We start from the raw sequence: 72,089 nt of genomic DNA on the forward strand, positions 1-72,089 counted from the left end.
AAAGCTGCTGAAGGGGGACATTCCTGCCTAGGTGAGGATGCTTCCCCCTCCTCCTCCTCCTCTGCCGCCACCTCCCGCTCTAAAAAACCCACGCTGCTATACATGAAAGAGGAGAAGGTTAACCGCTAGACACAGTAACCTCTGTAATATAACTGTTTTCTAATGACCATCAAAGAGTGTTTACTACCGCTGGGCTTGTGATTAATGGCTGCATGCACGGGCAACCTCCTACCTCACATCCTCTCTCCTCGCGCTCGGAGATGGTGAAAGAGACGTGGAGGGAATGACAGCTGGGAATCTGAATGCTCCTGTAGGATCTTTTAGGACATGGCCAGCTTGACCTCCTGACCCCTTCTATGACAAAAATAGTATCTAATGTCGAAAACACCAAAAGAAAGTACATATTGAACGACCTGAACGACGATGAGAAAATCCCGTTTTTGTAGCTTTAATGAGTGGACGACGATGCAGCAATGGGACTGATTCAAAAGTTAATTAAATTAGCTTTAGTAAAACTAATGATTCATTTTTCTATATTATACTTAAATTGACATGCCACAAAATACACAAATGTAATAACAAAGGCCAAATATTTCACAAAATGTTATTTCTTTCATCAACGTTTTAATACATCGAGCCCAGTATTGTTACTGGTCAGGTCACGCTGCTCCGGTAGGTGTGAAAACCATGGATCTCCATAGCAGATTTTATTTTTCTGGCTCCTTTTCGATCATGGAATGCGTAAATAGCATTCTGTACTGATTGTGAATCTTTTTGTTCCCTCTTTTATTGTGCACTACCTTGAGCGGAACTAAATGAACTTCTCTGAAAAACAGCTCTGTATTTTCCTGGCAGTGCATTTTTGTCAGATCGTCCAATGGGTTTTTAAATGGTTAATAAAACATAACAGGTAGGGGACTTTCTCGTCACATGAAGTGGCATTTAATTCTGAAGTTCAAAGTCACCAAATTATGAGTTTTCACAGGAAAAGCAGATTTGTGAATATTTCCACCCCTCCCATCGAAATAAAACTGCTTTTCATCATTACAAAAATGAAATTACGGGGACGAGATGCTCTAAATGCTGCTTCTTTCTGACATATTAAGTGTCTCATCTCCGTTATGTCAAACAAGTCCTCAAATAAAACAATACAATCAGTTTATTTAGATCCATGTGCCGCTATCAGCAGGACATTATTTGTCTTACAAAAACGGTACAAAGTCAGGGTTGGAAAACAAAATATGTTGTTATGATGCGGCAACGATATGAGTGAGTTAAGGCATCAAAACTCGGTTCGGTTTAGAGTAAGTTCGTGATTTGGGGTTAAAAGACTGCGTTAACAATAATAAACACATGGTTAAGGTTAGGAGATTATTGTGGCCATGTTTTCAAAAATGTTTCACAGAGCACTCTGTGCGGAGCGGGCATGTAGAAAATATAAACAGCTGAAATCTCCATTGACATGTTTACCACTGCAGAGTGATGGGCCAGTGTAATGCAATTACTGTTTATCATTGATTGCACCACAATCAAGAACAACTCAATAAAAAATGCATCACAGCTGTCGCAACGGTGTCCATACAACGTATTAATGGGACTGAATATATTTTTAAGCTCTCTCTGCTGAATTCAATAAACGCAAGCTTTTATTGTAGAACGGGACAACGTTTGTTTAGCTGTAAACGATGCAGGAAAACTTTGCAATCACTGGTGACAAAAGGACAGTGAAGTTGTTATACTGTAAGGTCCATTTCCCCTGACAACTGTGTGGAAGGATGAGAGATGAAGATGACTAACACTGTGAACTCCAGCAGCTACCCGGGAGGAAGCTGAGGTCATCCCCCCACAGCGCCTCTATCAGCTCTGTGTCAAGGGGGAAGGAGGCTGCAGGAGCGATGCAGGACTGCACTGATTACGGAATCTCCCTCGGCTTTGTTAGCTGCACAAATCATCCCGAGCTTGTCTCACTAGCTTTTCATCCAGAGGTTCAATAAGTGGGTAACTTGACTTTCATATCTTAAAATAACACACATTGATATAGCTTATCTGTGGGGCTCATATTAGTTGTATTTCTGCTTTTCAACATTAAAGGTCAGTGTGGAGAGCGAGTGCTATTTTGTTCACTAACTAAAGGTAATGTCAGAGATAATAATGCAACTTTTAATTAAATGTCTTTGTATATACTGCGTAGTTAGCAGATGCAGTAGGGTGACCAGATGAGAATGGGTGAAATTCGGGGCAGGTGAGTCAGGGGTGGGCGGGATGGTTTAATGCTGCAATCCATTGCAACTCGGAAGTCAATAATTCCGAGTGGGTATTCCCGGAATGCGTCCCAGGGCGTCTGCTCGGGAAAACACGGACGCGCGCAGAAAACTGATGTTTGAATGGCAAGTCTCTGAGCTTCACAGAGGCATCTACAGAGGACCAACACCAATTACCACGACGCCCTTAGCGAAGAGAAACGGTGTATAAAGTAACCGTCTCTAAATTTACAATGAGAAAATCTTGTGGGGAACATTGAAAATCGAATTTCAGACATTTTGAAGGATCCACGGTAACCCTGTTAAAAGGGACAGGAGGAGTTGAATCGTACCGCATGTTCGCAAAGAAGCCCAAATCAACTGAATGGAAATAGAAATGGCAGCTACAGCGTTTGTTACAGCACAACACAAACACAACATCAAACATCAAGTAAGAAATGATGAACATTTGATTCCCTGTGTGCGGAGAGTTCGGAGTATAATGTATTACAACATAACACCAAAATATTGTTTACAATGATCAGATGTAATGCTTTGTTCGGCTAATAAAAACGTTAGTCTTGTCTAACTGCTCATAATTCTGGAGCTGATAAACCCTGCTAGCATACATGTCTCACTTTAAAAAAACATCTTCCCATGATACATGGGGACAAATGGTTTTAGCTCATTATATCCTTCTAAAAATCTAAATCTGAGTGCGGAATTAAAACGTGCATTGAAAGAACTGTTTGACATTTTAGGAAATTTGCTAAATTGCTTTCTTTCTGACGGATGAAAAGATCAATGTCACTCTCATGTCCGTTAGCATTAACACTGGAAGCAGGGAGAAACAATTAAATTCAAATTAACACCTACCAACAGCATTTAAGCTAAAAAATATCTGATAAACCACTGAATGCTTCAGCATCCGGCACCAGACAGAAAACAAAGTTAACTAGCAGGTGAACAAAGGCCATTTTTCTCAGCAGTCGATGGAGACAAAAGGACAGAAAAGGAGACTGAAAAAAGGGTCAATTGAACAGAAACACGACTCCGAATCAATGCTAATGTTGCTCCAATGTCTGGATGTGAGAATAGGTATTTGTTTGCTAACATGTTATTAATAACAAAAATACTTTAGGTTGTGAGGCAAAGAACAGACTGACTGCTGCTTTAATTACTTTCACTTTCATCAGTCTGTGCGTCCAGTAAGAGTCAAGATACACTTAGCTTCTGTTTGATGAAAACTAGGCAGCCATTATCACCAAAATGATCAGTTGCAGCTGCAGCTAACAGAAAGCCGACAAGCAGTACGCTGAAAGGGGTCATTGAATGCATCATGGGCGCACTTCACCTTCTTTGGAAATAATTGCAAATGTTATTTTTCAAAATATTTGTGATGATGATAATGACGCACTTTCAGACAACTTTACAAATCTGGAATAAAGAAGAGTCCCAATGATTTTCCAAGTAATGGAGGCACATCTTTAAAAGGTGGAGACATTTAACATTTCTCGGTTTCTTGAGTTTCTTCATTTTATCTCAAAGAACAAACATCGTTGAGAGCAGAAAAAGACAACATTGGTTATATACTACGAGGAAAAAATAAAATAACTTCACGAGATCGGGAGCCACAACAAATCTACACAGTTAGAGACATCAAATGATAAAACATATCCGTTGCAGAGACTGATGAGTAAGTGTGAATATTAAAGATCCACAGCATTTCTGGCTTCCCAATTCCCTCTTTTCTAGCACAATAAATGTCCTGCTACTACATCCACGGTCTCTTGATCCAAGACAAAAGCAGCTCATTGATAACAGCTCAATAAGTGAGCATGGAGGTCTGTTGGGGGCTTTGAGGGATTTCCAGTCAATATGTGACCACATTAGCTTGTGCATGGCCTTTTTAAAACAGTATTTTAGTCCTGAAAATAGCTGCAATTTTCCAACTTCTACAACACTGCTAACTCCACCACAATACAATAACATGACGGAGACACAGTAAAGTTATGAATAATAAGCAGCAATACATTTCTTTTTACATTTAAAAAAAAAAATCGAATAAGCATGGTCCTGAGAGAGAGATACGTCTTATCCATCACATATAACATCTTTGATCAGTATTTTTCTTTTTTCAAAATGAGTCTAAAAATTACGACAATTTTCCTCCACATCACAAAAATCCATTCCATTACTCTCACAGTGAAGATTTCCCTTTGTTCTCTGAGCCACAAATTATTTCCCTGTTGCTTCAGAAGGCGACTCCTTTGCTTGGCTTCAAAACCAAAGGACGGGGGCAGGTGGGGTGGAAGGGAGGAGGGGGGGGGGGGGGGGGTAGAGGACAGAAGGAGAAGAAAGGAGATACACAGAGGAAAAGAGGGAGAAAGAGGGGGATGACAAAAGGGAGGCTAAGGGGAAAAAGGCCAGAGATATAGAGACAAGGCAGAGAGTGTCAGTCAGAGACGACAATGTGTTTGTATGTGTTGGGGGGTAATAATGAGGAGGGCATGGGAGACAACGCCAGCCACACTCTGCCCTTTGGACCGTCCTCAAACTCAAATCTCAATATTCACCCACCATCGCTGGTTGCTAATACGCCGCCTTCCTTTGATATTTGTTTTCCCCGTTAAAGTTGATATTATTGACATTGATATTATTAGTTTTTGAAAGCCGGCTTAGAGGCTTATTGATAGGCTGCGCAGGCCTCAGAATCTCTGACGCGAGAGAACAATAATTCTCGTCTATTGCGCGTGTGAAGCTGCAGCACATCTACGGCACTCAAGCGACGGCTGGAGGGAGTTTCTGTGTTTACCAAAGACACTCTTGCGTGTTGCGGTTTTATAGGCCGCCGTGTTTCCAGTGGACTTCACCGATGATAAATAAAAACCCAGCTTTACTGTGAAACACTTAATCACGAGGTATGGAATCAGTGAGAGCAGTAAAAGGAGCACACTGTCACGGGTTTAATGTGTGTCTCTCTGTGTTCAGGAGAGGGGGGGGGGGGGGGGTTAGCCTCGCTGATGTGCCACAGCTGAAATTGGCAGGCTATCAGTCACAACCCTGTAACACAATGTACAGCATTTCTAAACGGTATAAAGAGATATGACAGCCAAGAAGGCAGAGAGACAGATTGAGCGAGGGAGAGAGAAAGAGAGTGAGAGAGAAAACACGGAGACAGAGTGCAACGCAGAGAGCGAGAGGAATGACATCTTTAGAAGCCTGATGTGTTCGTCTAAATGTTTTCTTTACAACTGGGTCAGAACAGCCCGTTATTCTCGACTCGGAGAACAAGCGAGCGTTTAAGTCTTTTGACACCGGCAGGTCCAAATCTCGGTGCAGCGGGTCACATATCTCGCCGCACCGCAGTCCTGGTCTTCAAACGACACAATATTGTGTCCAAACGAAGGAGAAGTTGGCAAGATGTTTGGATGGGGGGGGGCAAGCTTTTCATTGACAAATGAGAACAAAGCCTGCTCAGCCTCCCTGTTGGTAATCAGGCCTATTGATTAGTGGCTGTAGGGGTCTGTGAGGGGCCGCAGAAGCCTGGGAGTCAGTGGCTGTGTGCATATGCAGAGGTATTAGCGGCTCTTATTCTCCGGGCCGGTGGGACAATGCAGCCTCTGAGCGAGGTGATTAAAAGGGCCGAGCTATTGAGCTCCTCCAATCAATGCCCTCCTGCGCTGCCGGACAGAGCTGGAGGCCACCTCCGAAACAACACTCACACACATGCTATCAGACTATCACTTCCCCAACCCTCCATTTCTCCTCTCCCTGGCCCCAGATCTTAAACCAACTTCGTTAAGTGTCGGAGCCAAAGGGGCCAAAGGGGCCAAAGGGGCCAAATCCCCATTGCCCTGCTGTAAGGCTTACATTGACCACGCCACACTGCAAAGGTTCTTGCCATTTTCATCATGTGCAATGGCCAATTAAACAAATCTAATGCTGGAGAGAAGCAGGGGGGTGTGGGATAAAAGTAGGAGCTTTTCATTTAAATGGATAAGGTTAATGAGTTATTTGTATGGTTGACGTATTCCGATGGTTTAAAAGGTTAGGCGCATCTACACAGCTGCCCTTTGGAGTGATCTCCTCCGTTTCACGCTCCCTCAAGCAGTGGTAATGAGAGGTCACTGTGCACCATGAGGGCCCTGGGAGCCAGCAGCTCCGGACAGACAACCACACAGCCACCTTCATATTACTATTTGCTCCTAAATCAACAGGCCTCGGAGAGAGGAACAGGTCATTTCAGCCCGTTCTCTTAGCCTGCCTCTCTCTTTCGCTCTCTCTTTCAATATCCTGACAAGTGGTCTGCTCTCAGCTCCTCCTTCTTGTTTCTTGGAACTTTCATATTTTCAATAACTGCAGAATCCTATTTTTGTTTCCTAATGGACCTGCTCTGTTTTTATGTTTTTTGTTTTCTCGTCTCTAAATTTCATTTCAGAGAACTGGCAGTCTTCTTTACATCCACCACCATAATCAGAACTGCTATTTTCTGCCGCTGAATGTCTCATCAACACCTCGCGTTAAACCAGTCAGAAATATTGCATATTGCTGACGTATAATCAATTATGGTATATATATATAACAGATGGTATAACAGAGCAAATGTATATTTATTGTGGCAATTTCTACACTGGCCCCATTCTAGGCATGAACGTGTTGGTGAGACTCATCAGAAAAGGCCTTGCCTGACTTAATTCGGAGCTATTGATTTGGTAATTATTTCATAAGCTGGTATGTCCAAATACTCACAGGCACAGAAAAGCCCCTATCACAGGCGGCCAGGCGGCCTGGGGTGTGTTGCTGTCAGGTTTGCCAGTGTGAGCGGACAGAGGCGGTGGGCTCTGCTTAAGACAGAGTATTGGACAAACACAAACAAACGAGGCAGCGGCCACTGTGACTCAGTGCTCTAATGAACCAGCGTATTGACTTGCTGGCTTTCCCTTTCTCTCTGCCTCAATGTCTCTCTCTCTCTCTCTCTCTCTCTCTCTCTCTCTCTCTCCCCCCCCCGCCCCTCCCTCTCTCTCTCTCTCCCTCTCACACTCACACACTCTGCCTCGCTCGCTCGCTCCCTCTGTCTGCTGTGTTTGTATGGATCCCAGCTGCCACTCGGAATACCAATTACTGTAGGCCCAGGAGTGGGGGGAGGAGAGGGAGAGAGGTAGAAGGAAAGGGAGGATGAGAGAGAGAGAGAGAAAGAGGGATGGTGGGGAAGCAATGATGACAAGGAAGTAGAGAGCGGGAGGAAGGGGGAAGAAAGAGGAGAAGCGGTGGAGTGCAGGGAGGGAAATGGAAAGCGATCCAGGAGGCTTGTCCTCACTTGGTGGCCGGGTGAAGAAGAAGCTCAAAGGAGGGGGGGGGGGGGGTGGTTGTGGGGGGGGGGGGGGGTCGGGGGGTCTGTCGCAAATCAAAAAGTGTCTTCATGTAAGACACTTGCATCCCTGATGCTGTGACACTCTTGCAGCTGACACACAGGGTGGGGAAATCAAAGGGGACCTTTTTGTGGTCTGCCACAAATAGGTGCACCCCCCCCCCCCCCCCCCCCCGCACAGGAGGGAAGGGAGAAAGCGGGAGGGGGCGTTGTTGAGTGTTTCACAGGTAACATTTTCTCTGTGAATTCCTGGGACGAAGCCGCATCTCCCATTACTAGATATTTGTAGTTGATAAAGAGAATTGGACCGTGGAGAGCTTTTGGTTCCAATGACACTCCCTCTCCCTTTCTCTTCTCTTCTCCAACCACCGCAACAATTCTCATGACAACCATAATGAGCACGCTCACATTCTGCACGATACCACTAATTTGAGAAATTTCCAGCACAAAGACATAATTAGACAAACTAATTAGACGAAGACTTCGCTGCACAGAGATCCTCCGCAGTTCAACTCATCCGCCTACCTGCCGATGACTAAAATAGGAAGCAGCCCTCAAGCCCATCCGTGCTTATTCCCCTCAGTTAGTGCGGTGAGATGTTTCTGAGATGGCGCACAAGGGAGAATAACTTGATCCCTCCCGAGGGCTGCCGCCGCTCCACCGCAGCGCTGTCTTTGTTGTGGCTTTAGTGTCACATAAGGCTAACAGGTCTTATCCAGCCACAGATTGTCTTCCTATTTTTATCTGAGGCAGCGACATTGTCTCGATGCTGAGGAAAAGGGCGCCTGCGAAAACAATCTGCGCAGGCCAACAACTACGTATATATATATATATATATATAAGGCATATTAATGAATCAGAGAGAGGCACTCACGTGCCATGAACACTTTAAAATACACAGAGTTCCGATTGAGGCGTTCATAATGAGCTATAGGTGAAGTGGTGGGCTTCCTAATGAAGAATATGAGGAGAGTACTTAGAGAGAGTTGGAGAGGCGAGGGAGGTAGAAAGGTAATTGATTTTAAAAGTGATGGGAAAACCCACAGGTCTCAGGAGGGAGCAGCAAACCGTCTCGACGGATACAGAAACCCCAGCTGCCTCCAAGAATAATGGAATTAATTCTTGGTCTGATTTAAGTACATTTTATAATGGGAACTTAAATGAACATTTCCTAAAGCCCCCAGAGATGGAGTCAAAGTGTAAACTGTTACATTTCTCTTTTTTTGTTCTTCTTATCTCTCGACAATGGAGCCTTTGTCCTCTTAATAAGTGTTCCTTGTACTGTACATACTGTGTTATCCAGACAACAGCGGTCGCTGTTATCGTTTTTGTACAGTGTAAGATGAAAAAAAGCATCTTATCATTACATGAATGCGGACTGACTCGTGCATACACAAAAACAAAGATCCATGCCCACATCAAATCTCAGAGGGCCAAACAAGCATGAGCACATATGTACAAATTCATATTTTTGACTGTTGGGTCGGCTGTCACTGCATTCACTGTCCCAGTAGATGTCGGCAGATTTGCAAGAGTATAAGAGGGAGAGAGACAGACGGATGTTTTGTTATTGCTAATTTTCTGTCGGTTCACTAAATCCAGGTAGACTCGATGCACCTCGGGATTAACAGTCAGCACAGAGGGCTTCTGTAAGCACTGGCTGCCCCTCAGGCAGCTAATTTATACACACAAACACACACACACACACACACACACACACTGTGATACACACACTATGCACATAGATACCTTACCCCACCTCTCCAGAGGCCTCATCACTGGAGCCCAAACACTGCAGCAGCATACATCTTTGATAGTGAGTTTTAAACCTATTCGATCATATGGCTCTAAAGTATGCAAGCAGACTGTACACTGGCTCTCCCCTGACAAAGAATTTCTCTCAGTGGAATCACCTGCATAAATAAACCATAAGCAAAATCCCAAATAGTGCACACAAAAGGCAAAAAAGAAGGCGTGCTCATACGTGAGCATTTATACACACCTGAGAGATCAGATATCAAAGGAGCGGGTTGTACACAGCGTCATTTGAATATAAAAGGAAAATACCTGCTGTTGTAATGCTCCCAAAGTATTGATCCCATTGTGAGAGAAACATCCCTGTATGATAACCGTAATAGAAACAGCAAAAGAAATGTGGGATCACCGGACTATATGGATGAGGGGCAACGATGTACTTCCTGCTGCACATTCATTCTGTAAACATCGCATTCAAACTGTGTTTTGATCTGAGGTTTGGTACAAAGACCAAAGTTTATCTCCAAATCCTTTCTTCACTACTTTACTTTGAGGAATATAAAAATATGTATCCATCTAAAAGAAGGTCAGACTTCTCGGTTTGTTTTGCTTGGACTGAAATCAATGTTTATTTTCATTATCAATTCATCTGCCGACTATTTCCTCAATTCATTATTTGGTCTATAAAAAGTGAGAAAACAGGGATCCATCAAAATTTCACAGAGCCTAAAGTAGCGTCTTTAGATTGCTTGTTTTCTTCTGACTCAAGGTCCAAAACCTGAAGATATTCTGTTTCTTTTAAAAGAAGACAAGAATAAACAGCAGTTGAAACTTGGGAATATTTGACAATGTAGCTCGAAAAAGAAGATTTTTTTTCTGTCGATTGACTAGGCAATTAATTGACTTATCGATCAACCCTATAGTCTTAACACAAAACGAGCAAACAAGAACTTACTTCAACGAAATACAGTCTCGAATGAACTAAAGTATGATTCTAATCAGCAAATACATGATGAGAAGTTCAGTAAACAACACAAAGGATCTGATAAAGCATCCAGTGCCTTCAATTCTTGACACAATCGACACTCAAAAAGTTAAAAAAGGTCAGAAAGATTTAATAACTAGCCCGAACCATAATAGTCCTTAATTCATCGTATACTTTTATATAATTGTAGAACATCATCTTCCTGTTTTGTCATTTTTTGCAACAGAAAAACATGCAATCATATAAATAATGTAATCAAAATACCAAAATTGGTATTACACAGAAAGCCTGGAAATTATTCAGCAAAATCCAAATATCCTGAATTCCAACAAACAAGATATGACAAATAATCTCTGAAGCTTTATGCGACTAAATGATGAATTAGCTTTTTTATCAGCAGTGGTTACGCTGAGATGCATATTTACTGGCTCAACTGTGATAAGTGTGGACTGTGTTCTGACAGTGCCGCTGAATGATGACTTGGGCAAATGGGTAAGAAGAGCACCGAGAGATGGTGAGTTGAAAAATGACTATTTAGGCATGACATAGCTCCAGTACGTCACTGAGAATGAACGTGAGGCAAGCATCCGGGCCCTTCGTGTATCTTCGTGTTACAATAGGCTATTTGTGTGTGACAGCACAGACTGGGTCATAATGTAAAATGTGTGCGTGTGTACGTGTGTGAATGTGAGAAATAACAGGAGTCACCGAGCTGAAGAAAACCCAGAGCCAGCCGTCATCCTTACTGGGGCTAACACACACAGGGCAACAAGTATACACACAGCTGTACATTCTAGAAGTCAAGGAGCCACACTACACACTTCATACACCCTTCTGCGATGCATCTGAAATGAGAAGTCCTAATTATTATTTCCATTGTGCCCCACTCCTGTGACGAGGACCACTAGCTGTGAATGATTATAATTATTACCCGTAGTAGAATAGCAGTCACGCTGTTGTATCATCAGCAACATCGTCCAACAGATCAGGGTCAAATCCAACTTGAAATTCATGTATGCAATCCAATTCACATCCTCTGTGTTAAGATATTCAAAAAACATTTCTCATTTGACTTCTGCTTCGATGTGTCGCGCATGGATTGTGTTTAGCCTGTGGCGGGCGATGGTAAATGGAAAGTAAAGCGCCGTTCGTCAGCTGACTGTATCTGACAGAAAGACTGTTGCAACAGGCTTTTGTCATTCTGCGTTCCACATGAACCGTTGCAGTGTGGAAACAAAAATAGCTGTTCCATTCCATTATCACTAATGTTTGATTAGGGGCGCAAAAGGCGCAGTCTCCACAAACAGCAGCACAATTAAAGTGAAATGAATCACGGCGAATCTTAGACCGAACGCTGGCAATGCCATACATTGCAAACCCCCAACTTGTGCGCGGTGGAAAGATTCACGGCAAAATATAGCCTGTCTCATATTTGTACATACATTGACAACGTCGTTTAGAGGAGCAAACAAGCCCGTCTTGAATGGCTGGTAATTATGTACAGCAGCAAATAAAGCGTGGTTCCTTTCTGAGGCACTGGTGGCTTGTTAAGTGGTGAACAGACAAAACAGCATTTAGAAAATGAAAGGTGCAGGCAAACATCCAGGGCACAGCCAGCTTCTCTCCCATTAGAGACAACACTGTCTGTCTCGCGAACGTTTGTTTGTTCCAACTGGCTGTACGGGGAGGACGCACCCTGAACCCCCCCCACCACCACCAACAGTAACAATGTCTCTCCCTTTTATTCTGTCCCCTCTCCCTCGGTCTGTCCAGCCCTTCCTCTAATCTTCCCACCAGGTCCAGCCCCCTCTCCTCTGCAGCTCCTCTGTTTTCTCCTCTCTTATAGTACACCCTACCCTATGTTTCTGCTCTCTTTCTCATCATCAACCCTTTCTTTTCATCTCCCCCCTGCTCCTCCTCCCCCTTTTCCATCCACCAAATCAAAGATAAGGCTAATGAAGGTGGCTTATTATTCCAGCATTCGGGACCCTGACAGACAGTATTCTAGCGCAACATGGATATGCAGCTCATACATGAGGAATTTGGGGTGGGTAAAAACAAAAAACATGTTCAAATTAGACAAGGGGCGATGAATCTATTCGTGTTATTATATAACAAAAAACAGAGCTGTTATTGCCACTGTGTGTGCCATTACAAAGGGAACAATACATGGGAGCGCACTGTGTGAAACCAATTAAAATCCAGCCCCGTCATATAGCTTTCTCTCTCCCGAGTCATGTTGTGAATATGCTGCTTTCACACCATTCATGTCAGTGCACCTGTGTCCACTGCATTAAATCCCATCCTCTTTCTGCTCCTTCTCAAATGTCCCAGCGTCACATCTCACTATCTTTTCCAAGAATCCCATGAGTTGAAATACAAGCGGGCCCGGGAGAGTGTGAGCAGAACAGGGGAAATTTCACATTATCTGTCCATCTGCAATATAAGGGTCTGATGTGGAAGCATGCAATGAGCTATGAACGTCAAGCCTGCGTGCTCACGGTCCCAGCGGCCACCAGCCTACATATTGAGATCAAGTAGGCAACGCGGAGAATGGTTTAATAGACCTCATTTTAATTGGACTTTTATTTGTTAATGACAGAAATCCTGATGCATTACTTTAATTATCATGGCAGAACTAATTCATGACCAACGTGGCTGGACTTAAATTGCATCCAACTGCCTTTTTCTCTCGCTCTTTTTTTAACCTCCGATCCCTTCGACAGCAATTTCTCTGATAGGACTTGTAAGGCAAGTGATGGTTTAAACCCTCGGCGTACTTTAACCAGCCGGCTGTCATGAATGAATCCAGAGAAACAGGAGAGGAGAGCTCTGAGGCCATTTTTTCCCTAAAAGCGCTGGGGCCCACCCAGATCCTATATGTGAGCATGTCCACGTTTGCCAGGCCCTCAGAGTGCAGAGCAGCCCACGTCGGTTTGGCTGCTGCTATGGAGGGAGGGGGGGGGGGGGGGGGTGGATGGGGAGGCACAGCTCCCCCTGCAGAGCGCTGGTCTAAGACAACCACAGGCAGCTTCTGCTCACATCTACACTCAGCTCGGCTCTGTCTATACCGGCCAGCAGCCAATCGAGGGCGGGATCCTTAATGTCTTTCTGATTGCGCTGTTTTTAATTCATTACATGACTGGGCTGTAACAGTTTTGCCTCAGTGCCTCACGCCTCGTCCTGACACATATTTCCTAAAACGGGGCATTCTTTAAAGTAGATTAGCGCAGTTTGCCTGTCAGCTACAGATGTCATTTTTTGCCTCTCTCAGCCACTGTGTATGTGTGTGTTTGTGTGTGTGCGGCAGGATGCGTTGGAGTGTGTTTACGCGTGTGCATGAGCATGCCAGTAGCATGCGAGCACAAATGCGTGTCTCTTCCTGGAACAGCTCCCGTCTAGGGGGGGCAGAGCAGGCAGCAAAGAGCTCAGCAGCGCCTCAGTCCCTCAGGACACGCTGCAGCTCTCTCCTCGCGGCAATGAAAAGCAATCAGAGCCCATGCCTTCTCCCTGGACTTACCTCTGCCTTTAATTACAGAACTCAGCAGCGGCAGCAGCACAGAGAAAGACCGCCTGCGCTGGGCCGCAGCCAGCATGTCACAGACCAAACACAGGGCCGGGGTCCACGCAGCAGGCCTCTGCATACAGTGGCCGGACATACACACAGTGTGCTTCAACATATGAGTTCAGCGTGCTTCTACATAGACTGGGACAGAGCCACGGTGCTTCCATACTGTAGCGACACAATGTGCAGAAAGAAAACTGCATAGCTCCAGACATACAACACAGCGGGGGCTCCGTATCGGCAGGAAAAGCCCTCACTGTATGTGCTTAACAAGATGTTCTGTATTCTGACATTTGTAAAAGTCAGAACTTGTAGTGCTAACTATCAGGCGATACCTATTTACTAAGAAATGATCAGTCACACCGCAGTGTTGCATCCTTATCCTTATCGTGCATTACAGCGATTAGAACATGCAAGGTGTGAAATATTCAATCAGAAACGTGATCCTCATTTGGGACTAACTGTTCAGAAAAGGGACGATTGATGGGGATCAGTTCATTCTGTGCAATTGAGAGTCGGTCCCGTTCAACAGACGGGGTAGAGAGGCTCGACACATGTACCTAAGGCTGAAGCAGAGGAGCAGCCACAGAGCACACATGGCCACGGGAAGATAAGAGACTATGTACACAAGCTGCATGGTTTTATTGCTGCAACATAACGCTCGGAAAGCATTTTAAACACATTTTCAGAAAACCTTCCACGCTGTCCTTGCTACTGTGGAACAGAAAGCATGGTGTCGAAATGTGTCACTGGGCTCAATTTCTCACCCAATAGGAAAGTGAACAGAGAATGGCACAGTGAAAGCAATGAGACTGACCAGGAGGAGATGCGAATGACGAATGCTGTAAAGACAAACCTTCCGCAGCGAGCTCGGTGGCTCATCATAATATGAAGACACAGTTTGATATGATAGCTCTTGTTATTTTCCGCATCTATGATCTGCAAACAAGGACAGGCGACCGGAGCACGGAGGCTTCCCCCCCCCCCCCCCCCCCCTGCCCCACGCCACGTAGCCTCGGGCCCAGTGACTGCACACATTATCATGTATGTTAATGACACCCACATCAACGTGTCAACTCAATTTGGCCCTCTTAAAGGCTCTCTTTGACTTAATCAATGCATGGCCTTCCATCTGGTTTCAACTGCTGTCCTCACATTAGAGAAGGAGAGGGCAGTGACAGGCTGCCCCACCGGTTCAGCATGACATTTCATTTACGAAGCAAAACAACAACAGGTACCCAAATGCATGCTGAAAAGTCCAAAACACCCTGTCAAATAGGCTCGAAAAAGCTCCAAAACAGAACTCTCACCAAGTCACGTCAGGTCAATAATAGCTGAGTGCAGTGCAGATCATTAATTGTGGCAGTACATTTCACCATGGTCTTATTTGAGTTTGAAAATCCCATCTTACAAAGCATTCCAACAAACATCAGCCAAGGAAATGTCGATCTGATTAAAAATGTAATCCCATTAAAACCTGGTTTGAAACAAAGTTAACAACTGATTCTAACACCTCCACATAAGCACAGCACAGAGGCTGTTATTATGGGCTGCAGCTCATTATTCTCTAGCATGGCTTGTCTGGCTGACTGGGACATCCAGTAAACATCTGTCATGAGGCATCCTTAAAGGAGAGCGCAGACACAGCACGCCACTGATCTAGTGACCCGACAGTGCAGCTATTCACACATTCCTTGGTGCACCTGTGTGTGCTCTGCCATCATGCTGTTTAGACCAATTTTAGGAATGTGTGCTTATAAACCGTTTATGCATCATGTATTCGCCTTATCACAGTGGAGGGGCCAAGCTGTAAGATGATGTGTTATCCCATTGGGTTTCAATAGCCCATTCATGAATCATTCATTAGTTTGGACCACATAGATTATTCCCCCCTTTATTCATTTCTTATTCATTTTGGGGCAGCACTGCTCGGGATGCATATAACGTTGATTCAAAATGACGTCCACAGGCCACTGTTTGCCTTCAAAACACAAACAGTGCAGGGCAACTGGCTTCAATATGAACAACCACACGTGGCATCTGTATTCGTGTTGAATTCCCGAGCCTTACGCGAATATGTCAGTGCATGTGCTTTGAATAAGTGGGGGTATTTTTTCGCAGGGAATGTGTAATCGATGGAGCAGAGAATGAATGTAGGCTACACGACAGCTGTCCCAAGGAGGCAGAGCAGCTACTACACCGCATGCTTGGTGTGTTCTCCCTCTGAATAAAATGTCCGATCAGATCGAATCAGGCAAAGCAGGGATACAAATCAGTGTGTGTATAAATCAAGCTGTCATGTGCACACCTAACAGAGATCGCTCCCTATTCAAATACACACGGCACGCTGAAATAGCAGCATAATAACGTTTTCACTGCCTACCTCCAGAGCGTATGCGCCCAAACTGCGTTTTTCCCCCGTCGCAATGGGATCCTTCTCGGCCGCTTTGGACAGTAGTATCAGAGATGCGTCTTTCCCCCGAAATGCAAACACTTCCCCTGCATGTCCCCCCCCCCCTCCCCCCGGACCCCCCCACCCCAACAACCCTCCCCGCCACCAGCAGCGGCAGCAGCCCGGGCCTCCAGTAATAGCAGGTGGACGCGCCTCTCAATGATGGAGACAGCGCGACTCTCCTCTCCCCCGCCGCTCCATTTTCAATTACGGAAGAATTCGTATTCCAGGAAACGCGCTATCGGGCAGCCAGCATGTCCTAATATCGCCGCTATTTCTCAGGGGCCGTCGCCTCTCAAACTCCCGATTCGCGGCGCCCCCTCGCCTGTTATCTACCTTTTACGAGATGCTTGATGTTGCCATTGTCACGGCGTATTTTTTCTTCCTTTTTTTTTTTTTTTTTTGCAGCTGGACCTCTCCCCCTCCTTGCGGCGCGCAGTCTCGTAGGCGCGCACTTTGCCTGCTCCCCCTCCGATTCTTCTCGGTCCGACCTATGAGCGCGCACAGCCAGCCCGACGCAGGGCCACGCACTGCTTTGACGGACGCGCTGAGCAAATCAGGTAGCCCACTCCAAATAGGACTGTATCATAACAGGGCAACTGCAATGACATGAATAATGAATAGGCTACTCATGTATGCCTATGCTGGATGATAGGCCCACTCATAACACTTACCGGACTGGAGGCAATATTTGGATAGACTTGAGTGTGTGTCTCTCTCTCTCTCTCTCTCTCTCTCTCTCTCTCTCTCTCTCTCTCTCTCTCTCTCTCTCTCTCTCTCTTTCTCTCTCTCTGACAGGAGTTGGGTGTGCATTGTAAAAGAAAAAAAGAGAGAAACCAATGATCAATCGATAGCATAGATAACATACATAGTTAATTGTAATGGGAAATAAAATGGGATATGTACAGCCAAATATCAGTTCTTGGATCTTGGATCTTGCAGTTACAATGCACAGGTGTGTCCCCTGAGATCTCATGGCTACCTGATGTACTGTAAAGATGCCAGTCAGTACACAAACACCAGCACTTTCCTCCCTCAATATACTTTGGAAAGCTTTAAAAGGTGCATTCATTTATATACCGTTCTTTAAAATAAATCACTCCCACCAAAACATCCTAATATATACACTCAGTTGTTTAATATATTAATCAACAATAGACAAAGAAATCATCAACAACTCATTTGATAATCTATTCATTATTTTTCAAACAAAATGCCAAACATTTGCTGGTTCCACCCTCTAGAATGTGATGACTTGCTTCTTTTCTCTGTTTTATATCGCTGTACATTGAATATATCTCTGGGTTTTGGGACACCTGAAGACGTTACCTTGGGCTCTGGGAAGTTATGGCGTCACTTGCATTGACTATAGGGCTGCAACCAACTATTGTATTCATTATTTATTAATATGACATTCATTTTTTCCCATTAATTGTTTGGTTTAAAATAGCTTTTCCATAATTGTTCCCTAAAATCCAAGTGGACATATATTTAAACTGCTTGTTTTGTTATACATTCAAAATATTTGCAGTTTATTGGATGAAGAAGTACTCAGCTCTTTCACTGAAGTAAAAGTAGCAATACCACCATGTTGAAATACAAGTCCTGCAGTCAAAATGTTACTGAAGTAAAAAAGTATTAGCATCAAATATAGTGAAACATAGCTTAGCAAAAGAATGGCCTCTTTCAGAATTACATAAATGATATTATTGTAATTTATTGATGGATTAATGTGTTCATCCCTTTAATGTTGCAGCTGGTAAAGGTGATTTCCTGTCATGCAAATACGCAATTGAGCCTTAATAGCCTCCAATAAAACCTGTCCTTCTGCTGCAGCTCGGTCACACGCATTATTACTGATATCACATGTAAAGACTGACTGGTTTTCCTTGTCATTTAACTTGTTCTGTGTGTTCATGCACACGTACATTCAGACGTGCCACATTTACTCCGGCATGCATTTGTGGTCTTGATCTGCAGTATCTGTCTATAACGCTCTAAACATAATCAGAGAGGAAATAACCTTGGGCTTCCACGTAAAGTACAAGACGTATGTAAAGGAACAGAAATGATGACCTTTTTTAAATACCTTTTCAACTGCAGTCATCATTATGTTTTGACAGAGGAGACACATTGGCATACAGCTTCTCTTAAGCACAGCAAGTTGATAACAAAAACTGACAGCTGACGAAGGAACATGTTCATGCTGGTATAATTACAGTTTCTTCATGGCTTTGCAGTAAACAGAGGTAATCACTACTGCAGTGCGACGAGTAGAATATGAAATAATAGGCTCAACTACACAAATTAACACTTAAACTTACATGTTGATATGCTGAATATTGCTTTTGAAAATGTGTAATTAAGGGTTTAACTGGTTTGCTTATGTGAAGATCCATCCATCATCTGTATCTGAAATACAAAGCACCGACCACCAAAGATAAAGTTATTATCATCAAGGCTGTCAAACCATTTGTTCAGCAAGTTTCATAAATTATCACATCACATTATCATTAATGTGGCATAATACAGTATTTGAATGAATATAGCTTAAAGCAAATGTTGTCTTTGAAGTTAAACTAAAATTATTAGAACGTAAGAAACACAGTAAAAAATAATAGCTTTACTTTGCTGCTGTACACAATATAACTTTTTAAATATTATAATATCAATATTAGTCGTTTTTCATGAACTACGTTAATGTTTTCATCAAGTTGGTGCAAAATTAAACGAAAATATTTTAACTGATATTACTGATGTTAAATCATTTCTTAAAATAACAAAACCAGAACAAAACAACCAAAAAACATTTACAAACTCAAAAACACAAACCCTCCCAGTTCACAGCATATCATTTAAAAACAACATACTAATGTGAATTCGAAAAAGTAGAAATAAAGAGTGACACATCACAGCATCACTAACAAGTTCTCTTGAAGGTGCTGAATTCCAAATTCAGAGCATTTTAAAATAGCAGCAAAGAAGATTTTATTTTTACTACATAAAAATGCTGTATAGTGGAGAAATACACACACACACACACACACACGGGTTTACACCGATAGCTCTCACTGTTGTCGTTGTTTACTGTTTGGGCTGTTAGCACTGTTAGCATCTAGCCATGAGAGCCATGTGGAGGCAATCCCTCAATTATAGATTTGGAATTGAACACCTTCAATGTAACACTCAAACAGATGTCCATCACAGCTGGAAGCTGAACAGGTCCAAATACTTTAACGCAGAAGTGAAGTGAATTCATCGTATTGTCCACATTTCTGTGTTTTATTACTGTTGCAGGATTTATGTTAGTAAGTTATGAGTCATTTATTGTTCTTCCTTTATTATTACACTGTAAAACACTAGCTCCCATGTGATATAATATTGCCTGTACTTGTTTTACTGTATAGGAAATAAGTGTATACATTTGGTTAAAACATTTCCTGTATCAGTAACCTACGTTGGAAATAAGGGCACATTGCAGTACAGATAACTGGGTCAGTGTGTACTATTTGACTAAATACTCCTTAATTGGGTTAATTAAGGTACTGTCTTTATTATTTTGATGGCATGAATAGTCATTTGGTTGAATTGTAGTCAAGTGTTATAGATACAGTAAGACTACTAATAAAAACTCAGTTGTGTGATGTTTGTGAAGATGTGTGACTAAAGTAAGTCTGAACTCATCACGGTGATAAAATGTTTTACACGATAATAATAAAGTGAGGTTTTCCAGGCCGAGCAGTGGAAAAGTTAATCTGAATTGAATGTGAAAAATGTGCGGCTTCTCCGTAACACCGTTTAAATAGATCTACAGGAGGTGAGTCTGGCATTCAGGCTCATGTAAAATGAAAGGCTGTGAGGAGTTGAGAGCAGAATGTAAATCCTGAAATCTCGGGCTTTGACGCTCGCCAGGTCTGACAGTCGGTGTGAAATCTCCGACAGGATTATGACAGTTGTAAACTGCGTGCATCAATCTTTGTATTAGCACCACTGTGCCTGACCAAACAGTCCAAGAAGGGGCCATTTGGTCTGAATTTGTCAGCTCTGTTTGAGATGTGGTGAGCTTGATTCAAAAAGCGGTCCTGAAGTTTACACACAGGTTCACACTGATTCTGTCTAAAAGCCTGAAAGACCAGTGAATGACGGGTCACGGCCAGACCAAACACACGTGTCTGGCATTGTTGGGCACCATCTCCTGACACACCTTTTAGAAAGTTGTATTTCATTTAAGTTAGAGAGATTCTATTTACCGTATTTATTTTACTATTTGACAAAAAGAGTTCTACACTAGGTCTTTCTTTTTGGAGATTTTAAATCAAACCCTTGAATAGAAAAGTCCTCCAACAGCAGGAGTTACTGCTGTAATGTTTAGTCTACAGTCAGACAGTGATGGTGATGATGTCATCCAGGCACAGACCCCCAGAGCTGCTCCGTAGACAGCGAATAATGGAACAACTCCTGTGGGACTCGCTGACAGCACCCACAGTCAATTTTACTGGAACGTTTTCTTACTCACGGCTAGCAGAGTAAAAACGTCCACAGATTTAGTCCCCAATTCAGTGTCACTTCACCTGTGACATCTAACGACATCACCAGTTCAGGTCTTGCTCTGATTTTCATCTTCAGACAAGACGATTGTGACTTTCCTGTCCAAAGTCAGTGGATGTTTAACTCTACCGTTTATATTCTTCTGGTGTTTTATTCCTTTTATACCCCTTCTTAGAGCCCTACAGCTTTCAGTCTTCATCTCTATAATCCTGCCTGCAGCACCTTACACAAGATGCCAAACGTTTTGTCGAAAATAGAAGGAAGAACTTTTTTTAATCAGTGGAGTCAACTTCTTTTCAAAACCCTTTTGTATAGTTACCTTCAAAAAGAGAAAGCACGATCGGAAGTGAAAAAGATTCCGCAGTTTTTGTTGCTCTAAAAAAGGAAGAAGACCTTTACAGCACATTTAAATTGATAAGAGATTAATTAGTTTTGTATGTGCAGCATGCGTTGTACAGTATATTACAAATGTGAGGTTGCATCAGCAGCAGCATACAGTACATGTGCAGAGATGGCAATACCACTATATCTGTTTTTTGACTTTAAAAGGATCAGCTGTGTGTGCGCATGTTCACACATGTGTGAATATTCATTCTCATTTTGACCAGGAGCATTGATATAGTACACAGGGATTACGCACATACATTTACACTCCCACACAAAACGGTGGAAATAACTACATCTTCTCTGTGGCATCCATGCATATTTATCAAGGCGTAGATGCCCTTGGCCACATACTAGTTCCATTGTAGTGCGGGAGTGAGCTGACGGTCTGTTGCAGAGGGATGGCCCTGAGTCTCAGTTATCACGATGAAAAAAAGGGTGGCGGACTTCAGCAACGAGCCACGGAAGGTGTGTGGCTGTGTGGCTGAACTCCTCTTATCACCTGTTCACTGTGAACAGCTTTCATGGGACCAGGGATGCAGCTTTTTTAAATAATTTTTTTAAAGATCTAGGCCTATTGAATCCATCACGAAATCACCTTAAAAGATAATATGATGTAGCCATGCAGGGACAGAAACAGTGCGTTTAAAAAAAGAAGATGTCATCCTATCTGCACATCAGCAGAATGCTCTTTGAAAACCTCTCCTTCAGTCGAAGGTCGTGGTTTGCATCAGAGGCTGAATCTCCTGCTGCGGTCCATATTAAGGACGTTATTAAGGCCTTTCTGTGTCTGTCTTTCTTTTGCGCCTGCAGAATGCCGCATGGTAAACAGAGAGATGGCTTTCTCATTACCTCCCAAGGACATGCAAGCAAACAGCCCACAACAGCACTAATCACATGCACCAAATACAGAACAATTAAGGGTCATTGAACAACCGATTTTGCGACTCCGATTTTCAACATAAATAGCCAGAAAGCAAACACCCGCTATGTGCACGTTCATCTCGGATTGCTCAGTTACTTCAATACTTTTAGATGTATGTCCTTGACTGTATCAAGCACACACACACACACACACACACACACACACAAAGCTTCGCCTCAGAAAAAGAAATCTGCTCAGTGAAATATCCAAGACTCTCTCACGTGCAGATCCTCATGAATTACGTTCACTGAATAATCAGCGAATAACCTGTTAGGAGTCTCATAATCTCTTCGTAGGTTAGATTAGGAGGACGCCATTAACATCAACTCATCTGCCTGGACATCTGACGCATGAAAGGAGACCCGTCGAACCAGTAATCATCGAGTTGCTTTCCTTTTAAGCAGGGCTCTATCAAAGTCTACTTTCATCTATAATGTGCGACATCCTCCAGAGGTGTTGGAGGCCTCACTATGGCAGGCCGTTCCACCAAATCAGCCCCATTTGCATGTTGTGACTTCAATTAAACTGTCTAATAACATACATGATTAACTATTCAAAAGAAGTAATGGTCAATCTCAGGCCATTTTTACTTGTTTTTCAAAAGGTTATTGAAATGAAAGATGGTTCATATGAGTAACAGGGCTGAGTTTTTAGCACAGCTCTAGCAAATACATGAAATGTAGCCGCATGACATCGATGCCAATAGCACGACAACACTCAGTACCCTCAAGTGGTTTAGCAAAACTAGCTTTAAAAAATAAAATCACAACAGCATCAGAAATGGTTTGGGTAACAGGACTGTACGTTAAGATTGACATACTTACAATATGATGAAAGACACAGAGGAGAGTTTCCCCATGGCCTTCAGGAGACTCAAATGATGCTACTTCCTGTTGATCATGTGACATGTGTAATGTCCCAAATGTTTAGAAGAAGGGAGGTAAGTGTCAGGTTAAAAGGACTGAATGAAGACCTGGGGACAAATATATATATTTCGACTAACATGTTATGAATTTCTCTTTGAATTAGCAATTGTATTGTATGTCTAAATTGTAAATATAGTCAAACAATACAATGACAAAAATAATGAAATTTTTTGATGAAGTGTTGAGAGTGGGCACGGGATACAATTCTATTTTCAGTTTTCTCTGTATTTGTTGTTAAGGTTTTTACATTGTTAAATTGCGATTATAACAAGACAAATAGGGGACACTTTGCATGATAATATAACGTGTTATACAGACACCTGTCATGCATGTGTGTGCGTGTATTGTCCCGGGGACGGAAAAGGCAGTGATTCAGTGTAATGGCTGCACAGCAGGGCTTGGTCTATCACGTTATGTGAGTGGCTTTTTGGTTGTTGCTGGTTTCAATTATAATCTTGGCCTCACAGAGTGCCGTGTAAAGTATCTGGTCCCAGAGGAGGATCCCTGGAGCTGCAGGGGTTCTTTAGGTGGACCCGCGATCTGTCGGTCCACTGAACAATGAGCACCGGGAGAGAGTGTCGGGATCACTACTGCGTTCATAGATTTAACACTTCACCTTTTTTAATTTCAATATATTTAGAGGCCTGAAGAGAACAAATATCCACGTATTTTAGGCAATAGTTTGACATTTTCTTAAGTATATTCACTTTCTGGCATAATGGTAGAGGGACATATAGACTCCAGTGTCACGTCTGTAGAGTAATTATGAAGCAATTCAGCAGCTAGTTAGCTTAGCTTAGCATAAAGACTAAACAGGGGGACACAGCTCGCCTGACTGTCCAAATTCAAGAAAATACACCTTCAAGCACATTTGAACCTCACTAATAAACATTTTATCTGTTTGTTGAATCCATAAACGAAGTGTAAAAGCTAAAAATTGCTGTTTTAAGGAGTCTCCCCTGGTTGCTTGGTAACTGCTCAGTGCCAAGATATTGCCTAAAACATGTCATTTTTATATTGTGTTGTATTTACAGATTAAATAAACAAGATATAATGTACTGCTGGTGGATTTTGTTTTCTTTGAACAGAGCCAGCAGGCCGTTTTATGCTAAGCTAAGTAGCTGGATGTAGTCGTATCAATCTCATCATTAAACTATTCCTTTAAAAACAAGGACAATTCTTCTTGCTTATTAATAATCTTCTGACCCCTCAGTTATCTAAAAAACACCAGTGTGGGAACTAATACACCACAGAAACAAGAGAGGTTTCTTGGTATTAATGGTATAATAAATATATACTATTTCTACTCGTCACTAAACTCAACAGTAATCAGCATGGAGACCTTGTTCATTAGACAAAAGACATTTATTAGTCCGTCTGCAGCGTAGTCACAGTCAACATAGTCCAGAACACTATGAAACAGGCTTCACATTGTGTGCATCATACAAGACCAATCATTTATAGCTAAACATACCAAGGTTCCTAACATGTGAATATCACAGCCCCTCAGAAAAATGAGGACATAATTGTATTGTCAGTATTTTAAATATTAACATTTAAGCTTCAGGAGGAAGTGTCTGTATTCTGATCATACGATCCAAAAAGCTGTCTGAGCGCTGTTAGAATGTGTTGTAATAACTTTCCATTACATTACAAGGGGCCCGTCCACCAAGGCTTAAAGATACGGCAGTGAAATGTTCCCAGAGGAGACTTTCAAGTTGTTGCTTCTTAATGTGGCTCCTATCGTAGTGAAAACCATTCACGATGTATTAGTTACTTTTTTTGCCATTCTCAGTGTGTTGTATTTACATGAATGTGACACATGGCTAATTCACAAGGGAGCTATTTTGCATGTTCACTAGTCCAAACATCCATGTAAAGTTGTGAGTTGAATTAAGAAGACTTGATTATCTGCCACATTTGATATTTTTAGAACAAGCATTAAAACCGTGGATGCAGTATCTGCTAAAAGAACCAAACCAACACACACTGCAAAACAATCTGTAATTCAGTATAGCTAATCGCAGAATAAAATGCAATATATGCACATCCCCAATATAAAAAAAGAAGCAAACTACAGGTCAAGTGTGTTTTGAAAATAACTTTAAAAAATAAATCAATACAAATTGTATTGTAATATCAAGGCATATGCAAGTCATTTTGTGTACGCTCATCTGTTCCCAGTGCAGTGGAAGATGTCAATAAACCTGATGTCAAAAATGAGGAGGAGTGGGGCGGCCATGTTGACGAACAGATGTCTTACACACACGTATGTGATATACAAGGTCTCTTATGCTTGGCTTCAGCTGAGACAACTGGCATAGAAGCTCCATCTCTGGACACCAGCCAGTGCTAAACACATTTGCTCCCTGTTCTGCTTCACGTTGGCGAGCAGTGGCCTTTATTCATGCGAGGAGGAATAGTCACATGGGTGGGGGCTTGGCTTGGGTGGGTAGTGGGGATGTACCCCATACTCCGCTCCCTCCCAAATGCTGCACAGAGCCGGGATTCCAGTGTCGGCCATCTGTGAGGGATGTAGCGACATGGAGGTGGCCGCTCCTCAACAGGAGCAGTTCCCACAGCCCTTAACACTGTTGAGGATCTCCTCCTGTAATTTCTTTCTCTCCTCCTCCTTCTGGGACAGACACTCAGCTGGAGGCTCGGGCGAGCTCTTGTTGGCGTTGAGGATTTTACTGTTCTGGGTGTTCCACAGGTCTGCGTACAAGCTGCCAGGGGTGCTGAGGAGGGTGTGGTGGTTTCCTCGCTCTGACACTTTACCCTGGCAAAGAAAAAAAAGACAAGACAGACATGAAACCTAAACTCACAGTGGACATGAAGTTAAAATGAAGAGACCATGAAGACAGAGTCCAATAGTTAGCATCTCGTCATGACCAAACAACAGTGACCACACTCTCTGCGGAGAGTCAGCTCCCCCCTCGAATCCGTGCCGCCTCCCCAACAACTGTTGCAAAAAAACAAACCGCACTCGCAGACACACACACACCCCTCCCACACAGTCAAACACAAATGAAGGCACCCCCCTTCCCCCACGAGCATGCAGGGGTGTTGGCGTCATCTTTTGCGCACCCGAGATGAGCACGTGACCGCTTCCGCTCGTTATTTTAATGAGCACCCCAGGCAGTCCTCTGCTGGTGACACCACCAGCAAACGGCATGGCGACATCACACGCAAACATGCCTCCTCGCCACGACCCTCTGATCCCTGCCATCTGACTCTGGGAACACGGAACGACACATCACTCACTCGCCGCAGTTCAAAGAAAACCTCTCCTCATTTTAAGCTGTCCGACTCCAGTACTGGTGGAAAATGTCACTTCATCTGTGTTACATTTCACATCGAGTCTTACTCTGCAGATTAAAAACAGACATCACTCTCGTCTTTTTGTGCTTCACGGCGTCTCAAGCCCAACCCCGTGACGTACTGCAGCAGTTTTCTCTGCTCTTGGATATTTCTCTGACGCACAATAAAACAGTGACAATGCACCAAAAAGATTCCCCGTCTCCACATTTCTTAAACACACGTTATGCCTCCGTGACTTCAACACATCTGACCAAAACCTGTACAGATAACTCATTCCTCTATTACAAGACGGGCTTAGTCATGGACGAGGCCTCATCAGCGTCTGGGAAGATGGCCCATACATTATTAGTCACCGAGACAAACAAGACACGCCATCTGACCGAAACAGCCAGTCGAGTCCGCCTGCTTTAATGAGCCCTTATGGAGAAAATAATACATTGACTTTTACCAACAGTGTCCTGTTGTTGTTGAAGTTAATGAGAAAAGCTAAACAAAGCATGTTTTCATCACGAACATCGTAGAAAGGTATCTCAAAATAAATGAGAGGCCGCTTGATAAATTCTCGTCGCTGGCAGAGACAGTGCGCTGAAGGTCAGGCAGAGTGCAGGTCATCATCCTTCCCTTCAATGCTAATTGGACTGGCAATTAACACAGCGCATGTTTTTACTTGCAAACTCCAAACCATCACATTATTTGCTTTTTGTGAACCTGACATTACAAGTGGAAGTGTTAATCAGGGACGGTATGGGATCAAGTAAAAAAATAAGTGGATGAGTTGTTACCTCGCTGAGCACTATAATCTCGTCTGCGTCTACGATCGTGGAAAGCCTGTGGGCGATAAACACCGATGTCCTGTCCTTCACCATCTCCTTCATCGAAGTCAGGATGTTCTGGAAGCACACAAAGGCAAGAGCTCGATCACTTTGTTTGGATTTAAAGGAGTGTCCCCTATTCCAAGAGAAATACTTCCCCAGGTTTGCAATAATGGAGGCTTAAAAAAAGAATAAGGAAAAAAAAGTGCATGAATGACACGATATATTTGAAAAGTACTCCCAAAGTTTGATTTGAAGGAGGCGCTAAGTCAACAGAATGTTGCTCAGCAACATCCACCTTCATATGCTTTTTCTTTCTTGGTTTACATATGATAATTTCAAAACACCGTTGTGATGAAAAACAACAGAAAATCTCAATTAACAACCACATCTACTGCCCCATTATTTTTCCTGAACTTCAGAGAGGGCATGCTGAACTTTCTCATTAAATGTAACATTTACAAAGACTGTGGGGTTTGAGCTGAGCTGGAGATTAAGTAGGCGAAAACAGTGGCAGGTGGCAGGGGAGAACATGGGGGTGGTGTGTGTGTGTGTGTGTGTATAGAGGGGGGGGGGGAATGTCACAGCAGGTATGTGACGCAGGACTGAGCTGAATTATTGTGCACCTACAGAGCGAGTGTTTGTTCTGCTAAATGTGTATGCAGGCACGGGGAGGTGTCAACCTGTACGTGCAGCAGACAACAGGCATTTGTGGGCATGTTGGGTATGCGTCCCCGTGTCTGTCACAGTGTGTGTTCATACACCGTCAAGCCCACCTCTTCTGTGATGGAGTCGAGGGAGGACGTGGCTTCGTCATACAGGAGGACGGGTGGATTCTTTAGTATTGCACGGGCGATGGCGACGCGTTGTTTCTCCCCTCCTGAAACAAAATAAAAGATTTTCATGAATAAAAGCAAACCACGATAAAGCCAAAATTATTTTAATGTGTTAAGATGCAGCATGTTTATCCCTCTGGCTCTGCTCATCAGACCTCAAACGGACTGGTTGGCAAAACGGCGACGAAGATTTCTCCCCCGTTTCTGATTTTGCCTTTATGACATACCAGCTATGCGTGGCCTCTTGAAACCAAGCAGAGTTCAGCAGACATAAATATTGCTGGCAGTGGAGAACAGCAGCAAAGGAAGTATGGAGCCTCACTGCCCAGACTGCTGCCCCCCCCCCCAAAAACTCATTGGCAGCCGTCACGTACAGTGAAATTAATGAGAAGTTAGTCATGTCTTTATTTTGTCCGTTCTCTCAGTCACTCAGTCACTCCACAAAAAGAGATCTGTGCTGCCAGTAATTGCATCTTGAATGTTGAGTGTAAGCGCTCACACACTATGTGTGTTAACGTGGGCTAAATGAGTTGCAGAGTGATGCTAGGAGCCAAATACTACACAGTCGTGTGCTATCGCTGCAGATCAAATGAGGCAATGTGCCATTAAACACATTCACACACTACACTGAAGAGGACAACAAAACAACAATGGTGCAGCTACTGATTACGTCTCATAATGAATAAGGTGAAATTTAATAATTAAATTAAGTGAAATCATCTTCCTTTACAAGACAATAGCTCACAATCAAAGTCTTAAAAGTCATTTTGGACTGAAACAGACATTTTAATATAATCTAGAGCTGAGCAAACTCAGATATTCCTCACAGCATCGTCTCAGTCACATTTACTTCTCAGAGCATGCAACTGCCATGTATATTCTTGGCAGCAGATGAAGGACAAAAGAGTGCTCCAGAAAGGTAAAAGCTAAAACCCAGTTATCTCGTCTCAAAGTCAATGTTTTTTTTCATGGATTTTGGATAGATGCCTGAAATAAGGCATGTGGTTAACGCACGCTAAAGAAATAATTAACGTTTTGTTTTACGACATCAAATACGTCGGTAAACACCGCTCACTCACCACCGACGCTTTTGCGTGTCTTAAAAAAAGGCGGTTGCTATCAAGTAGCTAAATGAGACGACAAAACGTCATCGCGCAGACGAGTTCGCCTTCACATCCTCGTGTTCGTTCATGCGACCGCGGTAGTTCCTTTATAGCCTAATATGAAGCTTTCTAATGCGCGATTGGATTCAAAATAGTTATAATTTGTCAAGATTAGCTGGTTTGTACAAAACGTGTAAGTATTACAAACGTTTGTTTGCCACAGAGCTTATTTTCTACAATACTCCCATTGGCTCCCATGAAGTTCATTTCCAGAGATGGCCGACAAAAACACGTCATCCCTGCAGAACTCTACGAAACTAACACAATCAAATATCTAACAAAACATGTTCGATTCAATAATGAGACAATACTGTAGATAGAGGCTGCTTTCTGAAAATGGTGGCCGATCATATAATATGTAAAGCAGTTAAGAGTTCAGCTAGTGCTGTAAAGCACCTGCTGAGACCAGAAAAATAAAATATCTAAGACATAATTTGATAATGCTATACCTCACATCACAATATCAATATTACATTAGAGCTGAAATTATCAGTCGATTAATCTGCAACAACTTCAATCAAAACAATAATTGCTTAAGTCAATCTTTAAACAAACAGCAGAACATCGTCTGTTCCTGCCTCGTCAAATGTGCTTTTCTCTTTTGTGCATCTCTGTAAATTCAACATGTTTTCATGAACAAAAACAGTCATTTTAAGAAGAGAATTGACATAATAATCAATAATGAAAGTAACTGCTGGTTGCAGCCTTACACTGGAACAATATGCTGAAGTAAAATGTTGCCTTGAGCGTGACAGCTGTCCCGCATGCTCCGGTAGTTTCCTCCCTCAGGTCCGCAACCAATGACTTCCACCATCTACGACTCATAATTATAACTCATCCACCTGCCATACATTGCATATATTAGATGCACCAGTTATATCGTTTCAATTCTTCTGAAACCCACTTATTTGTACTGTTTAATTGCATCTTTGTAAAATATTTCACTTTTTTTGTTTCATATTTTAGTATTTCATTCTATTTTTTTTTCAATTTGTAAGTTGCGCATGAAATAATTTCACTACAAGTTGTACTGTGTATGATTGTGTTGGAGACAAATGAGCATGATGTGATGACGACGGGTTTTGAAATTGTTTCTGGGTTTCAAACGTTTTAACTTAGCGTACCATCCAGGGAAGCACACAAAACACACTTGCTTCTGCAGAGGAGACCATATCTAAACAGTAGTCTTAATGTGGCAGCGAACCTGACAGCTTCAGGCCCCGCTCCCCAACCTGGGTGTCATAGCTATGGGGCATCCTGAGGATAACATCATGGATGCCTGCAAGACGCGCCACTTGGTACACGTCCTCTGGAGTAGCATTCATGTTCCCGTACTGCAGGTTGTAGAAGATGGTGTTGTGGAACAGAACGACATCCTGACAACAACACAGTTAGAGAGGGAAAAAAATAAAAATGAGGCTTCAGAGAATATTATTATTGCAGCAGAAGACTGCAGATACAAAGACGAGGGTAGGAGGGAGGAAGAGAACGAACGCAAATGACAAAAATACTGTTCATGTACCATCTGTTCAGATCAGCCTCTGAGCTCACTGCAGTAAACAGAATTCAGCTTATTTCTAATGCAGTTGTTAACTAGTAAAGTGTTTTTGTTGTATGTAATTATCAATAACAACTCAAATACATTACATTTTCTGTTGAGAAGTCATATTCAACAATCATTTCATTTGTGGGGAAGAAACTTCAAATAAAGAAAGACAATCAATGTGGTGTTGATGTTTATTTCATCGTGTGGGTGTCTCAGACCTGAGGTATGACCCCCAAAGACTTCCTCAGGCTGTCAAGGCCGACGTCTCGGATGTTCTGCCCCGCTATGTAGATGTTCCCCCGCTGGGGCTCATAGAAGCGGAACAGCAGCCGCACAATGGTGCTCTTCCTGCAAGCAGACGTGGAACCAATCGTCAGCATCATTCTGTCTGTGAGCTGCACCCCCCCCCCACAACCTACTGATGGTATCTGATGATAAGACTGTCTGCACACACACACACACACACACCTGGCTAAAGGTGTGACAGTCAGTGTACTTCTATGAAAGGTGACCTACCCTGACCCGCTACCACCAACTATCGCCACCTTCTTCCCAGCAGGCACTTCAAAGGACACTCCATTTAAGACCTTCTGGCCCTCCAGGTATTCAAAATAGACGTCCTCGAAGCGGATGGTGGCCTCCTGTGGCGTGACGGCCAATGGCGGGGCGAGATTCCTCTCCTAGAGAAAACCATCAGAGGGTTGAGACAGACGAAATACAGAACAGCCACTGGCAGACGAGGCCCGGCATGATGCAACGTTACTCCAACACCTTGTAAAAGGGGGATAATGCTGCAGCACAGAGCCACGGGCTGCTTAAAGCAGACACATTCACAGCTAATTCCAGAGGTCGTTTCAGCAGAATCTTCAGACGCTGCCCTTCGTGGTAACTGAAGGATCAATAGGCGTGAAAAACCTTCGGTACATACTGAGCTGAGCCATAGTGCTGAGATGCAGCCAAGGTCAGCGGTGAATAAAGCACCTGAGAGTAAAAGCCTGTTCTGCTCCGTTCCTTTGCTATCTGATAACAACATAATCACCCACAATCCAACTCAGTTAATACATAGTCCATTAGTACGAACAAATTATCGTTTCACACCCCCCCAACATGGGGAAAAAAAGCCAAAATTATTATTATTTGTTTTAATCTCGTGAAGCAGTTTCAAGTAAGGGTCTGTTTTAAATTATTTTACATCTACATAATAGGCCAATGTGTGCCACAACAACAAAGCATTCAGACAGTAATGGCCTGCTGGGCAGCGCCGTTCCACAGGGAGTCACAATGGAGTGGAGTATTACCGATGAGTGAAAAATAACCGGACAGATTCATTTCTCCTACGATAATTGCAGGCTGGAGACGGGAATGGCAGTCACATTCTCAGGCAGCACATTTGCACTTAAATGTGATTTTCTGACACAAGATGGGCTGTCGTCGTGAGTAAAAGAAAAATAATAATAAGATAATGCAATGAAATGCCCGACAAAAACAATTGATAGCTATGACAGAAACAGTTTTAGCTATTTTTAAAGTTGAAGAACAGGATGTAGTTTTAAATGTGACTATGTATTTCTGTGGGTTTTTAGGGTGAATTCACAGATACAAACGATGTAGAGTCACAGCCCCATCTAAAGGGCAGCGCATGCTAGAAATGAGATCAGTAGAAACTATTTTCATGATCATTTCTCCCGTTTTAAGAAAAATAGCAAAACATTTGTTTGTTGCAGCTTCTTGATGATTGTCTTTGTCATATATGATGGTATATTGAATATCTTTGGGTTTTGGACAGTTGGCTGTAGTCACTTTGGGGCTCTTGGAAATGACAACTGGCATTTGTTTCACAATTTTCCTATATTATATGGACAATCAGCACCATCACTGATTGAGCAACAACAACACTCTCATATTTCATCACAGTCACTTTCAGTCGGTGTGATTTTCATAAGATCTTATCCCTCCTGGAACACAAAACAAACCTACACAAATAAAACAAGATTGCGCTTCTGTTATTTTGATCATAAATCACCCACAAAATACCCAATAACAGGTTCTTCCGCAACTTGTCATAACAATCCCGACCAGCGAGTAATGTGGTGCTCTACAAGTGGCAGAGGACGAGTAAGCTTGAGTCACACCAAGCATGTAATTACTGTGTTTGACTACAACCGATCATCTTTTAAGTGGAAAGGTTGGCTACGACTCCGTCCTGTGTTCAAATCTTTTACCACCATTAAGCGCTGCTGTTGGAGAAAAATAAAAATCGCAGTTGAATTAAGTATTTCAGATTTAATAGGGAACTCATTTTTCTATACAAGTCTACTGATCTCTTGATAGAGGAAGAAAATATGTAAAAAAAACATTTTGCAATTTACTGCTACAATGGGGAGAAGCGCATGTCAGGCCGACAAGTTACCTTGATCTTGGTGTCGACGTTGAGCAGGGTGAAGAGAGTGTTCATGTCGATCAGGGCCTGCCGGGTCTCTCTGTACACCGTGCCGAGGAAGTTGAGCGGGAGGGAGAGCTGGAAGAGCAGGCCGTTCACCATCACCAGGTCTCCCACGGTCATCGTGCCTACACGGCAGCAACAAGCAGAACTTACTGACATGAGCCAGCTCTATTGTGTCACATATGCGTCTTTAGAGACGAGATCTAAAAAAATTAATATATTACACTCAAACCCATTTTTTCTTTCAAGCGGTGAAGGCAGACAAAGCATGTAACATTCTGAATTTATCTCCACCCGCTGTGATTTCATTTTCTGCATCAAGGCTGTTTTATTTCCTGTTCACGCCACTTTTTCATGCTTGCTGTGCTTTGTTCTCATTTGGTTTCTATTATCCTGTTCAGTCGGGAGTTTCACTTGTTAGTTTCTGTCCATTTGATTTTGTTTTGAGGTGTTTTTTTTGTTTTTTTAAAGCTCTCTTATTTCCAAAGGCACATTTCTTTCTATTGTGCTGTGGACATATAGATCATGACCATGAAGAGGTAAAATTCAGGTCAGGTGATATATTTTGAGCCTTTAGGATGTTATAATTTCTTTTCATGCTTTTCCACCTCTCTCTCTCTCACACACACACACACACACACACACACACTCACCTGCCGCAATGCCCTTGCTGGCCAGCACCATGATGCCAGTGAGACCGACACTGAAGATGACACTCTGGCCAAAGTTGAGCATGGCGAGCGTGGTTGTGGTTTTTAGAGAGGATGACTCGTAGACCTTGAGGTATCCATCATACTTATCAGCTTCAAACTTCTCATTGTTGAAATACTGCAGCCGAGACGGGAAACATACAGAGAGGGAGGAGCAAAGGGAGCGCGGGGCACGGAGATGGCGGAGAAGGTTTCACATAAGGAGAGAGAAAGCGGCAGAGACACAAAATATGGTTCAGGTTAACGTTGAAGGAAGCATGGAGAGCAGTGTGAGGCAGATAGACACTTTAGCGCAGCTTGCCTCAAGGCTGCATTTGTTCTCTGTGCTTGCTCAGGGCCTCAGCTGGCTTCCAAAGCACTTTTTCCATGTCTCAGCATCGTCATCTCCACCCCACCGATCTTAACGGATGTGGAGGGCCATAGAACAAGCTAAAATATTAGGCAATTATAATTGCAAGGAAAGCCTAAACATCACTTGCGAGTTGAACAAGAATCGCACTGATAGCTCTCAAGTGTTACGCCACACAAGCTGCACTCATATTGCTCAAGACACAGCGCGATCATTTAGAGAGATAAACCCTCGTGAATCAGCAACAAATGCATCTCGAAAATTCAGCACATTAAAACTAAGCCACGATCATAACAACAACCCTCCTCAACTCGGCTGCCAATTACCTAATATTGCTGTTTGTTTAGTTGCACTATTGTTCCTCTGCTCTGGTTAAGTGGGCGATTTGCTTCTCCAGCTAACGGCAGTGGTGCTGTGCTGCAACTGACTTGCCACTGATTTGCATTTAGGGAAATGCAGGAAATCAGAGCGAGAGAGAGAGAGCGAGAAAGAAGAAAGTAGCACATGGAGGACAAACAGAAGCAGTGCAAGGCACCGCGTTCAGGTTCTCATCTAGCCCTTTGTGAAAGTGGAACGGATTTCTGAGTGGGCGGAGATCTAATTACATATGCACACTCACAGCTCAGAGTGATGCTAAATCCGGCCGCATTGGCACAGATGACACAAAATAACACAGAAGAAAACGTTAAGGAAAAACAGGATGCTAAAATAATACAGCAGAGAAAATAACATGGGTACAAATGTATATATAGAGCAGCCTCACAAAGCAGCCGAAGCTGGATGGTGATTATGTTTGTATGTGTCCTGTGTACAATGAGGCTACCTAGAAAGAGGCTTAAAACAGCAAAGGATGAAGATGCTGGATAACCGAGCCACTGAGAGGGGTCTAAAGCAATGTTTACATCCGCATCACATCGCATCAGTCGGGTGTCCGTGAGAGCACACTCACCCATAAACTACCCTGGCTCGCAGCAGTCATGTCAAAACACAGCCTTCAGTGGCAAGACACTTCCAGTCCAAAACCATCACGATGGTTGAACAATGTCTCATTGTTTGGAGCGACTAGACCTGTGACAATAATTACGTTATCGACTTATTGTACGAAATATGGACAGAATTGTTGCTGACCTCGATAGTGCCTGTTGTGTTTACGTGCTTGTTTATTGACATAAGAATGTCACCAACATGACGCCAGAAGAAGCAGCAGCAGGGTTTCCCCTATCATGAGACCTGGGTGTTGCACAGAAATTGGGCATTTTTGTTAACGGAGAATCCATTTTATTTATTGTTTTGGTTGTGTGGTTTCATTTATCTGCGTTTTATTTTATCTTAATATTTCTTCACTGTCCAATGTGTGAAAGTCTATTTCTCTTTGAAGTAGTTTACTTGCATTGTTATGTTATTACGTTATCATTACATCAGTGGCATTAAATGGTCTAAAATGACATTAATATCCTTTATCGCAATTATTTCTTGAACAACATTTCTTCCAATAATAGTAGTTTTCTCAAAAGGCCAAGAACAGGAGTGATATTTACAAAAGAAAAGAGTGAACAATGTAACATTGAAAGAGAAGAGGAGCAGGACGAGAATGAGAGCACAGAAAAGGGATCAGAGTAAAATAGGTCAACATATATAAAGCTCAATAGATTACTTGATTCGTTGAACGGACTGTTTTGATTATCGATAGTCAACCGTCCTCTGGTTCAACCTTCTGACTCCTGAGGATTTGACAGTTAACAGAATATCTTCAGCTCTTTGGACTGTTGGTCCTAATTTCTGATGCTAACTAACCGAGAAAATAATTAAATAATCATTAGCTGCAGCACTAGGTCAATATGTGCAACATTACTATCATGATAGTTCTCACTGCATTGTCTCAACGTTAATAATACTCAGGTATCACATCACCAAACTCTTCATCCCTTTGAATAAACTAGACCAAAACAGGTCTCATCTCTTTCGGGCACGACAACTGTGACAATTTCATCACAATACAGTTAAATAGGGACAATAATCAATCCTGAATTGTTGGCTAGCCCTCATTGTTTCTGATCAATACTCGTTCTAAGGGCAACAACGTGACGGTATGGCTCCAGTTCACACATCGTGTAAATCAGCAGAGGAGGCAGAGCTCAGCGATTTTGAATTCAATCTTATTGAGATTATTTCATCCGATAATGCAATTACAAAATGATTTGCAATATTAGAGAGAAAGATATATTTTTACATCATTATTCTCATTTTCCCTGAAACATATCAAAAAGATTATGGTGTCGCTTTTGTGGGGTTCTGTACCAAACAGACGTGTTCTTAAGTATTTTGATGCATATTTTTGCCTTAACAAATATTGCACCTCCTGCAATTTTTAAACTGCATATTGTGATTTCGATGGAAATTTGATTAATCGTGCAGCTCCAAAAAGTTTGCAATCCTTTCACTAGCTCTGACGTTTATCTTATACCAGACAGGCAAAAGTTAAATATCCAGACAATATGGAAGTAGAATATTTGTAGTCAATATCATTGTTGATTGACTCTGACAAGAACAATATCACAGCACGCGAACATCTGAAATCTCACAACAGATTCCATAACCGCCGCACTCTGTGGGCTCATGTTGGCACGACGCTGCTCTACAATAACCAGAGAGAATAGGACAAACTTCAAGTAAACCCAGAGTAGAAACTAGAAGTGACTTTTAATCCTTTTAGTCGTACATTTGACTCAGAATGGTAAACTTGACTTTGATCTCGTACTTGTTATAATAAGGAGTTTGTGTGTCATAGTGGTGAGAGTCTGAGACGCAGAGTTAGAGAGTTAGAGAGAGCTATTCTTTGATTAAAAGGCAAATTCTGACAGTGGCAATCATGCAAGTGAAGCACTATTATTAAAGACGAGTAATATCAGTTCACGTCAATGTGTCTTGCTTAAGAAGAAAAAGACTAGAAAGGAGGAGATAAGAAGGGAAGAAAGGAAAGGCTTGGGGAAAGGTGGGGATGAGGAGCTGAAAGAAGAGTGTATGGTAGGTGTGTATGCCTGTATGCGTGTGGTTTAGTGTGTGTGTGTGTGTGTGGGGGGGGGTCAATCTCACCTTAACGGTCTCGTAGTTAAGGAGGGAGTCAATAGCTGCGTTGCCGGCTTCATTGTCTGCTTTGTTCATTTCTATCCGGAAACGAGTCCTGTGTGCAGAGACACAATGACGGAAGCACTTTCTCAAGTACATGTTTCAGCTGACGAGTGAACATTGTTTCTGTCAGCACAGAGAGCCACAGAACTACTTACTGAATCATTTTCATGGAATAACAGACATTCAACTACAGTCAGACAGAGGACGAGCACACTACATCCTCGACGTTACCTCCACTGAGTGAAGAGAACGGTGTAGAGGGTGTACGCTGATAAGGTACCCAAGGACACTGCTGCAAACTGTCCACCACACTTGTAATACTGCAGAAGAGGAAGAAGAAAAAAAAAGAAAAAAATAGCACAGACAAAGCAAATCATCCTTTACATGCTGTGACTGAACAGCTTTGTGATAAAAGAAGTCACGCGCCCACGTCAGACCACCGGACTCCGACACAAGGAATTTTGGGAACATACTGTTTTTGACCATTCCACTATGAAATTGAGTGTTACAAATGGAGGGGAATCTAGGAGCACTAATCGTGCTCATGCTTTAGCTATTTGGGCAATGGAGTCTGCCCTCATTACAGGCAAGCTGACATTATGGTCCAGAGTGGAATAATAGCAACGAAGCAACAGAAAAGCCGTTCTTTCAGCGGTGGCCAAGGAGGGGCATCTGTTCAGGGCCTACTCCACAGGAGGACATTAAGCTGCTACAAAGCTTTAGGATCCTTCATTGACGCTAATGGACTCTATATCGCCACCAAAAGTTCATGGGGATTCATATTCCATTTAGAAAGTAAATGAGACAATATCCCCGAAATTAATTTCCAGACAATCTGCTGTGAAGAGCGGCAAGGTGATGGAAGGTCCTGTGCCGACATTAAAAAGGCTGAAACAGTCCCAGCAACAAGAAACAAAAGCCAGAACGCTGTAAGCAACGTTTCCGGTAGCATCCTACAATAATGGTGATGGCCTCCGATTACCGTCATTAGTGTCTGTGCCGCGTGGATGCGTCAACCATGAGACTCACCAAAATGGCACTGACGAGGCCCATCTCGAAGACTGTGGGTCCGAGATTGAAGATGAGTGCGCTGAGGACAAACGAGATGCCTCGCGTGCCGCGGTCGATGGCCTTGGACAGCGCTCCCGTCTGGCGGCTGAGATGGAAACCCAGATCCAGATTGTGCAGGTGGAGGAAGACGTTCTTCGCGATGCGTCGGATGGAGCTCTGGGCCACCTTGCCAAACACAGTGTTCCTCAGCTCGTTGAAGAAGGATGCACAAGCCCGTGACGTGCCATCTGGGATAGCAGAGGAGACGGATAGTTTAGCACACCTGCTGTGAAAACCTGGGGCGGTTCAAACGGCTACCAAGTGAGAAAATATCCTCGTCCTAAAAACGGAGGACTGTTATGTAGCTCTACAGCGATATCAGGCAGCAAAACCAGAATGCAACCCCCACCTTTCCTGTCTTGTTAGGTGTAATGCAGTATTGAGACAGTTGAGGCTACAGACTTGTCAACTGCTCTAAAGTGAAGGCTTGTATAAGGCCGGAGCAGGTTTTTTTTCCACATCATCTCTGGTCTGCGAAGTACTGCAGGGCTACAACAGCAGCCTCCCCAAGCCTCTGTAATTACCGAGCAGGGTGCTGTCTGAAACCTCACTACCATGGCAGGCCAGCACACTGCAGACTGGGGGGGGGGGGGGGGGGGGGGTATGTCAGTGTGTGTGAGCAGAATAATAGAAGAGGGGGACAGAAAGATGTGACCATGAGTTGAGTCGATTGATGCATTTCTTCGGAGTGTTTTTAAGGACGCCAGTTCCATTGGAGTTTGAGTTCAATAAAACCACCAATCTAATTCCAAGGAAGTCAATTATTTGATCCCTTACACTTCTCAAACCGTTATACAAGCAGATGGCATGACTGTCACAAATGAAAAGTCTGCGTTTGAGCGGCACGTGGTCTTCCGGTGGCGATTTCACCGACTTGTGTGAATACACGATTTGTCTGCAGAGACCAAAGTCAGGGTAATAATCGCTGCCGGTTTTCATGGGGCTGTAATGTGGCGTTTAATAGGAATGCTCATCGAATGAACATGTCCACATCTGACAAGGTAGGATGAGCACTGTGCAACCTTTTTAGCCAAATTACACCAGTCACCGCAGGCTTCAAGTACTGGGCCACGAGTGTCGCGAAGAGGGAACAAAAAAACACAATTCTCTTCTTTAAGAGCATCTCCTTCATTCTTCCTCGTCATTGTAATTCGTCCTGTCTGGAGTCCTGTTCATGTGCTCCCATTATTCAACAGGCAGCATTACTGTGCGAGACCTAAGTGGACTCATTAAAATAAGTGGCTTCAGGGCTAAGTGTACATTGCATCCAAGCGGATCTCACTCAAGGCCGGAGTGACATTCAGTCGGTATCAGGTTCGCAATATTTATTGATTTATTTAATTTGGCACCTCATCAGCAGCTCAGAGTAAAACAAAATAAATACGCTAGGTAGGAATGAAGTTCACATGCTACATTTCACCCATTTGACCCCTCTTGTATTCACGGGGGAAGTTTGGACAAAGAGAGCGAGAGAGAAAAAGACTTCTCTCAAGAGATGAAATGAAAGCAACATCCTTGGCCTTTGCATAACACTAAAAGAATATCCAACCACTTTAAAAAGGACATTAGCAATTTCTGGCCTGCTGCTTCAGAAACGTGTCCAGCTCTCTGTGCCTCTGCAGCACGCACACACACACACGCGCGCAAAGTCTTCAGCGCTCACGAGACGGCGGCGGCGAGGATCGATCGAGGTGAACTCAAGACGCAGAACGGAGCACAGCATGTAAATAATAAGGGAGAGGTGAGGACCACTGATATGAATGTGTTGGGGGGAAGGTCAGCCGGTAGATAACAGGCAGTCCTACGGTCTCCTCTGATGAGCGCCTGCCACTGCAACACGAGTCTGGGACTCACAGCCAATCAGCATGGCCGTTGCCATGGTAGCCACAGTGCTTGGAGCGTCATTCAGGTGCAGCATGTGTCCCGACATCTGGTTCAGCTCGTCCACCGCAAACTTAAACATGAAGGGCACCGTCACATTGGCCATCTGGGAAAAGGCGGAGAGGGAGGGAGGGGGGGGGGAGACATTCAGAGAGGAGGAGAATACACTGGTTTCATACATTAGACAGACTCATGCTCAGTATAGTCTGTAGGACCTCTATATATATATATAGGGAGTGAGCGAAGGACTTTGAAAGTCAGCGGAAAGGTTAACGTGAGACAACATCTGGTTTCTTCAGACGAACATCCAGTTTTCAGAATCAGATGCCAACAAAGTATGAATTATATTCATATTAAGTATAAAACATGCTACCTGCATCTCGTGAACCAAATGGTATTGCACTTTTGTTCATATAGCAGTACTTTTAAAATAAAAGTGCGCAATACACTACTTTTGAATTCATCATTGAACTTTGCCATAACAATGCGATTAATCGCGATTAAATATTTTAATCGTTGCCCAGCACTAATATATATATATATATATATATATATATATATATATATATATATATATATATATATATATATATATGAACGTATGTGTGCATTGTGTGCTGTGTAAGAGTGTATTCTTCTGGGCTGGTTGTGCTCGTGCTGCTGAGGTAGCTGCTGCTTCCTGCTAATGGAATAGAAATGGCTGTTAGGGCTAATTAAGAGCACTGGGACAGCTGTGTGACTCAGGCAAGGCGGTCCGCCACACATTAGGACGGTCGGAGAACACAACACATTACTTTCATATGAAACCCATTTCATTTGAACCTCTCAACCTCTCACATGGGGGAGGGTGCTTTTTTTTCTTCTTTTTACTTTCCTTTACTCCTGTCAGATTCTGCATGATATAAATTAGATAAAATAAAAGTAATAGCAATTGTATAAAAACAGAGTATAAAAAAACAAACCCATCGGCCCTGCTAATGTGAAAGGACAGCTAATGATACACTCCGTCCCTGGGGTTCTCGCTTTATATACTTGGGTATTATACTCAGACAATAGACGTCCTCTGACCCCCACAAGCAAAAACTATATCTTTGCTACCAAGACAACAGAATATGGCACGCAAAAAAATAGCCTCGGCCTTTAATCACGGGGCCAAAACATGCCCTCAATGTTACCACTAATACATGATAACGTTGGATGTGCTCTTTTAATCCATTCACGGCCGATCGGAGATTAAATCAACACTGTGTCGATCTGTACCTGCCGATGTCATCTTGTGATAGAGATACTGTGTCAAGTAGTGGAGAAGAGGCTTTAGGCGATATCTAGAATTAGCCTCAGCTTAGAGTAGAAGCAAGAGGGCTTCATTGGAGGCCAAGGACGACAAGAGCTCATATCTAATCTGTTATTTGAAATGAAAAACGTCACTGACGTTGTCTACTGTAGAGGTGTGACGCACTGTAACCACATCATTATTCAGTTGATTTAAAGATTTTCCCCAGACTGCGGGAGCTTTCGGTTCAAACGGACAAAACTCCAGCCAAGCAGGAAAATGGGAGGAGATTGGATTGTGTGTGTGTGTGTGTGTGTGTGTGTGTGTGTGTGTGTGTGTGTGCGTGTGTGCGTGCGTGCGTGTTCTCTCCTCCTCAGCACACTCACTCAAACATGCTGAGAGGCAGCAGTACATGCTTATTTAGGAGCTGTGAATGTGTGATTGTTGTCCAGGGTGTAAATTACAGACCATCAACATACAAAGAGGAAACACACACTGATTGATGCTTGCAATTAATTATGTTAAAAGTGGACTGTTTTTAGTTTTACCTCATGTTGCTTGAGGAACTGGTGGTCAGCGGAGAGTCGTTATATGATTTAGTAAGGAGGTCTTTCTGATTGCAAACATTTTAACGCATTAGTCGTGCTTTGATGCGTTTCGGCAAGCTAGAAGCTCCGGCTATTCTTTTGTGATGCTCCTGAAGCAATGGGATATTTATATTTAGGCCTTTTATGAGCAGTTATCACAAATACAAAACCTACCCGAATAAATTGGCAGTTGACATTTATTCACATGAGATATATTTCTTAGTCATTTGGGAAGGTGAGTGTTTGAAATGTCATGCTTAGAAATAAGACAAAAGGTGTTGAAAATAGAGGTAAACTTCTATATGCAAATGGTGGAAGACCAGATGCCTGATTGATGTCCTGGTGTGAATGCACCATCCACTATTCCTTATACTAATAACAGACAGAGGATGAAATATTCAAAAACATGTGGTATTTAGTCTTAAACTGTGTAACTGCCTAAGGTCGCCGAGCACGGCACCATCCTGCTGTGAGACAGGTTGAACTCCACCACGGTGATTCTGCCGTCTTCTCTTAATCAAACAGCGGAGACCAAATCTATATTTTGTTATACTGTCAAAAGCATCAGCAGTGGCATAGACACAGTCAGGTGTGAGCAAGATTTGTTACCCAGTCTTTAAGGACAATAGCAACATTTTTGGTGAGTTATTATTTTTATCGTCTTATTTTTCTTAATCACTTTAGATCATGTTATGAGATACAGAATATTCTCAGTTACACTATCACATTTTATGATGTACTTCTAAAAAAAGAGAATTGAAGCACAACTTTAGAAACAGTGACCTTTTAAACGAGTATATCTTCAGCTTGAACAAGTTGTATCGGAGAGAAAACGGGTCCGAACGTAATCAGGAAGAGGAAAGCCGAAGTAAGACTAAGTATCACTCTTCCTCAAGATTAAGGAGCTGGATTTTGCACGATGTTCAGTTGTAGGGTAAGCATTAATAACACTGCTTATCGCCGATCCAACAGATCAAATATAGCGTTATATCAGTAAAATAGGAATGAACCTTTAATACCCACGACATCGTCTGTAAATGTACCTTGGCTCCAGCAAGCAGGCCCAGAGAGATGGCAACACGGGCCCGCAGGTCTGGTCGGTCCTTTGGCCACACGTAGGACAGCATGGCAGACAGGATATGGGTTGAATTCACTTCGTTCAGCTGTGGAGAAGACAACAAAAGCAATGCCTCTTCTTAGATCCCAATACCCGGTCTGTCCTGTTAGATACAGGCCACATGATTAAAACGATGATAACTATTCTACACTACAACGTTAACGCTCAACCAACCGTATGTTTGCCCATATTGGCAACTAACTTCCATTTAGATTTTAATGTGACAATCATAATAACTTCAAGAAGGCTCTCTGGGCAGACACATGGAACATCAAATGTCAATGGGAGCCTCTTGAGAGACCCGGGAGCAACAACAACAGCGTCGTCTCCAGGTGGACCTGGGGGTCCAGTCTGACACTACAAGTCCCAGGAGACACCTGGGCTGTCATCCCAGCTGAGTTTGAGAGGCCACTGGTGCCAACATGGCTGTTTGCACACGCTCCACCGCACACCTGCCACGGGGACTCTCTCCGTGGGCCAAAGAATATGCAGTAATTCCTCTAATCCACTCAATATGGTGGCGCCGTGTTACAGCGCTGCTGTATGGCAGAGCCTCCAAACAAATTACGGGGAAATTGTGCCCAACACCTGCCTTTAATCAAATACAATGAAGCAGTACGTGACACTGCAAAGGGAGGATTAACATTAACACGACTGAGTGCACGACTGAGGTCCATGTACAAAATGTGGACATGAGTTCATGTATAATTAAAGACGGGATGCCGAACTTCAATGTAGCTTTTTGCTAAATATACAAATAGCACCATTTTGACTCTCATAGTGAAGAGAAAAACAGAGGACACAAGGATGTTTATACACTAAACATTTATAGCGTAGGAAATAAAAAAGATGGATTCATGTTTTTCAACCAAGTTTTCTTATTATTTTGAAAATAAATAAATCAATAATGTATATCTCTGTATTTATTTGTTACATATGTCTTAAAAAAGTTAGGGAGGTAATGTTGAAGTCAAAGCTGATGTTGCCTTACATATAAAAGAATGATCCCAGCCACTTTCATACAGCTAATTAATAAACACTGGTATCAGACCCGTCGTCTGCAGCCCTACAATAATAACAATACAATCCATGTCTCTTGGCATGTAAAATATGTTCCAAACACTGATCACTAAGGACATAGAGATTACAGTGATTACATGATCAGGAATATAATCGATTAGTTAAGGGTTTTTTCAAACATTTCTTGTCCCTTATAGTTTTTAGATTCCAAAACTGAGTTATTCGATGAATCAATACTGAAAAGAAAAAATGTCTGCAGCCTGAGTGCACTGCATTATTTTCAATTCACGTATGAGTTTTGTAAACATGAAGTTAGACAGACGGGGAACTCGTTGACGGGACGGTTTTGGAGATTGTCACCCTGCATCATCAGGACCCACGAGGGTAAATCAAAGTCCCGTGTGTAGAACAGATGTGCAGGTGACTGAACTTTAACGCTGCTGAAGTTTAATCCTCATGTTCTTTGGTGTCACAAAGAGCTCACAAAGAAATAAGTGACAATTAGAAGTATTATTAGACTACAAATCGGCCGCATGTTACGAATAATGACTAACTGGCAGACGGAACGACAACGAGGTCTTGCACAGTAACGAGTCGGGGCTCATTACTGTGAGATTTCTGTCACACACTTTTTAATGGACTTCATGAACTGACAAAGGACACGGAGTCGGATTCAAGCACAGCAGTTTTCACACCTTTTGACCTGTTAATCAGGGAGAAGACCCGCGCTGACGTGCATTGGTGTTACCATGGTTAACAAACGATACATACACGGTCTCGTAACAATTATAAGATCGCTTCCTGAATAGATTTCAAGATCAGCAGATGGATATATTTGTAGTTTAGCTTTTGAAATTATGCTAAAGTCACATAGACACCATCATACAATCCTGTGGTTGGTTCCTTTGCTTTTCAAGCGATCTTGGTTCAGTTGTTTAGTCCCCACCAGGGTTCGATTGACAGCTTTCACACCAGCCCAAATTAACCATACTAACCGGGCTAAAGGACCTGAGTCCATGTTAACCAAACCAAACCGGTTAGCTGTGTAAAGAAGGTTCTGTACTCACCACATTTTTGGGATCTGCATTTAGCTTTCCTCCTGCATTTCCATGCCAGCATGTTCGTTTGTCTGTGATTTGCAAATGCTGCGGAAACATCATGGATTGTTATTCTCCTTTTGACTTTCATAACACACGTGATTCACGGTCATTTCTCAAACATACTTACTTTTACCGCCTCCAAAATGTGCCGACTGTTTGCGCTCCTGTTCGTGCTCCATGTTGCTGTTCGTAGGTGTGGAGGTGAACTCAGCTGAAACATATGAGGAAAATAAAAGAGCCTCGTTTGACTGATGTTTTGAATTTCTGCAGATTGAAACACAATCAGGAATAACATAACTAATGAAACACACAAGAAAGGGTAGAATAAACTGCAAATACATTTGATTCCAATAAAAACAAGCACTTTACTTTCATGAATTAAATGAATGTGTCTCACAGATTGAAGTGACCAAAGGCACACTGAGCCTACATTTATACAAAGACATCTTTATTGCTGAGTGAGCAAATATTAGATACTTTTATCTCCATGAAGACATTGCACAATCCAACCTCTGATCTATGCTGACCTAGCACATTATGTGATCAAATACTGCAAACATATTTGAGAAAAGCATCAATTTAGTGACAGCAAGTTTACGTATTTACTAACTTATGCCAATGTCATACAAAATAATGTCTCATATTAATTGTAAATGTGTGATTTGTTTGTACACTGAGCTCAAATGATAACTTTCAGCCAGGGTTACCTTTAAACACACCAATTCAACACACAAAAACTACAGCCTTTAAAATGACTTGTTGAACAGTGACGCGGTCAAACGATCAATAACAGACGGTTGACACGTGATGAATAAAATGACACAATAACACGCTACGTTAGCTTGGTAAATAGTGACAGTGGGACTTTTGCCATCATGTGTTCACTTAGCAAACTAAGTGGCGAAGTGCAGAGCTTACTGTAACGTTAACCATTCACCTTGGTGTTCAATAACGCTACTAGTTTACATTAGTTTAACGTTAGTTAGCTAGGTAGCTAACGTTAGCTGCCGGTCAACACCAAGTTAGCAGTTGGTTGCCTACCATTATATTGACATGACATTCACCGCTCTTGCAAACGAACCGACCAAAATCATCTAATGTTACTACTTCCCTTAAAGTTAGTTAGAGACACTTCCCATCCGTGCCCTTGCGTGGTGACTGATCAACCACACTGTGTCCTCTCCGACCCCTTTACTCACCAGATATGTACTTTGGCATTTATGCTCGGTGCCATTTTCAAGGCGACTTCTATTCCAACTGTGATATGAGCTCGTATGTCGAAGGAGAAGCGCTAATTTTCGTCTTTGGTAGTGAATGCAGCATTTCAGCGGCACCAACATCGGCGCCATGTTGTCGAAGGAGGAAGGCGGGTAAGTCCGCCGGCACGTCATATCCGGTCTTCGCCAACGCTGTCAGTGTCAAAGCTAGCATACGAGCCGCTGCACTTGATACTACTTTTTTTAACGAAATATCAGCCGCTGGTTTGATTTCAACGCCACGGAACTGAGTACCTAAAGGTCGGTGAACGTGTTGCTGGTGGGCTTTCGCTGTGCGGCAGCTGCGCGACCCCAAGAACCTCACTTCAAAACAGCAGCCGAAGCTAAAAGCAAGAACACGTTGCCTTCTTTTGTCAGACTGGGTCGCTGGGTCAAGGAAACGCAGGTCTGGCTTTACGTTAGCTCCGTTTTAAGTGAAACCCTCTTTGATCTCGCGCTCAGGATGCCATGCCACAATCAGCAGCTCAACAATGTGAACAGTGGCCAGGAGCATCCAATGAAGCAAGTACGGTTTGCAAACAACAACAACAACAGCAGCAGCAGCAGTAGCAGCAGTGGTAGTGATGCGGCTGCAGTGCTGTCCAACTCTGAACCATCTGATGCCACCAAACAGACTGACATCCCAGATAACCTGGGACCTCAGCTGAAGCTGCTCCCTCTGAACGACCAGATCCGTGAATTACAGACCATAATCAGAGACAAGTGAGTCCCCACTCTTCTATCTCGGCATACAGACCACAACAAATAGGATGGCTGTGGTACAGATTAAAGTTTTGTCTGTGAAACAAAACAAAATGTTTTACCTTAGATGCTCACAAAAAAGCAGGTTATTGCACTTAATTTGCATTCTGCCTTTAATTAAAGGAGCAACAATATAATAACTATACAGTCTCAGCTCATATCACTGTATCAGAATGGAGTGGGCTATATTGATATGTCTTCTGGCCTTCTGGAGGGTTTTTGCACAAGCATCAAAATAGTGTTTAGTGTAGTTTCAGCCTCATTTTACCTCACCTTACACACACAAAGAGGAATCTTCCCGATTGGCTCCACACACTGTGAGGACACTGGTATAGTATCAGCGCCAAGTATCAATATCATAAAGCTATGGATCACAACAGGAGACATGAAGAGCGTTTGGTGCATCCCTCGTGAAAAGCACATTCTGAACAATCTAACCAAATGTTTATATTCATTTCTTCAGGACAACCAGCAGAGGAGACTTTGTGTTTTGCGCTGATCGACTGGTGAGATCGTTACTTAACACTACGTACTGTACGTGTATGTTCATAAACTACAAGCTGTAGGCTTTGTTCTTTCTCCAACAACAGATCAGACTAGTAGTTGAAGAGGGTTTGAATCAGCTCCCCTACTCGGAGTGCACTGTAACCACTCCAACAGGTGAGGGTCTCTTTCTCTAATAATCGAGGTTTAAAGGTTGGACACAGAGCTGAGCTCCAACATTCAACATCCATTGAAGAGCTCAACAGATTATAATAACAAAACCAATAGGTGCAGGGCTCCCATCCAGTGGGCTGTTTCAGTGCAGCTACATTTGTGAACGTCCATACTTCTTTTGTCCCCTCAGGGTACAAGTATGAAGGTGTCAAGTTTGAAAGAGGCAACTGTGGAGTCAGCATAATGAGGAGTGGTGAGTTAAACCTACCAAACTAGAGTCACCTTTTTGTAAGGACATGTGTCCTGTCTTCCATGCACATGGGATTTGTGCCGACTGCACATTGTGTTATGCACATATTCATCAGGTCAGGCCATTGTGTGCTCCGGGTCTTTCGCTATTTATCAGCAGGTAATTCGTTTCTGTCAGTGACATTTATTTATAATTTTAATATTAAATAATGGGACAATTCTGTACTTTGCAGAACATATTCTCTGAAGGCATAGCAGTCACTTTCTTTGTCCGTCAGTTTTAATGAGACTCTTATCGCTGTCAAACGCGAAACCTAATGGTTATTGCAAACCCTGTATTATCCTCTTATGACAGTAATGCTAGGGTAGAAAATGTCAAATGTCTGAAAAAAGTGATGCGGGCACACTGGCTCCCAAACAACAACTCTTTGATCGAAGCCGCGTACCCCCACAGGTGAGGCCATGGAGCAGGGTCTCCGGGACTGCTGCCGCTCCATCCGCATCGGCAAGATCCTCATCCAGAGCGACGAGGAGACACAGAAAGCCAAGGTCTTCTACGCCAAGTTCCCTCCAGATGTGTACAGAAGAAAAGTGCTGCTCATGTACCCCATCCTTAGTAAGTAACGCAGGTCTGAGCACAGTTTATCTTTCCGATGAGTCTAGTTTACCGCCCTCAGTAGCACGTAAATGTCAAGATATGTCCCATTTTTTTGTGCAAATGTAAAAAAACGGTTTCATGTATTTTTCATTTCACCAAATCTCCCTTGAATTGACCTTCCTCTGCAAGTCTGCATTTCCACATCATACCGGCGGCCCATTCACACTGTTCTGATAATTATAGGTCTCATGGGGGTAATTATACACTGCCTGGCCACCAAGCTGCTGAATAGCATAATGAGGGCCAACAAAAATAGGATGGTAATAGCCCTGCTTTCCCAGTGTCACAAAGCAGCATTTTTCTGCTATGACGGGGACCAAGCTGGTTTGACGGTAGTATCTATCATGTCAGAGTGATGGAACGTATGATTGCACTGATGCATGTTAAATGCGTCAGAAATGAAAGCCTGCCAAGCGCTCTGACTCGTGGGACTGGATCAGCACCTTTTTCAGATGCTAACATCGGTTACGTGCAAACCGTCTTGATTCCCTTTTTTAAAATTTAGATCAAAATCATGACTCAATACTTGTAAGACATTATGAACCCGAAACATGGTAAAAGTGAGTGAGCAAGATTTTAAACATTTTCTGTGTCTGCAGGTACTGGGAACACCGTGATCGAGGCAGTGAGGGTGTTGATAGAGCACGGAGTCCAGCCCAGACACATCATGCTCCTCAGCCTCTTCTCCACGCCTCATGGTACGCCACCACAGCCAGCTCACCGGCCATTTACTCTTGTTCCTGGTGTGTCATTGTCTCCTTACTGCTGGGAACCACAATGACGATCCTGCTCAGCAGTTCAACCAACAATGGTTTTATACGAGTGAACAACAGAGTAGTTTTCTCTCCGTTAAAATACGAGCCAGATTGCAATGACATTTAATGTGAATATTCATGGTTTTCAAGAGTAGGTTTAACTTTTTATTATTTTTCGAAAAGAAGTTTGACTTTGGGTGTTAGTTTCTCAGATTGCTGTTGTAGCACTTTCAGACACTATTTTTTAGTACAGCAGTGTTGCTGGATGTCCTGGGCTACATTTAAACACCTTACACAAAGTGTAATACCGTTTCCTTTCCTCCCAGGAGCCAAATCTATCATCCAGGAGTTCCCCGATATCACCATCTTGACCACGGAGGTTCATCCAGTGGCTCCGACACACTTTGGACAGAGGTACTTTGGCACTGACTGAACGCAGGACAACCTGAGGAACATGAAATGGTTTTGACTTTATTTTGTCTTGTTTTTTTAAATGTATCATGTTCTCCCTGTTGTGCCAAATACTGCTACTTTATCCCTCCAAAGTTCCTTAACTTGATACAAAATGATTGATCAGATTTTTATTTATTATTTTCTTTGCTGTGTATTCTCACGCTAAAGAGAGAAGACAACACTGAACCACATAAAGAGTTAAACTTGGGTCATTTTATTTGCATGTTACAACTGGTGGAAAATAAAGAATTTATATTTGTTAAAAGACAGAATGAAACCGTGTCAGTACTTTCAATGGTTCAGAGAGTTTTGGAAAAACTCCAAAGACGATTCAGAAGGGACCGTACTGTATGTGCTCAAGCAATAGTGAACTCCAATCTGCAGAGTATAATTAGTCATCTTCTCATGTTATAAATATCTTATTTGATAAAAGCACATTGCGTCCACAGTTTATTTTAAGTTTCACTTGATGGAGCAAAATATACAGACACAGCCTGCAGCAGTTATGAATCAGTAAACAATACACAGGAAAAGAAAAAAAAGCTGAAGATTACAACAATAGACGGAAGACGACATGAAACACTCAACATCCACATCTTTCCTAATGTTTTGTACATGCTTTCAAACACTGAATCGCACCTCATAAGATCAAGCAATGATTATGTGTGTTATGTATTTGGCTTTCCCAACATAGTAGAAAAACAGATCTGATGAAAGTGAATGTGTCGAGATCAAACCGCATTACGGTTTGATAAAAGGCCCAACTGTTTACTGATACTAAATAAATATGTGTACTCAATTAAAGACAGTTTCCAACTAAGTACACAAGTCCATCAACCAAATGCTCTCGATGAGAAGAATCCGTGTCATTGGTATTACAAATGTCACAATACATAAACACAGGTAGAAAAAAGAAAATGTATCGCAGACCTCTACCAACCAGTGGATGAGTATCAGTCATTATATATAATTATATGTATATATGTACAGTTATCTGCATGTTTAAACAGATCAAAAGTGAACAATAACCTACAGTACGTCCTCTATGAATGAATTTGAATAAAAGCTCATTTCACTTTGCATCCAAGTGTTCTAGGATTGGCTGATATGGTAGAAAACAAGGTTGTGATAATTATTTAAAAAATTCTCTATCACAGTTTATCGCGTATGATCATCCCAGACCGCGAAATCTAACTGTTCACGGCATTTATTTGAATAAGCAATATGTAGTCAACATCATTTCATAATGTCAAGATATACAGTATATTCAGGATATGACTCCAACAAATTATTAACATATTAAAAGGGTATACTATGCAGCAAGTCTCTTACGGTTTGTAAACAACATTCAGAGTTGGAGAGATGGAGACAGCAATTTAACTTGCTCACTACGTTGTGATAAAGTCCCCGACCTCACCTTTTGGTTGACGGCTGAGTGGTAAACACCTGCTGCCCAAAAGCTCAGAAACGATCCCAGCTAAATAAGAGGGAAAGAGAAATTACAGGTTAGAGGGCAGAGTGTCTCTGCCACACACTTCTAATATAATAATAACGTAATCAGAAGTGATGATTGAGAGAGATTACTTTACATTTGTTTGTTAGGAAATTCCTGCATAGTATACCTTTATGTTTTGCTGTAATACTCTGGTTTCAGAATTCATTTTCAAACATAGTGAGCTGTAGCTGCTAACCAGAGCTACACATATACACTGATTCTGTTTTTATTACTGTCACCAGTCTGATCAGACATAGGCAATAGCATTTGAACTCAATATTAATGCTAAAATACTTTGTTAAAGCATAATACGGGAGGTTCTTTCCTAAATAAGTGCCCAAAATGTTGGCAACGTCTATTCACAAGCAGGGTGCTGCGTACATTCTTAGGAGAAATGGACTCTCAAAAGACAAGAATAAATATGTTAATAAGGCGGCGGTTAAGTCAGGTATTACAATATGCTTATGGTACATTGAAAAAAAAGTAAAAGGTCCTATGTTAATATGCTGCAAGACCCAAACTCAATCACTACAAGAGATCTCTGGAACATTATGTGCGTCAATTGAGGTACCACCCTTCACCGATAGGTGCAACACTGTAAACTCTCAGCCCAACAATGAAGCAGACAGAGATAAAGTTGTACAGTGCCAGACCCACGCTTCCCAATCAACAGTAATATATCAGTGCCTTGCGAGGAACAACCAGATGAAGATATATATACCTATACAAATATATATAGATATATATATTTGTCTTTTTGTATGCAAGGAAATATTTGACCATTGTTTTGTCCGGATCACACCGATACTGTTGTCCACGAGAGGAGAGCTGATGCTACTGGTCGTCCATCGAGTTACTCTATTCATCATTAGAACGTGGGTACAAGTGCCAAAGACAATCCAATCGCAGGTTTTAATCCACAAGTTTGGCCCGCCTTCAGAATTTGTTTTTCAGTGTCTGAACATCCACATGGTTTGGAATGCATCTGCCTCGTGGTACACTATGTGTGCGACGTTAAATCTACGTCCTCTGTACAAGTGTAGATTGTCCTTAAAATGACTATTCTTCCATCTCTATGGTAACAGAGGGGTCTTGGTCCTCAGCTGGAAAGAAAGACAAAAACAAAGACATGTCAGCAGTCAGCATGCATTATTTCATGGGTGTTTGTTGGAACTGATTCAGCTCCTTCAGTAGTTAACATGATGTTGCATACGACCACCAGGTGGCAGCAGAATAGAACGGTTTCAACCAAACTGTCCAGATTACTGAATTTGAACACAAGTTTGAACACAAACACATTTGTATTTTTGGTTTGTTTCACTGTCAGACTCACGTGTCTAAGCCTATTTTACTTCAGAGGGACAGAGTGTGTTTCATAACTGCTTATGGTTGGCGCTGGAAGGTGACTTTCTTTTATTGTTTATTGTTGACTATTATTGTTTTTAGGTGTGTGCCCGGTACCGTCTGTGACTACACTAACGTGAGTTGTGGAATAATTGACGTATTAAAATGGATCCAGATCAACTGCTCACATTTTTTGAAGTATTTTGTAATTATGCAAATGAGGCATTCTATTATCAAATATGTGCTAATTTGCACACATTTCCAGAATATAAATCTGGACATTGGATAAACCAGGCTCAAAATTCTAGTTTCATTTTGTTGACAGATTTAAGTGAAAGGTTGTAATTGAGGAGACGCTATTTATTTATTCGAAAGTTATATTCCTTGTAGTGGCATATTTACTGAGGTTCGACACACTCGTCAGACTCAAGTCCAGTCCATCAGGTGATTTTTTTTAAGTTGAATAAAAAGCATATGCAATTATTTCAGTTTTAACATTTTGAAAAGCAGTTCGCATTCGAGAAACTACAAACGTGTGGATGTATAAATATGCATTTGACAAAATGAAAGGGACTCAACTCACCCAAGCTTCCCTGCTCAGAGCCGTCCTCCGACTCCTCCCACATGTCCTCATCAGCTAATAAAGGGTTGTGGGCCTCAGAATTCCGATTCTTCAAGGGGAAGTAGTGGCCATTCCCTTGGCTGACGTGTCCAGTGCATGAAACAAGATGAAAGCTACTTAAGGAACCAAGACCATTACTTCGTCCCCTCCACTGATCCAATTCCTGATTCAACATTTCGTTCATCAGCGCCAACACTGTTACATACAAAACAACTCTGTATTCTGAAGACATTCCACTTTATATTGTCCAGCCTATCAACTATCCACATCCCCTGCATTTTATTACATACAATACATTCAATTACATGTATGTTGTGTGGCGTTACGTTCTCTGGTTCTATATTTGAATTATCTCAATTGCAATTTAGAGAGCCAAGTCTAATATTTGAGAAACGCTAACGCAAACTGAGCTGCACCACTGAATTAATGCGCAGGAGGAGAACCGGTTTAAATTGCCTTCTCTTGCCGACGGACTCACCTCGTGAAAACAGGGATGAACCACAGCCTCCGATCCTCTCCAAATACCTGCTGCAGGTTTCTGCGTGTGCCGACATTGAAGCCATTTCTGTCTGGTCCATTGACAAAAACTGGAGCTGAGAAGGCCTCTAGGAAAGGAAAAATAATTAGAATAAGATGTTAATGCTCCACATCTACTTTTAGGACCTACATGCACGAGGTCGTGAGAGAGCAGCTTCAGGAGCAGAATCTTAAGGGTTCTCCAATACAATGTGTAGCTCCTCACCTAAAGTGGATCGGTTCTTGGCCACCAACCAACAGTGGTAGCCAAAGAGGAACATGAGACTGACGAAAAACATGAGCGCCACAAACATGAGGAAGAGGACGTGGAACTTCGCGCGCCCATTTGACAACTCATCCTGGGAGAGAGAAACAGGAGAACGAGAAACTTGAGAAAATGATTGACTTTAAAAACAAAAAAAAGAAGGCATAACTCATGACACAGGGTTCAGCTCTCTGTTCTTATTGAACTGCAATAGTGCTGACTATGTGCAACTAAAGTTTTGTCATATGACTCCATTGTGATGTTGAGCATGAGTGATCATTTCGACTAATGACACTCACCACCCAGAATTTGAGGAAATACTGAAAGACTGTTGCTGCAATAAATACACAGTACAGCATGGAGTAGGAGAGGAAAAGCAGGAAGAACTTGTAGTTGGCAAAGCCCACACAGTTGTTCACCCTAAAAGAATAAGAAATGCGGGTGTCAGTGCATAATTAACGCATAAATTCCTTAAAACAGGGAAATAGATGCAGAGTGACTTACCAGGGACAGTGGTGGTCCATCTTCAAGACACACCTTCAACAAAAAACATGTTTTGTTTCTGTATGTCATTTTTACAGTACAGCAGCTATGTTAAAGCAGTAAATATCGTAAATCTCTCGCTTTTCATACAATGTGGTGACTGCAGTCTGATTCCTTGTGTTAAACATCTGCTCTCATTGATCTTTGGATATTCTCTCTGAGAGATCGCAACACCTTCTAACTGTCACAACAGTCCCAGGCGGCCTTGGGCAATCTCTCCAGACGAATGGATGGAGAAGGAAAGAGTGACTTACGTTTCACAAACCGAGCAGTGGTGACAGCGGTCAGGCTTCAATACCTGGCAGCGGTCACAGAACCTGATAGCTGGGAGACAACAGGATGGCCAGTTGAGTGAACGACATTTGAGCTGAGCTTACCCTTCACTTACTTCCTGTCGCCTAGAACTTAGTCTCAGCAATCAGCACTTATGAAAGAGCACACACAAGGCTAACTGCACTAACCTACTTCTTTTCAACACTCACAGATTATGTGCGAGATGACGGCCTGTGGCTAATGTACCTGGTTACTCCTCTGGTTTTGAGATATGGCAAATAAATGCATAATTCCATATGAAATCATATCCTTGCTGAGGAACTATATAAATAACTTAAAAAGGACAGTTTACCTCCAGATTGAGCTCGACTGAAGATGGGCAGTTTCTTTGCAATCTCAACCAGGATTTGTTTCTGTGCATCTGGCCTCTCTTCCATCTCGTATCTTTGCTTGTCTGAGTATGACAGCTGGAACTAGAGCAACAAACATGCATGATGATCAAATGCATATAACTTCATATTTACAGACTTGTTATGTTATGGCACAATGAATCAATAACACGGTGTTCAGGATACCTTTTTGCATGGTGATGCAGCGGGGGTAAATATGGACTTCCAGTAGGTCCAGGAGAACATCACAAAGCAAACATGAAATACCAGGAGATAGGCCACTGCAAGTGCAGAAACCAGGTACATTCATTGACTAAACGACCATGAAATAAAACTCATGTATTGTACAGCAGCTCACACTGCTTACAGCACAAAACAATGTGTGGGTATAACTCACCTTTCTCCAGTGTGTTGGTGAGTGTAACTGTAAAAGCAAGAATATGGCATGATAAAAACACAAGCCGGTTGATAAAGACTAGCAACAGTGTAGCATCTGTTTCCACTAACACTAGTTTGATCTTTCTAAAGAGGAACGTTACATTTACCGGCTAGCACGACTAGCCAGATAATAAGGCTGTAGCTAACGTTAGCTGTGGGAGACACAGCAATAACAACACGCGCTAACCTCTTAGAGGCAATGCAACATTTAATTACCAGTCATTTGTTAGATAGCTAAATGTCACGTTAGCTGTATAAAAGCTCACACCCTGAACCACTTCCGCATATTTTGATGTTTTACACGATATTTCTGTCAACACTGCTGTGCGGCAATCTGCGATGTCTACAATTAAACTGTTAAAAAAATCCAAACAAACGGACACCGTGTCTCATACTTACAAAGACATAGCTCAAATACGTAGGCGTAGTACGACCACAACACCACGCAGGTTATTATAAGGACAGGTATCCAGGAGAAAACCCTTTGACAGCATCTCAAACCTCTGGAGAGAGCCATGTTCACCGAACCGCTGATCTTATCTGCGCTCGGCTACCATTCCTGGGATTTATCCACCAGTGGCATCGGCGAGCGATTCTGCAAACCAGGCGACAGACCTGTATCCTGGCAGTTCATTTTCTAAAATTATCATTTATTACAGAATTATGGAAATACAACGACATGTTATATGTTGTACACGCTTAAAAAAAGGAAAATTGTCGTGACACCAAAAAAAAATCGGTTTAGTTCATTGACAAAATGATGATTTATGAAGAAAGAAGAATCAGACAGTCAGGTGTACTCTGTCTGAACTACGAAATATATTAAGATGCATCATCAATAACAAATGTAAAAGAAGGTCTGCTAAAATATGCACAAGTGCAGGTACACTCATTCACCAGACACTTTTTCAATGGTGCCGTTTTATTCCCACACATTGGGATCAATTTGAGGTTCAGTGTCTTGCTCAGAACTACTTTATGGACATTTAACCACCAACCAAACAACTAAAGCACACACAACTCGCTCTATCAAAGCTCCAGCAGCCAAGTGCAGACGTTTCACATAAGTTCTATAATATAAAACTTATGTGGGAGACACAGCAATAACAACACGAGCTAACCTCTTAGAGGCAATGAAACATTTAATTACCAGTCATGTATAATATAGAACTTATGTGAAAGCATATTATGGTCGAGCATGAAAAAACGGAACTCTCCCCACTTTGTTTTTACGGGATTCACTAGAAAGTAGACGACAGAGAGCTGACAGATTATGAGGGTATGAGATGGAGGACAACAATTACTGAAACACAATTTCTGAAAGTATACGAGCCCTCTTTGTCGAAACTCTACACACAAAATCCAAAAACATAAACACGTTTTTGCATCACAACCACACCAAATAAATATGCCACATGCCAACACTTATCTTGAGCCTTTGGCCTTTTCATTTGTAGCATGCTGTAAATATAGACTATGAACACAATGTGTTTATTCTCAATACTCATATACTTGAATTACTTTAATTGAAGATGGCATGAACATAGTTCCTACATTGTACTGTAAACAGAATACATTGTATTACACATATATATATATATATACTCATGTATATATATATATATATTACAGTTTAAGGTTGCACGGTGGTGTAGTGGCCAGCACTGTCACCTCACAGCAAGCGGGGCCTGGGTTCGAGCCTCGATCCCGGGTGCTCCTTCTGTGTGGAGTTTGCACGTTCTCCCCGTGGCAGCGTGGGTTCCCTCCGGGTTCTCCTGCTTCCTCCCAAAGACATGCAGCTTAGGTTATTTGGAGACTCGAAATTGCCCGTATGTGAATGTTTGTCTGTCTCTACACGTGCCCTTCGATAACCTGGTGACCTGTCCACAATTACAATGTGTTTATTCTCAATTCTTCACCCAATGTCCACTGGGACCCTGATGATGATAAGTGTTTGGATAATGGAATGGAATATTCTAGTTTAAGTCCTCTTACTCTCTCCAAAATTTGCCTCCATGTGGCACACATGATTTTTAGGTGATCTAATTGGTTACAGGTGCATTCTGGGTGCAGGTGATTGATAATTGAGTGTGATATTCTAATAAGAGTGTTTAGCAAACAACACATGGGTTTTAGTTTTAAAATGATGTGTCTAATGTTGATAACCAGGTGTGGATATTTTTTTTAAAGTGTGTTTTAGAGTTTCAAACTTAGTGTAAAGCACACATGGTTTAGCATACCTGGTCAATCAATGGGCTACATGAGTGGTTTCAATAATTGCACCACACCTTTTTGTGTAACTTTAATGGTACTTCTTTCAATTAAATATTATTGTTTACTCCTGGTTGCTTCATTTGTAGGTTACACAACCAGCTGGATTCTTGTCAAAGTCTCTACAGGCCACACACAAGAAATGCTTATTGTTTTGCCTCCCAAGAGAGAAAATTGGATCAACATTCTTTGAGTTCAAGCCATGAAAACTGCTGCAGTTCATTTACTCTTAACATAAATACTGATGTTCGCCTTCTTCATTAAAACATTCTGTGAATTACATCATCTTGGGTTGTTTCTCATTTGATCCTAATGTGATAATACTGCATCGAGTTACTTTCATCCTTACCTTCCCCCAATTTACATACTTGAACATCTCAATTTTTAGATTTGACTGGATTAAATTAAATGATACTGGGGGGGGGGGGTCATATTGTACATTGCACAGAGTAACAAGATGCATCAAAGGAACATGTACTTAAAGAAATAAAAAGACAAATAAGTGCCTACAAACCCAGTAATTCAACATGTTGTTCATATCATGGGAATGATCTGGATTTCCAGTAAAGACGACAAAAGTAACAGAACTGGCAGCAAACGCACACGTGTAATGACAAATGCAGTGTGAGAGTTGTGTGTTAAATATTGAAGGATTGTTTTCCATCATTATGAGAAAGAATATGTGGGAATATCTATATGTGCAGCATTTTGACATGAATGGGTTACAAGACATCATACTGTAGAAGAACTGTGCGAGCAGTGTCATATACTGCAGTACAGTCCGGGTCAGAGGTAGTTCAGCTTGTACCTGTGTTGTGTACTGTATTTGTCTGTTTCAGCTCCCCCTGGTTGATTTAGAGTGAGCCTATAGGTCAGAATGTTCTGGAAGTTGTCCCACCTTCGAGGTGTGAGGTGGACGCTGTAGGTGCTTCATGCATTAGTTCCTCACCGAGGAGGTAAAAAGGATTGTGTGTTAAAGGTTCCAGGGTGTCAGGTTCAACCCTATGACGGCCTGCCTTTTCACTACTTTGTTTATTCTGTCTGCCTCCCATATCTCGATGCTGCTTCCCCTAAACACCAAAGTTAACAATTCTCACTTCTCACGCTCTGTTGTGAATTTACTTCTTCTTACTGAGGCTGAGTTGCAGATTATTCTCCTATAGTTGAAAGTCTCTGTTTGGCTCCTGCAATAACCCCAAAATAGAGGGGCAATCAGAAAACTCCTGACAACAATTGAATCTTGAATCGACTTTTAGTGAGGCGTGAGAAATGAGTGTACGGTATCTAAACTGCTCTGGAGGCAGGAAAAACTGCAGTCAACTGATGTGTGATCGCAAACTACCATCCGACTCCACAACCCTGACACACTACTTTTAAAGATAAACAAATAAATGTTGCAAACCCAGAACCAGTTCAAATTTCTGCTCACTAAGTGGGGAAATTGCTAAAAGCACCTAAGTGCGCCATTTAGTTTATGTCTGTGTTTAAACGAACATTCTGGGGTAAAACGACATGCACTTTGCAGCAGTCACCAATGGGAGGCACTGTGTGACAAATAACTCGCATTCTTGCAGCCACAGACATCATCTGAGCCGCTCACAACACACCTTTTACCCTCGCCCGCAAGAGAATCTCAGATTTGAACTTTAAAAAGCTTACAGTCTAATTGTAGTGTAACGTGAGCTCAATAGCAGTGTTCGTCCCACTATGTAAGTTTTTAAATCTGCATCAAAGCATACTGAGGCTTGAGAGTTTGTGTGAACAACAAGGTGTCCAATTAGACTGGCAGCTTGAAGATGGACTTGTGTTTTTTTATGATTCACAGTTGTCTTTGTAAGACAGAAAAACCAGCAGAGGAAAGAAACTGATCTTAAGCGGTAAGACTAACACGACTGATGTCACTATCAGCACTGATCTCGGTCTATGAGTGTGCAAACTCATCTTTAATACCCCATTAATTCCTCCTTCGTCCCTTCAGAGAGATGCTGCTTCCTTTTGTGCGGAACATGCCGTCATCCTCTGACGTGGCCGTCGAACACAATGCGTAACAGCCGGCGTAATAGTCTCCCCATTACTGAATGCTCTGAAACTTTTTCCTCATGTCATGGGACCCCAGAGTCGCCGGAGCATTTAGCCGTGGACTCTAAGAGCCCAGCAGGACTGTTGATCACAGTGGAGAGAGGCTCTGTGTGCTTCCCAGTACCACCTGCTCTCCTCTCCCCCTTTACGTAATGCAGACTCCCTCTCTGCAGTGCCTTCTGGGATAGGGGTGTGAGGTGAGCTGCGCCCAATACTGACCTCCTCTCCTCCATCACACATCTCTCCTCTCATTCTCAAGGCCTGCTCCTTTCCCTAACATCTTCTCCCACTTCAACACATCAGCCGTCGCTGGCTCTCCATCCAATTCCTGCTCTCTTTGACCCCCCAATCCCCCTCTGTCTTCCTCTCGCTTCAGGCAACAGCGTCGGCAGCTGGGTGATGAGCGCTCCTCTCTCATTCAACCGCTCACTGGAGGCAGGGAGCGGCCGTCCATCCATCAGCACGGCAGCAAACCCCTCTACTACAAAGCCATTGTGACTGGCAAAATAGTAACGGCCTTTTAATCAAAACATTTACCCCCGCGTAGAAAAGTAAAGCACAAACAGCTCCTATCAGCAGGTCGAGGCAGACTCCTCGTCTCAGAGGCGTGTGTGTGTGTGTGTGTGTGTGTGTGTGTGTGTGTGTGTGTGTGTGTGTGTGTGTGTGTGTGTGTGTGTGTGTGTGTGTGTGTGTGTGTGTGTGTGTGTGTGTGTGTGTGTGTGTGTGAGCGCGGTGGAGGTGCATTCCATGTCTACCCTGGTGGTAGTCTACGCAAACAGACAGTAGGGGCTGGATGAGAGCCCGTTTGGGGAGAAGTCATGCGTGGCTGCAGAAAAGTGCAAAAGCACCCTGCTTCACAATGCACCGCCATGCAGGCGTAATAACTGCCGAGAGGAGCACAATGGCCGAAACAATGCGGTGTTATTTGAGTTCGCCCTCCAGTCTGCTGCTCGCTGTTATGCCTTGAAGATGAAGTGGCACTTAGAGTGTGCATTTCATTTGACCCCTGAGACTCTCGTGTCATGCAGTTGTGCTCTGCAGTCACAGCTGGTTCAGGGAATGCTGATGATGCTCAGCACTTGGGAGGGTGATTCATTTGGGAGGTGTGTGTCTGTGAGTGTGAGAGGTTGTGTTTGTGTGTCTGTGAGTGTGAGAGTGTGTGTGTGTGTGGGTGTGAGGAAGAGGAGCGAAGGTATTATTTGTTTAGCAGACAGTATTATTGTCTGTTTTTGCAACACTGCAAGTGCTATGTTTGATTGGATTTCCATTTCATTCCCTGCATGCATCAGTGTCTGGACAGGGAATTCATCGTGTGTGCATCCGTTTAAAGTCAATATGGAGCAGATATTGGAAAGTCTGCATTCATCTTAACATATATTGTCATTGGTGTGCGTCCAGGTGACCATCGACTCGCTGTTCTGAGTTGCCCAAATTTAGACAAAAGGTATGTGTGCAAAAATCAGACACGAGCACAGGAGTAATTAGAGAGACAGACCAGTGCAAGAAAACACAACTGTGACTTCACAGAACATAGTCACACACGTCATTTGCAATTTACCTGAACACAACACAGAATAAGACCTAACTCCTTCTACCATTACCTTATTAACACCAACGCATCGCCCGGAGAACTGTTGAGAAACTTGTTCTGGTGCATTATGCATGTATGAATAAGTTATGTTGGAATCAGGGAGAATAATGCATGCTTTTCTGAATTTTCTTTTTACGTCATACAGCCAAATGTTCTGACTCTGAGGACGACTGCAGATCCTCAAGGTCTGCTTCTCACCCCACCGATGGACAGGGCGTACCACAGACGTCTGGAAAGCTGCTGGGTTAGTGTGACGTCAGCAAACGGCACTCAGCGGAGCAGGAGAAGCCCTTAAACAAGGCTATATTTCTGCCTGGCCTCTGCTCATATTCACACTTAACAGCAGAACAAACAATGACAGGGCGGGGAGGAATTGCAGATACCTCACCCAGCATGTGTGAAAATAAATCTGCTCAAGGGTGGAGACCTGTGTGTCTTCGGCAATCATGGAAATTTCAATGGCCGCGCCATGAAGGAGGGCTATAAGCGTGTTAATAAAGGCATTTCGTTACGCCGTGTGCTTGTCACGCACTCATGGGCGATTTTCTAAATCCCATGCTGCCTTGAGAACCTGCGTGGAGCTCTTTCCATTGCCTTGATGCTAACAGGATCCAAACTGAAAACATATTTCATCAGGATCATTGTTCTCGATCTCTGCGCTTGTCATCAAACAGATTAATTGCATTTTGCCAGGTGATAAAATAATACATTGTGTCTAACCACATGATAATATTTGGAGTGGAACATCAAAGGGCAATTGTAGCAGCTTTGTCGCTTTCAAGGGCCCTTTTGAAAGCTAAAGCACCGCCTGTGCTCTGTCTAAACGTAACCACCTCTCCTCCACTAAAGTACCTCATGGAAAATCTGATCTGGAGATAACCCCTTTCTCCTCGCAGATAGTGAGAACAAAAGGCAATCCTTTCACTTTGACTCATGTTCATCACCTCAAGCCGACTTTCCATGAACACGATTGGTTGTATCAATATGTGTTGTTTGGCTGAGTCAAAAAGGAAGCGGTTGTTAAGTGCCATTGGTGAGATACAAACAGAGGCTGGGGTAATGAAAGACTGCAGCAACTGGACACAGAGGGCAGCTGGAAAGTCTATCATCTCACAGGTTTACATGCTGTTTGCCTTGTGTTGTACGCCAGCCTCCAGTGTCCCCCGAGGACGCTTAGCTTTACACATTCACAACACACACACAACACCACACACAAGGAAAAATGTGCTGTTGAGTAGAACCCCCCCCCCCCCCCCCCCCCTCTGGATGTTTTGCTGCAGGATATGAATATGTTGTATCAAACCTTGTCAAGACAGAGCAGGTATTGAGAACAGCAATAACCACAAAAGGAATATGCGGACATCCCTTTTTCATACTGCCTCAGAAAACAGATTACTCACTGATGTTGCAGCAGGGAATACAGTTCGACAGTGGAAGGCCTCATTGGCTTCTGCTGATCCAGTCCGACTGACGCAACCATGTCAGGTTCACATGGAACCAAATCAGTCTTCTTCCACCATGGGTGTCCGTCACTCATCCTCATGAATACATACCTCTGTGCCTATATACACACACACACACACACACACAAGATCTCAGGATTAATGATATGGAACTATTTCGGCATACATACACTTTTAAGACTTATTGCCTACTGTATGAACAGCGACAATGAAAAATCCAGGTGGAAATGATCAACATATCTTATTTTCTACCTGTCCTTCCTTTGATAGTTGTCCCTACCTTAGCACGTTGCAGAGTTCACACTCACTTGAGGACATGGGCCTGATCGGTCAGAGGACAGAGGTTTACTCAAGTGGCAGCACTCTGGTGCCAGATGTGCGCAACTCTATGAGAGCCAGTTCACACAAAGAACCAGGCTCTGACAGCGCAGTAATGTGGCATAAAGAAAATCTGGGTGATAACAGCTCATCTGTCTCCTGCTATGGTAGTTTACGGTAATTTATGAGCACCCCATTTGAACCATACTCAAATGAGTGCTTTCCAAGATTACGTGCTCATAAATATTCTGACGAATGCCTCGAGCAGAGAGGTGACCCCATCAGTGACAATAATTTACATTTCAAAGGTTCCAGAAACACTTCAATGGCTTGTTTCTTTTTTTTTTCTTTCTTTCCCCGTCTGAAAATGTGAGTTTGGGTTGATTGTTTTCCCAGTTCTGCATGGAAAGGGTCTGGAGTTATCATCGTGGAGGAGATTCCTGAGCAGGTACTTAAGGGAATCTGTTTCCATGCTCCAATGTAACACACAGGGGCAGAGAGACAGACAGCGAGAGTAGAATAAATAGAACAGAGAGATGAATGTGGGAGGAGATGGAGAACGAGACGAGATGGCTGAGGAGTAATGAGAGCGAGGAGCAGACAGGAGGGTAAACAAAGCATAGGTAGAAGAGATTAAGAGGATACATGAACGTGGGGGGTGCTGCAAAGAAAGATCCAGGTATAAAGTGCAAATAGAAAGAGTATGGGGGTGGAAGGGGGCTTATTGAGTTGGTAATGCAGTCAGCGCTCCCAGCACTGTGAGAGACGGCAGCCAAAGGCGGCACAGAGTTATAGAAACTCACCCTTTGCATTTAAAGCCCCCTGATGTAGGTACTGATGTGTTTTAATGCTCCGAGTTACCAGAACAAACAGGGGTGACCGCGTTTTGTTCTGTTTTGCGAGGAATGTAACAGATGCAGTCTGGAGCCGCAGGGGGCTGGTTGGTAGTCATAGCACATGTTGTTGACCTTGTCTGCACCCCCAAGAAACCTGGACCGGCCGCTGTATCTGATGCATACTATACATGCCTTTGAAGTGCAGGCTGATAGACAGACAGACAGACAGACAAATAAATCCGTTCAAATCACTGCCAATGCCAGCAGGAACACTTCATTATCTGGCATTGCTTATGAATAGAAAATAATACATAACCTTGCAAGTTGTTACTCATACTGTAAAGAAATTCCCTGCCAATTTGTACAACTGCATCGCGCCTGAGGGTTCACACTGGGACCTTATTTGTTGTCAAAAGCTTCTTTTATCAGTCGGCGAAAGCTGGTTTCACAGAAGGTCTTTCCACTGATGTATTTTAAACGCTCTATCTTTCCATTGGCAGTGTCATGTAAACCCTGGCAGCTGACTTTGTCTCCCCTGCATTGGATCCAGTGTTACAGTCCAACCGGAGCCACCGGCCAGACGGACAGCTGCCTGGAAAGGGATTCTCGTTGGTCCAAACAGAACCTTAGTCGAGGGTCCTTTGGGGTCTCAGAGTGACTGGAAATGCTCATCCAGTCTGTGATGTTCTCAGTGCACACAGATACATGTACTCCTCAGACTGCAGACTACACCTACGGTGACCCCAACCATTCCAGAGACTGTTGTAAATTTGACAACATAAGCGATCACTGTCAAAAGAGTGCAAACTTGCTAATATGTGTGTGTGTGTGTGTGTGTGTGTGTGTGTGTGTGTGTGTGTGTGTGTGTGTGTGTGTGTGTGTGTGTGTGTGTGTGTGTGTGTGGTTCATTGATGGGAAACAGTAACTGAATGAGTAGAAACAAGTTTCTCTTGGATGGTCATGTAAGGTGAATATTATGAGCAAGTGTTGTACTTCTGGCTTGGATTTAATTCAGGCGAATAAGAACGTCACCGCTGTTGTTTTGCTTTAACAAATCTTTAAGAGGTGTTGGAGTTAAATTACCAGATGGAAAAAAAAACATGCACCTGTGCAAAAATTCACAGTGCATGAAAGGCTCTATGACTGTAAAATCAAACTGCCAGTGGATGTTGTTGCCCCGCAGACTGAGATATGCATTGTATATACAGCAGTGTTTCTGTCTCCATGACAACAAATTAAACTTGCCCACATGTCATCAGGTGGCTGATAATGGACACGTCTTGTAGTGATGATGTCACTATCGCCACACAAAGGGGAGCTCCAGCATTAAATAGAGTGTGGAAGAGGCTTCTCATTCGCAAAAGAGCTCTGTGTTGAGTTAGGGATTAGGGGGGGGGATTAGAGTACCAGTGTCACCTCCAAATAGTTCCTCCATCTTTTAAAGTCACATAAAAAGTTAAATCTATGCACTTGGGCAGCAACGAGGACTTTGTTACATTGTATTTTCCATTCGGATTCGATAGCCAAGAAAAATATGGCATAAGCAGCAGCGCTACATCAAAGTCAGGGAGGAGAGGGAAAGAGAAAGCGACGGGAGAGGGAGGAGGGGTACGGTTCACACTGCTCCTGTGTGCCCCACTCCCTCTCACCGCCCTCTGGCAAGTAACAGGCACGCACTGCCTCACTGCACCAACGCTGAAGCTGTGAGCTGGGACGGAAACCGAACTATTTAGCCTCCGCAGCCATACACACCCTTCATGCTCGACACTTCTCACTGCAGTCCATCACCGCAGTAGCATAACAACCTTTCCACTTGAGGTAGTTTTCTCATAGTTTGGTTAAGCAGGGTCTTTGAGGAATGTCTGTTTTCTGGTGGATGGACGGCGACTGATGGGACAGCCGCTCCGGTCCATATGTGCCACCGGAGGCCAGGGTGCCTTACTGGTCTCATAAAGTCCCAACCAGCTTGTGAAGGGCCTTTCATGTTTCATGTAAGCTGGCTCAGCGCAGTGCTGAGTGGAGTCTTGCTTTTTTCACACTCTTTCCATGCTCGAACACAAAACCTGGTCCTTATTCATTTAGAATCATCTAGTAATCATGAATGATTACTTTCAATGTGAGTGCAATAAATTATATGAAATGCTAGCTGGCCAGAACCAACAAAAGACAGAGTGAGCAACTCGCTGGTGGATTTGGTTGAGCATTTAGGAGCTAAAGAGCCAGATATTTACTTCAGGGGTCGGTGGAGCCCAAAACCAGAGCTAGAAGCAAAACTCCAAATGAATGCTAATGGCCTCCAATTTGCTGGATGTTTAAATAGACAACTGTTTGCTTTTGCCATATCAACTAAACAGGGGGGGAGACCGTGGCTTACTCGGTAGAGAGGGTTGTCTGCCAACCGAAAGGTCACCGGTTCGATCCTCGGCTGCACCGTGTCCTGTGTCGAAGTGTCCCTGAGCAAGACTCTGAACCCCTAACTGCTCCCCGGCGCCTGTCATTGGCAGCCCACAGCTCCCTATATACAGGGATGGGTCAAATGCAGAGAATCATTTCCCCACTGTGGGACTATAGGAATGTTTCTTTCTTTCTAAACAGATACCATGTCAGTGTTTGGGTTTACAGCTTGTTTATGCTGTCCCAAGTCGCCAAAAAAATTGTTACTACACATTTAAGGTATTTACACCAAATCAGGCGTTGCGGCGTTAAGCGCAGGGTTGTGCAGCAGTGTGGGAGAGTCACTTTAATGGCCCATTTGACACTCATTTGGTTGACGCATTTGATTTTAATGGTCCATTGATCACCGGCTATGTAATTGGCCACCAGGGTGTGACGTTGGGTTGTGTTTCTCCGAAAGCAGATTCTGTTTAAACTTTTCACCGCAGGCGTTGTCTCGGCATCCCCTGCAGTCGGGCTAAGAGTACAACCCACAAGGCCTGATTTGGTGTGAATGCTGTCTAAATAAATTGCAACTTAGTGCCGTGACTTAATGTCCCATCTTATGATGACCTGGTTGACAAAGAAAGACAGACAAGCAACACTCACAGCTGTCCAGACAGCCTTGCTCAAAGGAAGGATGATTAGGCCTGTTTTGTATCTGACAGACACTCATATCGTCTGCCCTTCGAAGACAGCTCTTCTGCTGTGTCTAAAGCAAATAAAGACGCACACATACACGCCTCCTTCTTCTGATACATATAATACAGTGATGAAATTGCATATTATACCCCTCTGTTTCTGCAAGTTCTCAGTTTTACATGCACCTGCAGGGGTGTGTTGTACCATCACCGTGTCCTTGACAGATAGAGATGAGGCTGTGTTTCGTTGTTTTGTGTTCGGGGCGATGAGAACTGTAAACTCTGCTGCACACTCCACTGTGAACTCTTGTGTCCGGTCGTGCCGAGGACAGCCGGGGTCACAGCATCGGCCAGATAATCCCCATCCCCACGCACGGGTAGCATCTGTGTTTGGCCCCTACACTCAAAAAAACGATTCAAGCCCTTCTTAAAGGTGACACATTTAAATCGTGTTTGATTAATTGAAATATATCAAGTTAAAAAATGAACACATTTATATTTAATGGGTCTAACATAAAATGCATGAATACTTTCATTTATTAGATTTATTTGGGTTAGATGGTGTGTATCAACTCAAAATAAATGTGTTTGGTTGGGGGACTACCCCTTGCGCATGTACCAGATCACGTGCTCTCAGTCGTCTTTCCCCCCTTTCCGACTGCAGCAAGATTCAAACCGACCGTCCATTCTTTGGTAAGTAACTTTATATATTTTGTTGTAGTAGTTTAGAATGTACCTCGTTGTCAATCAAGGCTTCCATTCTGTAATAATGACCACAATGTGTGGAACAGACGTGATAACTTAGCCACACGACTGTTCCGTTTTTAATAAGATCGAAGGCACACAGGCTAGCTGGCAGGCTAGCTAGCAAGCTAGGTAGCCAACGTGGTTTGCATTATAGAGCAGACCAGAGATCAGGGTACTGTCATTAATACGGCTTGGACACAGCGCCGAAGGCTCCCTTATGAACTGTCTGTATGCACTAAAAAACAGTAGGAGAGCAGTTAAACGAGCAGACTACGGTCTCCCCCTTTCCAGCGCCATAATGTCGGCAGGCAGAGCAGGCCGCAGAAGGCCACTCTCTAGTGGGCGTTCAGTTGTAGTGGGTTTAGCCACGTTTTCTTCACTGAAAAATGTTTAATATGAATAAATCATGAGCTCATAAAACCGCTGAATTCCTCTCACTCGCGCGGGCACCTGATGCATGAACACACGGAAGTCAGCGGTGTTTTATCGCAGCAGCCATAGAAATAGAACGAGCGTAGAACGGACATTCCCATTCAAACCGATGTAACTGGATCAGAGCAGCGGCAGTTTGTACGTGTACCGTCGTCATTGTGAAGAACTGATCGATGTAGCGGGCTAACTTTTCTGTTATACTACGGTCAATGCGCAGTGTTGAGCACTATTTTCTTTTGAACTAGTAAAACGACCAAGACAAACATCGATGTCCGTTCTACTCATTGTATTTCTATGACCTTACACTGTGTGAACGCAGGCAGGAGTGCGAATGAGTTTTCAAGGCAAACAGTTTGATATTTTATTAAAATGACGGTCTTAATCTTATTTAACACGCTTGCATGATTTGATTTCTGTTGTATGTAGCTTTAGTGTTGCTGTAAAAGGTGAATTGCTAGTCTATTCTAAATGGTAACATTATATCTGCGAGTGCTCCAAAGCACTTTTGACTTGACTTTGTTTTATGTGAACTTTGGATTATTCCAGCCTTTCCCTCCACTAATATATTTATCTCATCTTTTGCAGTTTGATCAGCATTACCAAGCTTCTTGAGGCAACCTCCTAATGATAGCACGTAATAGGTTATATGCTCGATGCGAGCTGATCTCTCATTGTTATTTGTTCAGTTTGATATGTACTAATTATCTTTATTCTCTTTAGGACTCTGCATGTGGCAGTGTAAAGAATGCAGTTTGGAACTAGCTAGCAGGTATTTCTTGTTGCATGGGCATTGTAGGGGCAGTTATCGCTATACATGTCCATACATTGCCCATGTACATTCAATACATGGAGTAAGCTTCTAAATCACACATGCTGAACTGCACATTCAACCAGAGATTGTGGAGCAGAGGCCCCTTCCCTGTTCCAGCAAAGTTAAGTAAGTAAATGTGTGTTTCTATGTGTTTACCATTTTGATGATTAATGGCTTCACAATCGCAATTTGAATCTAATAATCCCACATAATGTGATAGTAATTATAATAAACAAGTAACAAACAGCTGTATTTTGTTTGTTATTCAGGTCAATGCAGAGTTCCTGCTGATCACCACCAAACTATTTCAATCAAAGTTCATGTCACAGCTGGACCTCTTCTCAGACTCCCTGATACAGGGCTTAAAGAGCAAAGGAGGTGTGAAGGAGAAAAGGTCAAGGATGTCCTGACCATCAATGATTTGGTTAGTACATATGTATACAATATTAGTTTCACTGTATTGGGGTGGTTATTGTAATATTTTCTTGTCCATATCTGCTTTTTTAAAAACATGTGATGAATAGTAAATGGCCTGCTTTTATTCTGCTTTCATCCAGAACTTTTAGTGTGATGACATCAACACCAAAAGGGAGTGCATCTGAGAAGCCTGTCATCTACCTCAATGAAGATCCAGACTCTTTATCAATCTGGTAAGTTTATCGCAATATGTTTCCCATGTAGCATCAAAGTGTTACCCACATATATATATATATATATATATATATATATATATATACATATATATACATATATATACATATATATATATATATATATATATATACATATATACATATATATACATATATATATATATATATATACATATATATATATATATATATATATATATATATATATATACATATATATATATATATATATATATATATATATATATATATATATATACATATATATACATATATATACATGTTTGTGGATTAACTTAACACAAGTTTTCTGTGTTTGTGTTGTTATCAGGCTTCCGCCGCTGAGGATGCAGTGAGGGACATCGCATTCACTGTCATAAGGATTTACATGATCCAAAGAGATTGGGAGCCAGAGGACGTGGGACTTGATCAACTGCATTAAAGTCCTGAACAACGTAGACGGTGTCATCATGGCGTTCATCATGCTTTGGGCTAATTTGTGCCCTTAATCTAAGCTTTCCAGACAACTTCAAGTACATCTTTGAGCTTCTCCAGAAGGTCATAATGAATTTGGATGGGCACAAGCTGAATTCTAAGATACAGGAGCTGAAAATCAAGATGTTTGCACAAGAGGTGAACACCAAGTGACAAAGCCAAAGAATCTTATCAGATCTTTTGGATGTTTTCTACTTTCATCTTCCGCCCAGTCAACGACAATCCATGACCTCATGGATGTTTTCCTGGTTCTGACATTTTGAAAAAATTGACTAAGCTGCACAGAGGCAAGCCAGAGACTGTAAATTACGGAACTTTTACATGTCACTGCAAGCTGGTTAAGTGTTTACCCGCAGAAAGTTTTGCCCAATTCACCTCCACATCCTAACTCGAGTGTTATTACTCTCTAACGTCAACTTGCACGTCCATTTTCCTCGTCTGATTGAATGACTCTCTACTCGAGTTGAAATGGACCCTAACACGGTTCAATACGCTGTAACTTCCATTGACTATGAGTATCCTTGTTATTTATAATCTATAAGTTTTAGTTTGTGGATGTTTTGTGATTTTACTATTGTAGCCCAAAAGTGGTCCGAGTTGCCTGTTTCTGCACATGATAACACATCATCGGCTATTCTTCAGTGTAAAGGAGTCCTTTTGTACTACCATCTGTACTGGTAGGAAAGAAAACAGCTGTATTGCTCTTGACAAACCAAAGTAGTGGGAATTTAGCACTTGCAATAGTGGTTGTACATATCGATTGCAGGAAGTTTTGTGCTTTTTGGAAATGATAGTTTCTGGTGAATGACTACACTGCAGTGCAATGATAGTCCCTGTTTGGAGAGCAGTGCATAGCCTCCACCCTCATGGCGTCTTTGTTTGTGGCGCCAAGGGATTTGGGATAGCTTGGTATTTATTTGTCACCAGTTGTGGAGCTGTTACAAGACTACTGTTTTAATATTTAAAAACGATGAAAGATGCACTGTATAGATCCTTTTGGAATTTTTTTGCTATCCTTTTCTGATCAGTGTTTTTGTAAAAAAAAGCAAATTATATTTAAAAAATGAAATGCAGGCTCTAGAATCATGGATGTTCA

At 42.7% G+C, this 72,089-nt stretch overlaps 3 protein-coding genes and 1 long non-coding RNA gene across 4 annotated transcripts in view; 2 read left to right on the forward strand and 2 right to left on the reverse strand.

Annotated features, from left to right (window-relative positions):
- Positions 1-25,237: 25,237 nt before the first annotated feature.
- abcb7 (ATP-binding cassette, sub-family B (MDR/TAP), member 7) lies at positions 25,238-46,898 on the reverse strand. The gene is made up of 16 exons (XM_079268623.1): positions 46,748-46,898; positions 45,676-45,759; positions 45,516-45,593; positions 43,355-43,474; positions 40,425-40,557; positions 38,490-38,758; positions 37,692-37,780; positions 37,425-37,512; positions 33,926-34,100; positions 33,240-33,397; positions 31,346-31,509; positions 31,048-31,177; positions 30,488-30,659; positions 28,061-28,164; positions 27,255-27,362; positions 25,238-25,930 (listed from the first exon to the last, which is right to left on the reverse strand). Exons 1-16 carry the CDS (start codon positions 46,895-46,897, stop codon positions 25,712-25,714), a joined length of 2,241 nt encoding a protein of 746 aa, XP_079124749.1. The 5' UTR covers position 46,898; the 3' UTR covers positions 25,238-25,711.
- Positions 46,899-46,955: 57 nt separating this feature from the next.
- On the forward strand, positions 46,956-50,585 carry uprt (uracil phosphoribosyltransferase (FUR1) homolog). Its single transcript, XM_079268625.1, has 7 exons — positions 46,956-47,527; positions 48,030-48,072; positions 48,157-48,226; positions 48,414-48,476; positions 48,927-49,088; positions 49,730-49,828; positions 50,212-50,585. The coding sequence occupies exons 1-7, from the start codon at positions 47,268-47,270 to the stop codon at positions 50,316-50,318; spliced, it is 804 nt and encodes a 267-aa protein (XP_079124751.1). The 5' UTR covers positions 46,956-47,267; the 3' UTR covers positions 50,319-50,585.
- An 816-nt stretch (positions 50,586-51,401) lies between these two features.
- zdhhc15b (zDHHC palmitoyltransferase 15b) lies at positions 51,402-56,763 on the reverse strand. Its single transcript, XM_079268629.1, has 11 exons — positions 56,623-56,763; positions 56,183-56,209; positions 55,972-56,066; positions 55,749-55,869; positions 55,378-55,447; positions 55,085-55,117; positions 54,880-55,000; positions 54,542-54,674; positions 54,278-54,404; positions 53,761-53,879; positions 51,402-52,936 (listed from the first exon to the last, which is right to left on the reverse strand). Exons 1-11 carry the CDS (start codon positions 56,738-56,740, stop codon positions 52,893-52,895), a joined length of 1,008 nt encoding a protein of 335 aa, XP_079124755.1. The 5' UTR covers positions 56,741-56,763; the 3' UTR covers positions 51,402-52,892.
- An 11,739-nt stretch (positions 56,764-68,502) lies between these two features.
- Positions 68,503-72,089, forward strand: part of LOC306777489 — a 3,643-nt gene continuing 56 nt past the window's right edge. Inside the window, exons 1-5 of the long non-coding RNA XR_013771992.1 lie at positions 68,503-68,548; positions 69,755-69,971; positions 70,115-70,269; positions 70,403-70,495; positions 70,830-72,089. The exon at positions 70,830-72,089 is cut by the window's right edge and continues 56 nt beyond it. This is a non-coding gene — a long non-coding RNA (uncharacterized lncRNA). The remainder of the gene's footprint in view (positions 68,549-69,754; positions 69,972-70,114; positions 70,270-70,402; positions 70,496-70,829) is intronic.

The sequence above is a fragment of the Melanostigma gelatinosum genome, assembly GCF_949748355.1.
Source record: "Melanostigma gelatinosum genome assembly, chromosome: 5".
NCBI lineage: Eukaryota > Metazoa > Chordata > Actinopteri > Perciformes > Zoarcidae > Melanostigma > Melanostigma gelatinosum.

Bases quoted from the DNA above. Each gene is read 5' to 3' on its own strand.
- abcb7 (XM_079268623.1), bottom strand. From the start codon at position 46,897: ATGGCGCCGATGTTGGTGCCGCTGAAATGCTGCATTCACTACCAAAGA. The intron at 38,759-40,424 runs GTGAGTCCCAGA...CTGCTATCCCAG, and splicing joins AACGGCCATGCTGATTGGCT to ATGGCACGTCACGGGCTTGT. The intron at 28,165-30,487 runs GTTCGCTGCCAC...ATTTTGTTTCAG, and splicing joins GCGGGGCCTGAAGCTGTCAG to GAGGGGAGAAACAACGCGTC.
- uprt (XM_079268625.1), top strand. From the start codon at position 47,268: ATGCCATGCCACAATCAGCAGCTCAACAATGTGAACAGTGGCCAGGAG. The intron at 48,073-48,156 runs GTGAGATCGTTA...CTCCAACAACAG, and splicing joins TGTTTTGCGCTGATCGACTG to ATCAGACTAGTAGTTGAAGA. The intron at 49,089-49,729 runs GTAAGTAACGCA...CTGTGTCTGCAG, and splicing joins GCTCATGTACCCCATCCTTA to GTACTGGGAACACCGTGATC.
- zdhhc15b (XM_079268629.1), bottom strand. From the start codon at position 56,740: ATGGCTCTCTCCAGAGGTTTGAGATGCTGTCAAAGGGTTTTCTCCTGG. The intron at 55,870-55,971 runs GTATCCTGAACA...TTGTTGCTCTAG, and splicing joins CTGCATCACCATGCAAAAAG to TTCCAGCTGTCATACTCAGA. The intron at 53,880-54,277 runs GTGAGTCCGTCG...TGGACACGTCAG, and splicing joins TTCATCCCTGTTTTCACGAG to CCAAGGGAATGGCCACTACT.